Source organism: Sprattus sprattus (genome assembly GCF_963457725.1).
Source record: "Sprattus sprattus genome assembly, chromosome: 19".
NCBI lineage: Eukaryota > Metazoa > Chordata > Actinopteri > Clupeiformes > Clupeidae > Sprattus > Sprattus sprattus.
The window spans coordinates 15,876,497-15,948,585 of NC_137917.1; the positions used below are offsets into that span (position 1 = coordinate 15,876,497).

At 43.3% G+C, this 72,089-nt stretch overlaps 3 protein-coding genes across 3 annotated transcripts; all 3 read right to left on the bottom strand.

Annotated features, from left to right (window-relative positions):
- Positions 1 to 4,146: 4,146 nt before the first annotated feature.
- Positions 4,147 to 25,115, bottom strand: LOC308380180 (mitogen-activated protein kinase kinase kinase 5). Its single transcript, XM_080857453.1, has 28 exons — positions 24,731 to 25,115; positions 24,432 to 24,571; positions 23,624 to 23,811; positions 23,085 to 23,253; positions 21,937 to 22,043; positions 21,541 to 21,711; positions 20,876 to 20,988; positions 19,927 to 20,086; positions 19,599 to 19,749; positions 19,045 to 19,149; positions 17,471 to 17,520; positions 15,262 to 15,357; positions 14,355 to 14,439; positions 13,669 to 13,802; positions 12,882 to 13,009; positions 11,933 to 12,069; positions 11,648 to 11,753; positions 11,287 to 11,444; positions 10,715 to 10,913; positions 9,800 to 9,962; positions 8,967 to 9,132; positions 8,523 to 8,705; positions 8,191 to 8,296; positions 7,085 to 7,316; positions 6,357 to 6,475; positions 5,780 to 5,853; positions 5,574 to 5,650; positions 4,147 to 5,123 (listed from the first exon to the last, which is right to left on the bottom strand). The coding sequence occupies exons 1-28, from the start codon at positions 25,062 to 25,064 to the stop codon at positions 5,024 to 5,026; spliced, it is 3,951 nt and encodes a 1,316-aa protein (XP_080713579.1). The 5' UTR covers positions 25,065 to 25,115; the 3' UTR covers positions 4,147 to 5,023.
- A 2,377-nt stretch (positions 25,116 to 27,492) lies between these two features.
- snip1 (Smad nuclear interacting protein) lies at positions 27,493 to 30,657 on the bottom strand. The gene is made up of 4 exons (XM_080857540.1): positions 30,387 to 30,657; positions 29,898 to 30,024; positions 29,011 to 29,699; positions 27,493 to 28,634 (listed from the first exon to the last, which is right to left on the bottom strand). The coding sequence occupies exons 1-4, from the start codon at positions 30,548 to 30,550 to the stop codon at positions 28,379 to 28,381; spliced, it is 1,236 nt and encodes a 411-aa protein (XP_080713666.1). The 5' UTR covers positions 30,551 to 30,657; the 3' UTR covers positions 27,493 to 28,378.
- A 5,962-nt stretch (positions 30,658 to 36,619) lies between these two features.
- Positions 36,620 to 55,937, bottom strand: rspo1 (R-spondin 1; the record flags this gene model as incomplete). Its single annotated transcript, XM_080858019.1, has 5 exons — positions 36,620 to 36,840; positions 44,167 to 44,382; positions 46,663 to 46,806; positions 50,591 to 50,782; positions 55,832 to 55,937. 5 exons carry the CDS (start codon positions 55,935 to 55,937, stop codon positions 36,620 to 36,622), a joined length of 879 nt encoding a protein of 292 aa, XP_080714145.1.
- Positions 55,938 to 72,089: the final 16,152 nt, after the last annotated feature.

The window sequence follows — 72,089 nt, forward strand, 5'->3', positions numbered from 1 at the left end:
TAATGTAAAATATTTATATGAAGAGTTGATGCGAGAACAAAATACTTCATAGAGCACTTTATGAAATGACTACCACTGTACTGTCACTGTATCACAACCATTATGTACATGGGAAAATATACATTATCATACAGCCATTGCGTTACTCTAAAATTAGTAATATATATAATACCGTTCAGAGTATGTCTACTTGCTGGCTTTGAACACATAGTAGTTCATAACCAATAACCTGAGAACCCTGAGTATTGCCTTCCTGTTCAGCAGACCCTTTTTCCTGACCAAGTGACGGCACAGGGGGTGGACTTTCACCTCGGTGTCAGAGCTCTCAGTCTGTCCTCCTTACTGACTTCAGAACAGTGGCAGTGGGAGTCAGGGGGGAAACAGGTGAGGATTTGACCCCGCCGACTCACCGTAGTCTCATCTCCACCACTCCCCTTCTTCTGGGTTCTCCTCGAGTCCTAGTATTTGCCTATCGTAACACTAGTCATAGGATGACGATGTGCTACGTCATCCTCCCTCTGCAGCCTGAGTTTGGTTGGAGATTAGTCAGGGAAGGATGACGACAGAGGGGTGACTAGGTGTGTGTGTGTGTCACTGGTTGTGTTCTGTACTAGAGACTAGGATGGGTGTGGTATGGCGTGGCGCGGCGTGGCGGAACAACGACTAGGAGCCAGCAGGGTCACATTCCACAGGGAGCTGGTTGGTAGACGGAGGAGCAAGCTTGGACCAACTCTACAACACTGTTCCTCTCAGCTGTTCCTCGACACGCACACGCACACACACTCACACAGATATGTGTACACACAGACTCACTTCTATGCATGCACGCACACACAGACTCACACAGACATGGTATATCTCACTACACAGTGTGATTGTGACATGTCAAGCCTTCACTGCATCTGTTGAGTCACCATGATAGTAAGGAAGCTCTTCTTTGGAATACACTTCATTTGGACAGAATGCCTACAAAGACTTTACAAATGGTTTGTTCAAACTCATGTTCGGTCTTTCTAATTGTTCGCTGAACATCACCTTAACCAAAAAAACAACCCCTAACACTCACCTTAACCATGCATTGTAGTTACAGACGTTTCAACAGATTTGTTTATATACAGTCGTATGGAAAAGTTTAGGCACCCCTGATAATCTTTATTACTTTCATTTATAAATTGTTGGGCGTTTGGATCAGGAACTTCTTTGTCACATATATAATACTACATGGACACAGTGATATTTTAGAAGTGAAATAAGGTAAATTAGATAAACAGAGAATATGCCAAATGTATAATAACAGAATTAGACAGGTGCATAAATTTGGGCACCCCAACAGAAAAATCACAATAATATTTACTGGAGCCTCCTTTTGCCAAAACAACAGCCTCTAGAAGCTTCTTATAGCCTCTGATGAGTGTTTGGATTCTGGATGAAGGTATTTTGGACCACTCTTTCTTACAATACAGCTCCAGCTCTGTAAGGTTCGATGGGTGCCTAGCGTGGACAGCCTGCTTCAAGACATCCCATGTATTTTCAATTATATTCAAGTCTGGGGACTGGGATGGCCATTCTAGAACATTGTAGTTGTCCCTCTGCATAAATGGCTTAGTGGATTTGGAGCAATGTTTCGTGTTATTGTCCTGCTGGAACACCCAACTCCGCCGTAACTTCAGCTTGGTTACAGATTCTTGAACATTATTGTCAAGAATTTGCTGGTACTGAGTTGAATCCATGCGACCATCAACTTTAAATAGATTTCCAGTTCCTGTACTACCCACACAGTCCACAGCATGATGGACCCCCCACCTAATTTTACTGTGGGCAGCAAGTGTTTTTCTAGGAATGCTGTATTAATTTGCCTCCATGCATAATGCCTCTTGTTGTGACCAAATATCTCTATCTTTGTTCCAAAATGAGCCTGGCTTGTTCAAATGTAGTTTGGCAAACCTCAAGCGAGCTTGTTTGTGGCGTGTGTGCGGAAAAGGCTTCTTCTGCATCACTCTCCCATACAGCTGTTTTCTGTGTAATGTGCGCTGAATGGTTGAGCAATGCACAGTGACACCATCTGCAGCAAGATGACCTTGCAGATCTTTGGAGGTGGTCTGAGGGTTATTCTTGACCATTCTGACCATTATTCGCCTTTGCCTCTTTGTTATGTTTCTTGGCCTGCCACTTCTAGCCTTAGCAAGAACTGTGCCTGTTGCCTTCCACTTCATAATAAAATTCATCACAGTGGAAACTGATAGCTGAAACCTCCAGGATAACTTTTTGTAGCCTTCCCCTAAACAAAACTGCTGAACAATCTTTGTTTTCAGATCATTTGATAGCTGTTTTGATGCCCCCATGTTGCCACTGTTCAGAGGAGAATCAAAGAGAAGCACAACTTGCAATTGGCTACCTTAAATACCTTTTCTAATGGTTGGATGCACCTTTCTATGGAATTGAAGGCTTGACGAGCTAACCAGACTAATTCTGTGTTGCATTTTATCAGCACTGAGTAGGTACAGGTATTCAAATCAACAAAATTATGAGGGTGCCCAAACTTTTGCACAGCCTATTTTTCACATTTGATTTAATTTCACACCAATAAATACTGCTACACTAAATCTCTTTGTCTGGAAAACACCCTAGCACTCAGTGATAACTACAAAATAAATATTTGACCACTGTGATCTTTTTTGGTGAAGACAGAGTAAATTATCATGCAGCCTTAGAGGGGTGCCTAAACTTTTGCATACGACTGTAGGTGGCCATCCAAATAAGAGATGATCAGATTGGGACATGTCTAACATTCACTGAGTCATCACGACCTGAAGGATGCTCTTTTTTGTGTAGTCACACACTCTCGCCTGGTAGGTGTGTGTAAGTGTGTCTTCAACAGGAGCCCAAACATGACCTGAAAAGGGGACACAGTGAGAACATCACACAGGTGAAATGGCACATGAAGAGAACACAATAGAGTTTAAAGTACGACATGTGTGTTTTCTTTTTAACTGATCTTTTTTTTAATCATTTAAATAATTGGAGAGGCCGCCTAATCCCCAAATGATCTCATATCCCCTATGTTGGCGACTCCACCTCTCTCCTGGTGGGATTTAATCCACTTAATTTGGCTATTTATGATATCATGGCTTCGCTTAACACCAGGCTGTCATTCAACACAATACAATACACACACACTGCAGCAAAATGAGGCGGATGACACATTCACCACTGGATCACAGACAGTCTCCCATGAGGTCGATGTGAAAAGTGGAGGCACCACGTAATTCTGGATGTCCTGGCCAGGATAACAGGAAGACACAAACACTCGTCTCCTAGGTGACGTCAACAGTGTGAAAACAGCCGTGGAAGCACGAGAGGAATTTTTCAGCCCGGCCACAACACTGTGCCTCAGTCCGTCCTACTTCCAGAGGTTGTACACACTGCTTCACCCCGTCTTTCATTAACACGTCTGGCCTGAACACTTGACCAAAACAAATGCTGCAAATGAGCAAAATCTGTTTGCAAACACATACAACAAACGGGCTTTCAACTTTTCAGTGTTCCCAATTACACTTTCTTTACTGGCTTTGTGTGAAGACCAGTTTAGACCAGTAAAGCCCACAGTAGAACCGTTACTACGACCATTTGTCTTCCCAGAATGTGAAAACCTCAATTCCCGAACCTCACGGAACAAAACCACCTCATTCATCTCTAACAAGCTATCTCGAATACGACACATCACAATCTGCATTTCAGTAGACCAGTGTTGGGGATTTGCCCCAAAGCAACCCTTCAGCAGATCTTCTGCACCCCCTGAATTCATAGTAACAGGTGGTTGTTATATAATCCTAACATGCCTGAGGTACACTCATATCACTATTCAAAATAACACATTTAAGAAATTACCACTAACAATAAAGTTGATGGTTATGTGATAAATCCCCACCCATAAAATCCCCATCCAAAGCACATCTTTATCCATAATCTGGGCACATCTATTTTGAAAGACGTATAATGCATTGTGTCTGCTGTAGTTTCTATGCAGTTGAGGTCACTTGCAATGTGACTTTTCTGAATAATTTTCGTGTCTATTTGTCATTTTATACTGATACACAGACATGAATGCCAACACAAACCCAAGTTTATTTATTTTCTATACATCCCTGCACAGTGAATATAAAAATCTCTTTTTGTGTGTCACAGCTTGAATTGAAATTTTTATAACAATACAGTAGAAAGTAAAAAGCTATAAATCTCATCCACCAAAATATTATATACACCATTATGAAAAACATATTAACAACCAAAAATAGTTTTTGTCAAAAAAGATGTAATGAATACAAAAAAATTGGTTTCTTTTCTGTCTTGGTTTTTGAGTCTCAACAAATATATTATCTGTCAAAAAAACTAAAAACAGCCAGGACACACAATAGTAACACACATAGCATCCTGTGTGTGTGTTTGTGTGTGTGTGTGCATGTGAATGTCTTTGTGTTTTTGAAACTTGATATGACCACTTTATACAAATAAGATACATTACTCTTACTCCAGTTAAAAATTATTCAAACATTCAAAATGAAGAGTAAGAGAGCATTATTTTCAAATGCCTTTAGAAGTCAACCATCTAAATATCAAAATTCATCTTTATGCAGCGGTCTTCATATACACTGGGTCTCCATCAAAAAGTCTTTAACCAACTTGCCAACCTACTAACTACGTAAGTCCAATGGCCAACACAAGATTCCTATGTATCTATGTAATCAACAGATTTTTTTGAGAAATCTGTAAATTAGTGATTGACAGCTGTTTTGTGCATGTGTTCAATTTCATTTTCCAAAAACACTTTCTATGACTGCCTTCACTAGCATCAAGGAGCCTGTCAAATTCGCTCATGAATACTAAAGGGAGGCCTTTTAATGAATCACACAAAATTAATTATTCTAATTCAAGAGACCTAGTGTATTTAATGGACCCCCATCCTTCTAACTGGAGTAGCCAATATCATCCACAGAGACAGTGCAGGGTCTAGTGTGAACACTGTTCAGAGAAGTGTGTCCTCCCCCTCCTCTGTGTGTGTGCTGAGGCGAGACTGTCGTCTCTGTTTTGACACGGCTGCCCAGATCCGACACAGCATGCCCCCCCTGCAGGAAGAAGAAAGCATTACATACTGAAAGGCTAGTATAACTCTGAGAGGTACAGTACACAGTTGCATGCACAGTTTAAGACAGTCGAAAGGTCTGGAGATAAATATCAAAAGACAGGCCCTAGGATAGAGATGCATACTCAATGAAAAGCAATGCTGAGAACCTCTATGCCATTTCAGAAAGATGGTGGGTATTTATTACTTTTGAATCTACCTAACAGCCAAACTGAGATGATTAAGCTCATTGATCACAAATTACTGATCACTGTCTTAAGCTTATTAAGCAATAACAAATCATCAGTCTTTCAATCAACCTTGAATCAGTGAAAAATGCCTGATAGAAAGTACTGTTGTGTGTGACATTCAAGCTCAGTACAATGATTGGCATTTGTTATCATTAGAGGAAAACCAAATGATTGGCCAGTTCACTGTGCTGATGTAGTCTTACTTAATGTTGCAGTACTTGAGATCGTCTCTGGAAGCTGTGTGGAGCAGACACTCCAAAGTGAACTTATGAGAAACGAGCTGTAAAACAAACAAACAAACAAACAGATAACATTCCGAATGTAACGTACCCTTTTCGTGCTAGGCCTGTGATAGGCTAGAATGGGCTACAAAGTAAAAGATGCATTCCTGTAACCAGGGTGTACTTACTGTATCTATAGAGTCCTGGTCCACAGGAACAGATTTCAACCAGCGCACCAGTCCCGTGTTCTCAGAACTCGCCTCTATAGGAGGAAGTAAGAAAGCGGTCTTTGAAAATGGGTAGGATTTTTGTTCTAAAATTATTTCTGTTCAATAATATCATTTGGATGAGCTGGACGCAACCACAGAAGGGAGGATTAGGAAATAGAAAGTGGGAGTAGCAAAGACAGAGACAAACACACACACACACACACACACACACACACACATCACTGTCTAATCAGAGACGGAGAAGCAAACACACACAATTATCACTATCTAATCAGAGACTGAGGAGCAAACACACACATATCACTGTCTAATGAGAAACGGAGAGGCAAACACACACACAGTTTTGGGTGGAAAGAAAGAGTGGCGAAGGGTCAGAGAGAAGCTTACCACCGCAGACGCAGCAGATTAGAATAAAGAGTGACGGGATTGAGACATTGTGTGCACAAATGTGAAACTAAATATTTACAAACTGTGAAAAAGTGCAGGAGTGTGTGTTTTTTTAAGGATGCGATTAGAGTAGAGCGGATAGGAGCACCTGAGGATGCTGACGCTCGCCTGTCTCTGATGGCATCGATCTGCTTCTGTTTGTTCTGCACCGTGTCCCTGAGGAGCTCCTGGTACTCCCTCTCCCTCTCACTCAGCTGGGTCAGCAGCCTGGAACAAGCACTCACACCCGCACACCCGCACACCCGCACACACACACACACACACACACACACACACACACACACACACACACACACACACACACACACACACACACACACACACACAGAGAACAATACTTAGTAAGTTGTTTTGAATCTTCCTTTTTCAGTCCAGCATTTTGCCAGCCTCTAACACAGAGTAAATGAAGGTGTTCCAAACATCCATTAATCAGACCAATTAGTGTGGTGCTGCAACCACACCGTGCCAGAGCATTCACTAAGGGCACAGAGACAGACACAGGCTATTCATTATGCACAATTATGCACTCTATATGAAGGAGGCCGTTTTTTAAAACCACTGTATGTCAGTATGTATTAATTGTGTGTGTGTGTGTGTGTGTGTCTGTGTGTGTGTGTGTCTGTGTGTCTGTGTGTCTGTGTGTCTGTGTGTCTGTGTGTCTGTGTGTCTTTATGCATTCATTGTGTGTGTGTGTGTGTGTGTGTGTGTGTGTGTGTGTGTCTATATGTCTGAATGTATTCATTGTGTGTGTGTGTGTCTGTGTGTGTGTATCTGTATGTCTGTATGTATTCATCATAAGGTGTATCGTCTCCCCACCTCCTGGTCTCCAGCCTGAGCTGGCTGAGTTCTCTGGCCAGTGGAGAGCTTCCGGACTGGAGCTCCGTGAGGAGGCAGTAGCTGGCTGGGCTCTCCACCACAGGGTCCTCCTCTAGCGGGGAGGCTGGAATGTCCTCCTGGGCGTCTGTGGTGGTGGGGGTCTGGGGCTCCACGTCAGGGGATCCGGTCGACTCATCCATCTCAAAGGAGGACTGCAGCTGCAGCTTCAGCTCTGAGGATGGATCATGGAGAGAGAGAGAGAGAGAGAGAGAGAGAGAGAGAGAGAGAGAGAGAGAGAAGCCCCACGTACATAAGCACACAACAAACAACAGCCTCCCATCATGATCAAGAAAGAGAGAGAAAAAGAAACACCCGAGTGAGAGAAATAGAGTACGATCACAGACAGCCATAGATAAACGTATAGTCTAAGAGCTGGATATTAAATCTAAAGTTTCTCAGAGTTGGGTATGTGTCTGTCTGATTTACTTGAGTATATGCTATAAAGTTCATAGAGTTTTGGGAGGGGGCATGATTGCTATAATGACTATGTATCTGTCCTGGCATGGGAAGAACTGAGGGCAATAGATGTATCTGTGTACTCAAGACAAGAGTTGATTAGAAGACCTTGTGTGTTGATGTAGCCTGACGTTGTCATACTCAAAATTCTAGTCGGAATATGAGTCTGATACTGCTCCATTGGACTGTGTTTATGGGGTGAGTGTTTCAACCAAACCAAGAAAAAAAATGCCTCTTTGCTCAATTGGATAGACCTACAACCAATCAGCTCTCCAGCGGCAGCCATGTTTGTTGAAAATGAATTTAACCCAAGTGGTCTTTGGTGACGTAGTTGATTACGTTACTGTCGATCTTCTGTCCATCATCATATAAAGCCCACCCGACAATTTGATTGGTACGAACAGAATTTTGTTCGGGCAAGGTTTCTCCCAACAGAGCAATGCCAGACCGAACTTCCCAACCTGAAATGTTGATTAATTCCTTAATTCGTGTGGCACCCAGGCTTGTGTTGATGCTCATGCACTGATAGAATTACACACGGAGATAAACATGCATTCTGAGCGGAGTGCCATCTGTGACTACAGCCTCACCTGGTAGGAGCACTGTAATGGCATCCTGCACTGCCTTTCTCAGTAGGTTATCCAGAGCAAACATCCAGTGGGGCTTCACCTGCTGCTGCCGTAACACCTTCTTCACCTGCACCGCAAATCATGCAGTCATACAAAACAACGCACACTCAATACAGAAACTGACAGCATGTTAGATCACCAGATCCAGAAACTAACAGCACATGAAAAACATTTTACAATAATAAGACAGAGAGAGAGAAAGACAGAGAGAGGGAGAGAGTAAGTGAGAGAGAGAGAGAGTGAATGAGTAAGTGAGAGTGTGTTGTCTGTGCATATTGGACAGAGGGACTCACAGCGTCTTGGAAGCTGAAGAGCACCACCTGCAGGTTTTTGAGCGGTACTGCAGCATTGAGCAGGGTGCTGCGCAACTTCAAGAGGCTGTTGGTCAGGTGCTTCCTGTCGGGCGAACGGATGTTCTCCCTCAAATAGCCAATCAGCTCGGAGATGTGCTCCGTATTGAAGGATGGATTGTCAGACTGAGGAGAGAAGAGCGGGTGGAGGTATGTGAGAACACAGGTCTTGAGATACAGATTCACACACACACACACACACACACACACACACACACACACACACACACACACACATACAGGCACACACACACACTGAGGTGTACCTTGGGTAGCGTGTCCTATATGTTGCGCACCACACTGCTGATATACTCAGTGAGGACTCTGTGTAAAGTTGCCCTTCTCACACACGCACACACGCACACACACACAAACAGTGAGGTGTACCTGGGGTAGTGTGTCCTGTATGTTGCGCACCACACTGCCGTGGTACTCAGTGAGGACTCTGTGTAAAGTGGCCCTTCTCTCGCTGTCCTTCCGCAGTAGGAACAGGCCCAGGTTCTCTCCCGAACCAGACGGACTACTTAGGTCCCCCGCAGGTTCCTCTGGAACCCTGAACACACACACACACACACACACACACACACACACACAATGAATAAATGCAGATATATAGACACACACACACACACACACACACAATGAATACATGCAGATATATAGACACACACACACACACACAATGAATACATGCAGATATATAGACACACACACACACAATGAATACATGCAGATATATAGACACACACACACAGAACAGCAGATGACAACAAAGATAAAGAAACATTCAGTTCCTCTTCATAACAACATGAAGTGTTATGCACTTCATCAAGAAGCCCTTAGTTGTAGCAACTATGTAGTGTTGTGTCTGTAGCTGCTTTGATGAGAAATAGACTGTTCAAATCAATTAAGGAAGTAGAAGTGTGTCACCCCAAATGGGGTCAAACTGTGTAAGCGACTAGAAGGGTAAAATTCCTACTTCAAAACCCTGTCTAACCAAAAAGATCAGGGTATGACTATGGTAACTATGGTAACTGGCTGTTTGAGAGGAATTTCAATTCACACTCAAAAACCGTGGACATCACTGGGCTGACTGGCTGTCTGTGCATGTGTGTGTGTGTGTGTGTGTGTGTGTGTGTGTGTGTGTGTGTGTGTGTGTGTGTGTGTGTGTGTGTGTGTGTGTGTGTGTGTTCAGAGAGAGATCATAGGGTCGGACTAACGGGAGGAACCCGCTGGTGTTGGGCGGGCTCTCTGCGATGTCGTCCATCCGGAGGACCGGCATGGTCCGGCGCAGGTCCAAAGAGCAGGACAGGTCAGTGGGTTCAGCATCCACATCCTCCACGTGGACCCAGATGGGCACAGACATGCTCCTGTGGTAGTCAGCTACAGAGAGAGGCAGAGATCAGGTAAGACCCTCCACTCGCAAGGACAATTAGTAGAGAATTTAAAAAAATACTGACCAAAGGATACAAATGTTCCTCTATTACAACCATATTCAATGCCCTGTTAGAGTATAATAGTTTGGTGCCAAGGCATCATGTCACCAAAGCTACCCAAGAAACCCCTGTAAGTATGAGCCTTTCATGATAATATTTCAGTTCATCCAACTATAATAAGTTGGACCGGAACCGTCAATTACTAAAACATTACCAAAACCAACAAAGTAACAACTTTGAATATGCTCTCTCTCTCACACACACACACACACACACACACACACACACACAGACACATAACCACCTACACTGTCACCCTAAAATGTCATTGTTGTGCTTCTTAAGTGATAGTTAGCACATCATTCTGAGTGCATATTCACATAATTCTGATACACTGAATGGCTGTTGCAACTCTAAACCATTAGTAGAATAAAAACCGCACTCTCAGGCTTTTCTCTTTAACAATAAGACCAATTTATTGCGTTTCGGCCTCACTGACGATGGCGTAAGGCCGAAACGCGTCTGTACTAAAATAAACTGGTCTTATTGTTAAAGAGAAAAGCCTGAGAGTGCGGTTTTTATTCTACTAATAGTTAACATTCTTTTACTCGCACCCAAAAACGCATTTATATATTTTTTTTTTAAGTAGAGCGCGCCTATCCCTACTAATACTAGCAACTCTAGACCAGACAGTCTGACCAGCCCGACCTGTGGTGTCCTTCTGGATGGGCTCAGGCTTGGTTCTTTTGCGTGGGCTGGCCGTGAGGAAGGTGTCCTTCAGCAGCTCGGAGGCCGTGGCTCGGTTGTCCGGGTCCGGCTCGAAACAGCTTATGAGGAAGCCTTTGGCCTCGTCAGACATGCATTCTGGCACCTTCGGGTGGATCTTAAACATACCGACCTACGGCCGACACATCACATATGGCAAGGTTAGTGGGATTAGTTTTTTTTACCAGTTATCAGTTACATTCCATAAAACACACCACAAGCCTTCTTCAGTCCAAATAATCACCAAGAAGTGCAAAGGCATGGGGAAGTTCAGGCAAGGAGGTGCTGGAAGGACCCGTGATCCCTTGGGCACCCAGTCTGCTCATGATGTGCCATCATAGCAGCTCAATGCTTTGGAAACTATGGATCATTCATTTATATTTCCCTGCTTCACCAATAAAGTTTCCCTGACGTGTCAGTAAGATCATAAACTTGATGCAATCAGGCAAACAGGTAATGGTAAAGGTCGATTTGAAGATTGTGTGTGACTGTTATCTGTGTTCTACCTTAAACATGGCTGCCTGTGGACTACCCAGCTCATGAAAGGGGGTCTTGCCTGTGGCCATCTCAATAATGGTGCAGCCCAAGGACCAGATGTCAGCTGGCTTGCCGTAGCCCCGAGGCCCCTGGTCTATGATCTCTGGAGCCATGTACTGCAGCGTTCCTGATAACACACAAGTCAAATATGGCAGAGGTGGAAACGTGTACCGATTCATTGATTCACTCATGTACACATATAACACATATACACAGACTAAGATTAAACAAGGCAGGTATTTCATCCACATCTGGCACACATACACCAAACACACACACACACACACACACACACACACACACACACACACACACACACACTCCTTTAACCTGTAAATGTCTCTGTGCAGGGGTTAATCCCAGCAAGCCGTTTGGAGGTCCCAAAGTCAGAGATCTTCAGAACTCCGCTGTACGTGTTTATTAGGACGTTATCCCCCTGCAGGGAAAATGCCCCCAATGTTATCACTGAGCTGCCACTTTAACACACAATTTAAAATATACTACTTAGCACCCCATGCCTAAAAGTATGTAGTTTATTTAAGCATTTGCATTGTGTGTCTGTTATTAATGTTGAACAGGTTCTGTAGACCATATTCCTTATGCGTGTGCCTCTACCTTGATATCTCTGTGAACTATCTGGTTATCATGCAGGTACTTCAGTCCCTCGAGGATCTGCTTGGTGTAGAAAACTACGGTGGCCTCGTTGTCCTTCAGGGGCCCCCACTTCGAGCGCAAGAGGGAGGACAAGCTTCCTGTGGGATGAATCAGTAAGAGCAGCTAAGCCAGAGGCTTTTAAGTTGGCACATTATCAATGCTGCTTATTTCGCATTGCAATATCACTAGACCCTACAGTGCGTCAGTGACTCAGTTGAATTGCTCAACATGGGCTTCCATACTTCGTGTGTCTCTTCCTGCCAGCGGCTATCCCACACACACAAACGGTTGCTCACACGCCCCTTCCTGCTGTCCATATCCAGTAAGTACACTCCCCCTAGCCATCTGACTGACTGACTAACATAAAACCAGGTCATGCTGGAACACAAAGAACAACTATTCCAGCTGGGGGAATTGCCGGAATGTGTAAAGGCAGATGTTGTTTAAAGCTGGAACTCAAATGACGTTTTTTAAAGGCTACTCTTGTCTTGTCTTGTAGAACTCTGAGCTGGACTCTGACAACTTCTGCCACATAGAGGTCACAGACAGTTCACGGACAGTTAGGTAAATAACTTTGCTTAAAGTAGGCTTGTAGGTATGCGTCTGTCTGTTTGCATTTGTGATTGTAAAGCAATGAATGAATGGATAAAGAAAGTAATGAATAACTTCATGAAAAAAGGGTGCATAAATAATTTGAAGAAAGAAAGAAAGACAGCAAGAAAGAAAGAAAGAACTACAGAAGCACTCAAGAGTGCGCAAACCTTCATGAAAATTAGGCTGGTAGTTTTTGCTTAATCATGCTTACAGACAAACACACAACATTTAAAACATAACCTCCTCGGTAGGGTAAGGAATGAATGAATGAATGGATGGATGGATGAAAAGATGGAGAGCAGAGATAGGTATTTACCTCCCGGTACCTCCTCCATGAATATCTTAATGAACCCATCTTCGCTGACAGAGCCCAGGTACTGCACGATGTTCCTGTGCTTTAGCCTCTTGTGTAGGGCTATCTCCTCATGCAGAGGCTGGGAGTAACTGTGGAGCATGGAGCATGGAGGGAGAGAGAGAAAGAAAGCAGAAAGAGCAAGAAAGAATAAAAACACAGACCCAAGATTCAGGAGCGACCGGGGTACAAATAAAGCAGATAAGGTCAGGTAAGCATGAGGGGAAGAAAAATCACCCACATATCCTGTGGGAGTGAGTGGAGGATTGGTAAATCTGCGGGATTTCACACAGAGTTCTACAGTTACAGTTCTAAAGTTCCTTGTAACTGCAAGCAAAACATGCACTCTGTAGGGGCGGGTCATGGACAAGGTTGAAAAACATGTTATGTTCACGTAGGAAAAACTCTGAATCTCTTGGGAAGAGTCTGAATTTCATGAACAGGGAGAAAGCTGAGAACATTAGTCTCTCTTAGGAGCAGCTACTGCCATTCCCATGGGAATCAGTCTCTGTATTTTTAGACTACGACAGAAGGTCATTGAACCGCACACACATTATGCTCGATTCATGGGAGAGGAGTTTATTATGAGATTTTGTGAATGATATATGCACCATGAGGTTGGTATTATATGCTTTTAGCATGAAAGACAGACATATAGAGGCACCCAACACAGCACACACATTGGCCAACGCTGGATTCAGAGTGAACAAAGACAGATGTAGGGAAAGATTGACAAGGACTAATTCCTTACGTGCTGTCCTTTTCGGGGATCTCTTTGATGGCGATGCGCACCTGGTTGCTCAGGTCTCTGCCGGCATACACGACTCCATACGTCCCTTTGCCCAGGACCACTTTATCGCTGTTCTCGTCCGTCTCATAGATGTACTGCAGGAAAGAAAATGATCAGCACAGTCAGAAGGTCACATCCATACTGCATCATTAATTAGCAGACCAACCCCATTACACAATTACTCACAATTAGGTGCATGAGCAGCCACCACAGACGTGCTGCAGGTCCGTCTCTACCGCAGCAGGAAGCTTACGTATCGAGTTTTCAAAAAACAATAGCATGTGCCAAAAGCCTCATTGATCCCCCCTTAGTGCGTGCTTAAGGCCCCTGGAGCTGCAAGCATTTCTTGGCCAGGGATCTCTTCCAAAGGTGTTTTTCATTTCCTCTTACCATCAGCTGATTTTAGACCTTTCCAATTTGTATGCATTAGATAGCAGGATGGAAAAAAAGACAAGAACCCAGTAGTGTTCTATGTGACTGCCAGTACAAGAGTCAACCTGAACAGGAAGTCATTCTCTGCAAGGGCATGTGACCCACTTCACAATAGACTAGTGCCCCTTGAAGGAAGCAAAGAGGCGAGTGTTGTGACAGACCACATCCCGTGGGCCTCGGTAGCGGACACGCGGGCTCCAGAGGGGCTCTCTCACCTCTAACACTCCCCCGCTCAGCGGGCTCGGTTCCTTCACAGGAGCGACGGCCTGCTGCCGCAGAGAGTTCACCAGCTCACAGAACCTGAGGAGCGTCAAAAGGCATACAGTCAGAGTCAGTCTGCTTAGGCAGAGATACACTTACATACATAGGCACACACACACAGTCCAACACATGCACGCACACACACACACACACACACACAGTCCCACACATGCGCGCACACACACACAAACACACACACACACACACACACACACACACACACACACATACAGCATATACACACATACACGCACAATTCCATATAAAAAATCCAGGTCTGAATTTTGTAAAGGATGAGATATCCCATAAATTATACAAGAAAATCAGAGTGCACAAACATTGAAACTATAGACAAAAGTTTAATCAACATAGGACGAACCCAACTTGATCATTACTGATTGTGTTTACTCATACCAATATTCACATCTTTCACACAAACACTATGTACCACCTAGCACAATGCTTTGTTGTCCTACATAAAATCAGGAGGCGAAGAAAAAAAGAAGAATATAGTCGTTTCCGGATCTCTGGCACACAGATAACAACGTAGATAACAACATGACCCCTTAAAACACATTGCCCTTTCTGAATCTTGTAAGATACAAAAAGGTTCTGCTTGTCCACATAAAAAAAAAAAACCTCCTTCAGAAGGTTCCCTCAATTAAAGACTCTTCTATGGGGAGTAGAACCAGAAATAGAACTTTTTAGGCTAAGGTTCTAGACAACCTATCTTTGTAAGAGTGTGCATGTGAGGAAACGGTGCTTCTGACTTTGGCTTTGGCAGAAGTGATCTAACCGGCAGTCCCCTCCCAGAGCTCTATTTGACTTGGCTGTGTTTCAGGGTCACGCTGCCACACTCACCCCATACAGTGTGTGTCACTGGGGAAGCACAGCTGGAAGTCGTCCGAGTTGTAGTGGACGTAGAGAAAGCAGCTCCGCTCATCGAACTTGGAAACACTGCAGAAAGAGAGAGAGTTGGAGAGATAGAAGAGAGATGAAACATGTGACCACCCACCACTTTCACATGCCAAAATGAACTCAATGTCTACGAGTGAGAGGCATGAGCTCATACACAGATGGGGAAACAGAGTGTCTACGAGTGAGAGGCATGATCTCATACACAGATGTGGAAACAGTGTAACATTGGAGAAATGACACGAAAAAGCACAATATGAAACAGCACAATCATTGTGTGTCACATTGCACAAGCACAGACTGAATGCCAGACAAATGCTACAACTTGTTGCTGGCACCCGTCATAACAACATGAAGGCCAAGGAGAGCAGCCATGTGAACATATGTTCCTGCTGAAGCCATCATGAGCAAGATGGTGTCTGTAATGGAAAAGCCAGGACAGCATAAGCCACAGCCGTGAAACAGTGAAGCACGCTGCAACTAAACACCTCCCCAGTACTTGACAAGTATGTGCAAATGCTTCCTAAGAACTGCACTGGAGCGCAACAAACAAAGGGAATGATATCGAAAGGAAAAATCTTGCAGCAGAGCAGAAGCATCCAACGCTTCCCATACCGCGGCGACACAAAGCTATTTCAGTTTCCTTATCACAGCCACTGATCAGATCCATTCACAACCACGCGGTACAGCAGTCTGCAGGTCGACTGTGTTTTGTGTGGGTGATTTATGTTGCACAAATAGCAGTAGGGCAAAGACAGTTGCGGGCCAAAGGACAAGCGCGTAGGAAAATAAGGCTAAGGTAAACAAGTACGTCAAGCCCCAGCCAGCGGGTCAGGGTGAACAGGAGAGTCATGACAAGAGAGGCTTCTCATGGGAGGTCAGAGGGAACCAGAGGCTTCTCATTGGAGGTCAGAGAGAACCAGAGGCTTCTCATTGGAGGTCAGAGAGAACCAGAGGCTTCTCATTGGAGGTCAGAGAGAACCAGAGCCTTCCCATTGGAGGTCAGAGAGAACCAGAGGCTTCTCATTGGAGGTCAGAGAGAAGCAGAGGTTCTGGCCCCGTGCCTCTGGCCAGCTGGAGACGCTTATGAATCTGCTGCTGCGCTGTTGCTGTTGTTGAAGGACTTTATAAGGAAGGCATGCTTATTGAGGGGGCCTTGTGTATAAATATACACCAACAGAGAGAAGGCAAACACAACATGCACACTCTTTGGAGGGAGCCAAATATTTGAGATGGGGAATAGTTGAATCCTAGAACTGAAATAAGCTGGTGCCAATTCAGTGGCTGTCCTGTAGGTGAGAGTGAGATATTTCAATACAGCTACAGGGCTACAGCTACAGGGAACCAGTTAGGGATGACTAGCAGAGGAGTTTCATGTGTCCTCTTTGTCTGATCAAAGATCATTCGCGGCATTGCATTCTAAATCATCTGTAACGCTCTCACGACACATGCAGGCAGAGCTGCCAAAATTGCATTTCAACGGTCTTCTTTGGATATAACAAGGTCTTGCACAAGACGCTGTGAAGAATATTGTTTGAGGTGGGGTCTGATCTGATCTATCATTATAGAATGTGGACCAGAGGTGTTACTAGGATTTCATCTTTGGGTGGGTATTTGGACGGGCAACAACAAACATGTTGCTTTGCATTAATATGGTCTGTATGGGCGTAGTTTAAATATGAGAAGAGGGGCATCCAATTTGTATAGGAGGGATCCGGGCCATTACCAAGTTTAAAAGAAAAACATAATTACATTTTGATTTTATGATGAGCACAAGTATGCTGAACTACAGAGCAAATTTTGCTTTGGATCTTTAGTAGGCTGCAATGGAATAGCACAAGGTCAGGCAGCATGTATGATGAACTAGGATCGCCGAGGATAGAATGATGTCTAGGCCCAATATGATTAGCAGATGCAGTGAACTTTTTTTGTTTGCTTAATGTTTTTCACAATTTTGTATTTGTGTGCGTGTGTGTGTGTGTGTGTGTGTATGTGTGTGTGTGTGTGTGTGTGTGTGTGTGTGTGTGTATGTGTGTGTGTGTGTTTATAGGAAAGTAGAACTCCTAGAATGCAACTGATAAAAGGACAACAAGAAGACCCGAGTAAGCTTGAACCGACACACACACACACACACACACACACACACTATACACACCTCACTCCCCTAATTGCAGAGGCTGGGAAAGTCCATTTGTGGAGACCTTTCTGGAAATGAAAGAGACAGCACATTTTCAACAATTAAGAGGCAATCACATACATTAATACAGGCAAACAAACAGACATACTGGGTCATTTTCTGGCTCAGTTGACTAAGTCTGAGTCTTGAGTAAGCAAGTGGGAAGTGAGGCCCATTGGCTTAAGCCTTCAAATAGAAAAAGGGAAGCTTTGTGTGTGTGTGTGTGTGTGTGTGTGTGTGTGTGTGTGTGTGTGTGTGTGTGTGTGTGTGTGTGTGTGTGTATTCCTCTCAGTTTGCATGTTTTACAGAGGAAAACTCAGAGGAAACTCAGAGGAACAAGTTAGAACAATGACAACAGAATGCATTTTTTTGTGGAAAAATGCAGAATGAGAACAGGTGTTAACCTGCCCTAAGAAAGCACAAATAATCACAGATATCCTGTCTAGACCACATGGGGAGTGGTACTAAACTGCTGAACATGCCCTTTTGAGTATGTCACATCATCATGCAACATCAGTCTGTAGAAGGATTAAATAATATTTGTCTAACTGCATTCTAATATGCGATTTCAGTTTGAAATACAGAAAAAGAAAATATTGCACATCACACAATCATTTGAGACTGAGCTCAGTTCAGACCTGTGCTTGTTTGTTCTGATGTACAGGTATAACAGGGTGTGCTACACCTGACTGACAATATTCTGTCCTCTGCCAGCACTGTGGCCAAGTGCCTTGATTAATATAGCAGAACTCAGGTGTGGCTCCTGACATTTTTGTGCCAGATACCTCTCCAATGGTATCACCTTGCAGAGATCTCTTTACTTGTTCCTGGAGGATTTGCTGACTATTCCCCTCCAAAATGATATCAGTTTTGATTAAGGAGCTGTCTTTATGTGGGTATAAATGAGAGTGTTGATGCTCTGGTTTACAGATTTTTAGGTCCTTTTTGAGTCCTTGTTTTGAAACAGGACTTTGCAACATAGATTATTTAGACATTTGAAATCCGATATAGCAGACTTGGGTGGAGTTCGTTCCTGCTGGGGTTTTTTTGTCAGCGTGGAAAGACACATTCTGGCACTGACATTCTATATCTCACCTCAACTGAGCAGAGAGAATGTGAGTGGACATCAACTGGCTATGCCAGTGAGACACATGTTCATCTCTTCACAAGCTTCACAAGCACATGGCTTTCAGATCACATACATTAGGCTGTTCATCTTGTTTACACACAGTAGTGGTGAGGTCACAGCAGAAGGTTGAGATAAAAACAGACATAACAGCATCATTGTGATTTACAGAGAAAAAGTCTCATACAGAGTCTTTGTTACGGTGAGGTGTTGAATATACGTTTTTGTGTATTTGTGAGAAGGAAAGGATGTAATATACTGTCTGAGAGAGGCTGTGTGTCTGTGTGTGTGTCTGTGTGTGTGGGGGGGTGTGTGTGTGAGAGAGGGACACTAGAAAGAGTAAGAGAGAGAGAGAGAGAGAGAGAGAGAGAGAGAGAGAGAGAGAGAGAGAGAGAGAGAGAGAAAAAGAGATGCTCAGTGTCTCTACCATCAGAGGCGTGACGTGCTGCAGTTGCACTGTGCAGCTGACATCCTCCTCGCTCACACTGACAATAGTGGGCTGGAACACCTTACTGGGCTCCAGAATCAGAACCTACGGGCAGAGGGAGCCCATCAACAACACAGCTCTTGGACGGTTTAAAGAAAAGGTCAGTTGCTTTACTTCACTTGCAGTCATTCATGGCATGAATGGAAGGGTTAATGTTTAATAATGTTTCTCATGAAGGGTGCTTGATTATTCTTAATCATTTATACATGTCCTGTGGGGCTGCTTTTTATGGTATGCCTGGTGTCACGTAGCCAGAAGTATTTTTACATATCTTTCTGTTAACAACGGGGGCAATATACTGTATGATCTAAATGGGTGGAAAACAATACATGCTCTATGCAAATAGTCCCAGAGCCATGTTGGGCCCCACAAGATTACAAAAGGCTTACTATGTAAGATATATAACAGATTCTTGTGAAAAAGGCTTGTTATTCGGACAATCTGCTAGATGTTTTTAGTAGCAGGAGGTTTGTGGTTATGGCGGACACACTTACAGGGCAGCGGGCAGTGGAGACGGTGGGCTTGCAGGCCTGAACCATCAGCTCCATCCAGAAGTCTACGGTCTCCTGCTTTGGGTGCTTGACCTCCGGAGGTTTGGCAAACTGTTTGTACAGGATAAATGTTTCCATGATGGATGCTACATACCTGCCAGAAATGTCATAAAAAACACCAGAGAAACAAACATAAAGGACCGGATCTATCAGATATTTATTACATTATGTTCAATATTTGCCAATTGTGTGTAAATAATTAATGAAAAAAATCAATGTGATATTCAATGTGCCAGGTGATAAAGTGGTTGGAAAATAAAACGGCGCTCACCAAATGGGCGCCTTGAGTCGGTAGAGCTTCTCAGAGGCCTCAATGACCTTCTTGTGCTCGTTGGTGAGGATGCTCGCACCGAGGTAGAAACCCACGTCCCAGTAGTTCTGCATCTTCTCCAAACTCCCTTTCCTCCCAAGTAAACTGCTCAGTGTTACACCTGCACCCAAAGAACACACACACACACACACACACACACACACACACACACACACACACACACACACACACACACACACACACACACACACACACACACACACACACACACACACACACACACACACACACACACACACACTTTGAATTATAATTCATTGGGTAGCACTTCAGTGCACCCATTCAACATCACAAGAAAGAGCGATGATTTCAATTAAGGACCACAAATGAACGGTAATGTCATATGAGCCAAAATGCTTACTTAGGCCACAGTTTTTATCACTTGCCAGCAGAGACCTGGCTGCAAAATGCCAGTTGCTCAGTATGATATTCTTAAGTGGCTTTTCCATTCCCCATTTTTATCTGCTGGCTAACAGAAATGTCACGCTCACATTGCCCAGTGTGCATAAACACAACAAAGACTACAAGGGCATGGCAAAAATGAGGGTACTGTAAACATTACAGAGGCTGGGATCTTCCACTGGTACACCTGAGGCATACAAATAAACCACTGGGAAAATATTGTTTGACTATTTATTCATGATTAAACATGACGTCAAGGAGAGGAGCAGGGAAATCGCTTAGCTAGTTTATCATTAGCTAAACCAAATATCCGACCACAAGGCCAGCATGGTAAATACTGTATGTTTGAAATACCTTTTTAATACTTATTTAAGTGATTATTTCCTGCTGTGCTGTTTTGGTGACCTTAGTGAACTGGTCCTGCCTTGCGCAATGCTTCTGTTATCGAGCGGCGCTGCTAACACACGCTACGATTGACAGGACGTACCGATTTTGCGAAGCTCAGCTGAAGTGTCATACTGATGTCCTGCAGCCATCAGGAGCACTATGCTGTTAATGCCAGAGTGTAGTGAGGGCTCAGCCTCAAACGCTCTCCCATACCTGCAAATAAACAAACAAATAAACAAACAAACACACACACTCATACAGTAGTGAGGAAAATGTTCAGGCACCTTGGCCTGGGCACATTTTTTTGGCTGTTACGGTTCAATTGTGTCTATTTCCTTGAAGTTCATTAAATGAAAATAAAGCATTGCATTCATATTTCATGGTTTCAAAGGCCCATTTAATGTTGGGTTCTTTGTACTTCTTATCATAACATCATCATTTTCCCAGGAATGCCCAACATTTAGTTAGACATAACAGTTAGGCTAGCCCTAACTAGACAGCTCATTGTGGACATTATGGGTCTGAAAAGAGTACCTAAGTCAAAACATGTTGTAAACAATCACAATAGAATACTACTATGGTCAACTGGTAGAGCAAGGTGCAAATAATGGAAAAAGACTGGGTTTCTGTCCATCTGCACTATACTGTGAGTCACGTAGAGTCTGCCATGTGACTAAATGTACATGAATAGAAGTATAAAGAGTTTAGGGATGCAGAGAGTGCTCATCTGGAAAAAATGAGAATGCGCAGCATAGCATTTCTCACCAGTAGCAGGCCTGGTCTCGGCTGTGTGCATCAGTGAACGCAGAGCTCATGAACGTGTCCTTGTAGACGCGTCCACACAAACAGTAGACATCGGATGCCACTTTGACCGCTGACTCCACGATGGGCAGAATGACTGCCAGGGCCTTTGCCCGGTCGCCTGGACAATTCCTCCTGGAAAAAAAACATATCCAAGATGGCAGACACGTCCTTGAATCAAACATCCATTCCTGTAGCTTATGCTTTCTAATTGCGGCCAGTGCTCTTATGCATACTCCAAACTATTACATCCAAGTCATGTTGTCATGCCAGGTTTGTGCTAAAATGTGTAAACATGGTTTAATGTTGGGTTCAACAAAGTAATCAAGTCAGCATGTGGGAGAGAAAGAGGTCGGCTACCTGTTGAGTGCAAATATGTAATGAAACTGGATGTTCTGTTGGGCAGCCACTCGACACGTGGGAAGGTTATTCAGGGTCTCCACCAGGATGATCATGGCATCATAGTCCTATCAACACAAACACGTTTCTATTACCATCCATTATTTATGACAATGGCTGATGCCTTTAATATTTAAAGGATAGCGTCAATGAGATAGGATCCAGTTCACCTTCATACTTCACGACCTGAACGGAATGAGTGAGCAAATTATTATTAGTCAGTTATTATAAATGAGTGATGCACATCTCATGATGCTACTAAGAAATACAAACAGCTGCATTGTGTCTTTCTACAGATATTGAAACAAAGACAAAAGAGGACATCAAAGGGGGAAAACCGCATCAAATGCTGCAGTGATCACATAGGGGTTTTCCTGTGTTGAGTGTGAAGACCCAACAGCACAAAGAAATTACACTGCAAATGCAAACACCTCGAAATGGAGCATGTTCATGCAAGATTGTGTGCAAAATGTATTTTTAGATTAAATAAAGTCTCCGGGGCCCGGTACTGACTTTATAAGTTATGTTGTGGGGGGGGGGGGGGGGGGGGGGGGGTGGGGGGGGGGGGGGGGGGGGGGGGGGGGGGGGGGGGGGGACTATGCGGAGCCCCTATAGTTGGTTGTTGAGGGAAGGCGGTTGCACGTCTGGGCAACACTTAACATCCCTTACCTACTAGTCAGGACAACAGAGTTTTATTTCAGTCGCAGGCTTCATCAGCTCCGCTGTAATAAGGACCTCTGCAGGGAGTCATGCCTGCCCACCGCAATAACAATATCAATGTTTCCCCTACCATTATATTAAGGGGGCGCCACGCCCCCCCCTTGAAGGTCAAGTTAATTTTGTTCAATTAAAGAATAAATAAAGAATAAAAGAAACACATGAACACCATGATTGCTTTAAGTGTTTGTGTCGGTGTCCCGCCCCCCCCCCCCCCCCCCCCCAAAGCTATACTTGTGTATAGCATACACATCACATACATGTCCATACAGACACACACACACACACTCGCATACACACATGTCCATACAGACACACACACACACACACTCGCATACACACATGTCTATACAGACACACACAAACACATTGTCAGATGCATGCACACACACCTGGACGTCCCTGTAGGAGAGTAGCAGGTTGACAACGATGTCGGGGCTCAGGAGTTCCACGGTGTCCAGCCTCTTCTGGATGCGGCCCAGCTCCTGACTCAGGGTCTTGCCAGTGAAGCGCTCTCGGGCCAGGCGGATCTCCCGCTGGATTGACTCCCGGAAGTACTCGCTGTCGACCGAAAAGTCTAAGTCAGCAGGCCATCACACAACCTTAAGAAGAACCCAGCTCAGAGGGGGGGCATATTGGCATATGAAAAAAACAGCCTGTATTCCTGTAAATGCCTGAATTGACTTCTCTTTGAAGGCTACCTCTTGTAAAATGTCAAAGGTTTAGAGGACACTGAACAGGAAGCAACGCAGAAACAAAGCCAAAACCAACTCCATGACTGACCCTCCAAGTTGCATCATGGGACAAAATATTGGCATCAGACATTGGTAGCGATACACATGTAATACTGGTCATTGAATTATACCAATTATGCCATCTAAACATCACATTGCTGAGGGTCAGCGACACTTAAAGGATGTGTTTAAAGGACCTGGCGTGGATTTGGACATTATCCAGAATCTGGACCAGTCTGTCCACCAGAGGAGTGAGCAGGGGCTCTAGCTTGAAGCTAGGCTGCATCAGTTCCTGGATCCCCTTCATGGTGGAAGCATCGCTGGCAAACACCTTCCCCTGAGGAGACACCATGTACGGGATGAAGGTGTAACTCCCACATTGTTCCTGAGGACAAACACACACACACTATTACATACATAGACATCCACACCCTCTCTCACATGAATTATGTGTAAAGTGACTCAGTGTACTAGACCTGAAAGTACCCACAAGCATTTCAATGTTTAAAACAAGGCAACATTGTTTATATTTCTTCTTTTGGGCATGATACTTTATCTGGTAATCTGTATACATTTACAAAGGTCCATTAAAACACAAAACCCGTTTGAAAACATGTTTGAATTCAGAATCCCTGTGGAACTTAGCTGTCTGAATGTCACATAGAGGTATTCCAAAATGGGAAATACAAAACTTGTGCATCATATGACTAACACTTAAGCACTACAGTATCTTCCAGAAAAATATATCAATGACAAATCACTTAACAGACCAGTGGTGACTGGAACACAGGTGTGTGTTTGTTTTAAAGGGAATTGTGTGCATGACTGTTTATCTGTAAGCTCAATTAAATAAATTACATTCACATTACAAAATAAATGATCTGGGTGTCTAAAAAAGCAATTTATTTCCTTTCAGCAGTTCTAAGTTTAACAACTTAGTAGCTCCTTTTTAAAGCGTTTCTATGACAAACGCAAGCATAGACCTTCAGTTAAAGTGTCCTATACCGTGAGGGCTTGCAGGTCATTCTCTTGCTTATTGCAGTACAGAATGATGTTGTTCGTCATACTGAAACTCTCCCTCACGCCCAGGTGATAGAAAAGAGAGGGCTGGCAAAACGAATCACTCATCTCTACCACTGCAACGTCTGAAACGGAAAGCAGAAAAGCACTCAAAGTTACTGTCAGTTATGTCATAAATGGGCTAGACGTTCAGAAAGCAAAAGTTCAAAAGTTTGAATGCATGCAATTTACCTTATTATTTAGACTCTAACTGAACATCTAAAAGAAAACATGCCATGACTTGCCTGCGTTGTAAAAATTGTCCAAAACATCAGTTGTCCCCAGTGCTATTCGCTCGAACGGAATCGTTTTCAAAACCGCATGTGTGTCAGCGCATGCTTCTTTAAGGCACTTTAGAGACAGATTTTCCTCTGTTTGGAGCACTGAAGCATGCTCAACGGCAATGTGGATAACTGCCAGTGCCCTCGTCCGACTTCGAGGTGAAATTATATTTTTTCCCGAGGTGTTACCGAGTTCGATTGCCAAAGGATCCTGCCATAGACTTCCAGCCGAAACTCTAACAGGATCTTTTCTTTTGATCTCATGCAGGCTCATTCGCCTGCGTTCGGATGTGTACATTGTATCTCCGTTAAACTGTCTTTTGCCCAACTACGAATAGGTTAAACTGGAATTCCTTCATCTTCTTTTCATAGCGCAACTGTATTCCTGCAAGTTACCAGGTGAGTCTTCTTCAGCATTCCTTTCCTTCAGACGCTTGGCCACGCCCTCTCCACCCCTCCTGTCACAGTCAAAAACATTCCCGGAAATTATTAGGAAGCTGCGTCCTCTTGTGCCGCAGTGATAACATTGCAATAATCCACGTAATGTAGGACTATAGTCTAGTTCTAAACAGGATGTAATTGCTAGACTCAAGAGGGATTTTTCTGCAAAACCCTGTACATTTGAAACAAAAACAGGAATTAACTCCCCTCAAGAAGGCTATAATTGTGCATGCCTGGAATCTGATTAATTAAGACATTTGAATCTGACATTCTCAACTTCTGGGAGAGCCAGGTTTTGTTTCGTTCATTTGCAATGGATTTCAATCGTTGTAATTAAGGCGTAGCCTACACTCATCTTCAGTCTATTTGACTTGGTTTTCAGCTTGAGAACAAGCGAAGGGATACTAGTGAAAATGTCCTTGTTTTTGAAAGAAATCACATTCTTTTTAAAATTCAAATAACCTACAATTGATCCTACGTTAATGTAAAATCAGAATGGTTAATGTTGTACCTGACTATATAACAGCTGGTCTGGAGATGGCTGATTTTGATGATCTAAATAGGCGTAACCGTCACTTCTGTGAGGGACACTGTTAGCTTATCCTAATTTATCATGCTTGAAAATTGGAAAAAAGGAATTAATAACAGGCCTTCTTTGGGCTTCTTGAGTATCTGGAGAATCAACACCTCGAATCGAATCAATTATGTAAAATAGTCAGAAAGAGCGAGCTTACTACAGAAACGCATCGGTCCGTTTGTCTGAGAAATTAAGGTTGTTCCATGCAAGACATTTTCGCGAAACAATCTCACAAAGTGTGTCTAGATCTTCCACAAAACAGTGCAAACCAGTTCTAATCAGGACACAGAGAGAAGCTGGAGGCCCAAGTGCACAACTGTGTATGTCGGGAATAACAGTACAATTCTCTAGTTTGAGAAACAGATCACTCAGCTGCCAGCTTTTCTGAACAGTAGCCTACCCATAAAACAACAGTTTCATCATCAGCAATGAAGAGGCTCTGGAATGCTGGCATTCTATGCATATTCCAAGAGAAAACCACATGGAAAAGTCTAAAATCGTCAAAATGAAACAGATATTAGGTGGGAGATGATTTAAAATAAATTATAGACAGACACATAAGTGGTGTTTGGATCACACAGAACAAAGATTCCAGAGGATTTCTTGAAATGCGAGACTCTGAAGGTGATTTGGTTATAGTTAAGTATGCAATTAGTACTGGATAAAAGTAATCTCCAAATGAATAATATGCAACAATGTAACAATTTTTGAGGTATGGTTTATAGGCAACTAAATTTGGAACCATCCATACATTCATTTATTTAATTGATAGCATATGGTTATGTGAAGGACAGATAAACGCCTGTCTTTCCCACTAGCCATCCAGGATATGCCCTATATAGTTTTGTATACGGGCTGGAATACCCTGCTAAAAATGGAAGCGTTTTCACAGTATGACATTCCCAGCTATACTGCCAAAACACACCAGTGTGTTGGCAAGCTTGTATCATTGTCAACTGGGCTGTTGGTGGTATTTGCAAGGTTTCTGCCTACCTTTAAAGTAGTTAACTTGCTAGTTTTGGAACAGAATTCCTGCTCTATTGCTGCTTTTACCAAAACTCCATCGCCATGCAGACGCCATTTTACCATAACTCCATTGCCATGCCATATCATGTGGACGGCACTTGGTTAGAGCCATTTAGCCCTAGAATAAGACGGAGACTCAAGCATCACTACAAATTATGGAAGACCTTTTTAGTGAAAAAAAAGCAGTCAAGTTGTAAGGCTGCAAAGTTTGTAATGGCTGTAAATGGAGAATGATTTGATGAAAGCAAATATTCAAGCTGTTTCCTGGAAAACTAGTCATTTTCTGGGTGATTCCTAACTTTTGCAAGGCAGTGCATGTGAAGTGCTGCCACCTGAATTTCGTTGCACTTGTGCAATGACAAATAAATATATTCTATTCTATGTAAGCACATTCAGGAGCCTTCCCTACTGCCTGAAAGTTTTCCTTTTCTGCCGATCCAGTGTGCTTTAGCCCAGCCTGCTCTAGCTTAAAAACAATGCTGAGAAGATACTTGAGCAAGGTATTTTAAATATTACAATACTCATGTATTTATTTTTATTTTTACAGTATTACCCAACTCTACCTAGTATTTATAGATTAGAAATACATTTCACTTTACCAAGGTACTGTAAAAAATAAATTGATTAAAATTGCATGACACAAAAGAAACATCTAGAATCACTGAATCCTTGTGGCCTTAGGTTTATAGTGTATCTGCAGACAAAACATAAAAGAGATGTGTGTAAATAAACTGCGTAACTTACGACATTGTAATCTCATTTCATTTAAATTGAGTGCCATTCAAAATTTCTCACTGAAAGAAAACATGTTTATTTACAATACAAAACATCTAAAACTAACTAAAAATATAGATATGCCAAGACACTCTGGGGCTTACAAAACAAATGGGTTGTTACTAACTGAACAGCCCTGTTCCTTTTCTCATAATACATGAAAATAGTAAATTTCTTCGCATTGTGATACCAGCGATAAAGAGCAATGCCAGTACAAAAACAAATACTGCCTGAACTCAATGGAGACAACACAGCACGGCTATCGCATTCTACACTCTGATTACAAATAGGACAAAAGGGCAAATCAAAGTTTTGGTTTCATTTTCTTCTCTAATGAAGTGTAACCCACCTGTTTTAAACGTAAAATGAGGAATCCAGCACAAACGTTCTACACGTCCGGTGGGCTGACAGTAACTAGCTTGGACACATACAACAATAAGTGTAGTACTAAATACATAGCAATGTCTCGTGATCAAGCTAATGAAGCTGGCATTAAGCACTTGTAGGTATTGGCATGAGCTTGGCTAGGCAGTGAAATATGTCGTAAACTGCACTACTGCACTCCAACTAACCACCTGAGATAAGAATGTCTTACATACTATTTCCATTCAGAGTGAGGCCTTTTTAGTATACAGACATGTTGTGGAGACGTTCCACTTTTTTTTTGTTCCATTAAAACCTGAAAACAGTTCGGAAAAAACCCATCTCCGTCATCAGCTGGCATTTTGTAATCCGTGACCTCATCTTGTCACACAGGTTTCCCATGATGCCTCGGTCCCTGCCCAGCTTAAGTCCTACTCGTCGACCCCCTCGTCCTCTTCATCCTCCGGTCTGGCGTCCACCTCACTGGTGTCGGAGGTCTCGTGCAGAAGCACGTACTCGCGGCTGCTGAAGCCGAACTTGAGCACATCCTTCTCTTTCAGCTCGTAGTAGCGTTGCGCGTCGATGCGCTGGTTGTTCAGGTAGGTGCCATTGCCCGAGCCCAAGTCAATGATGTAGGGCTTCACCCGGCGCCCTGAGGTCCCGTCAAGCCGGGTGTGCTCCACCAGCCTGAAGAGGAACACAAAACTGTTGATCAAATACTACTGAGAAGTTCGTTATCATTCTGAAAACTTTATAAGGAACTTCAATACATGTTTAATAAACACATGATTCCGCCTTGTTTAATAAGGTTTCACATGACTAGAATGACTTGCTGCAGCTGTATTTTCATTAAGTTACCAAAGAAGAACCAAACTAATAGTTTTGCAGTGAAATAAGCAAGAACACCACACATGGCACAGGTACGCTTATCATCCTGCATTGAGGCTGCAATGAGAATCAAAGCCTACAACACCATGAGACTGAAACACAGCAATATTTGCATGGAACACGAGATGGTGTCTCAACATGTAAATTTTGTGGTGGTGGAACTACATGTCCTCACCTATATTGGAAAACGGCATGTTGTTTGGAGCAGGAGGGGTGGTCAATGGGGATATCTGCGATCTTCCTCTGGCGCCCCATAAGGTAGGCACTCTGCCTGTGGACATACATAACCGGGAGCGGCTCATCATCCTTAAAGGGGTACAGCCGCCACCGCCTCTTAGGAATACGGGCCTCAGGTGGCTCGTTGTACTTAATCACCACCCCTCTGAATGTGTTAGTATCTTCCACCAGGGCTCCTGACAGTTCAAAGTTGGGTTTTTCCACCTCTGCGGGTTCTTCTTCCTGTTCCGGGTCACCAAGAGCATTGTCCTCGTCACTCCCACCCTGTCTAGCGAATCTCCTCACCCGTCGCTGTTCCTCATGCTGCCCCCTCTCTGCCTGCTGCTCCTCGAAGATGTGAGCGTCCCGTTCACGTGTTGGTTCAACTCGTCCTCCCCTTCCTCCACCACCCCCTCCACCTCTTCCTCCTCCACCACTTCCTCCACGACCAACACCACCACCTCCTCCTCCTCCTCCTCTTCCACCACCCCCTCCTCTTTCTCTTTCCTTATCTCTCCCTCTTTCTCGTTCTCTATCCCTCTCTCTCTGACGGGGGCGCTCTTCCTCTTTCTTCACCTGCCCGTCGTCCACATCATCCCATCGACCAGGACGCCTCCTGTCTTCACCACCTCGATGATCTTCACGTTCCTGGTGGGCAAATAAAACATTACAACAACAGTCGCTGATCATAAGCACAGAATGTTACGTGAAATACTACTTAATAGGTTAACTAAAAATGTACATAAGGAGTACAACGAGCATTGTTTATCTCCACGACTAAAATGAAAATGAGTTCTTCTGTGAGGAAACACACTAGTGCGATGACAGAATGAAAGAACATATCACCCGCTTAACGTTGGTATCGGCAACGCGTGTCGGGCTACGACTTCTGCTTGGGGGAGGCCTCTTTTCCCGACCTCCTCTCGACCCATCTCTTTTTCCTGGTGAACGGTCCTTTTTCCTGGGTGGAGATCTAACAAAAACACACGAGTTCACTTTCTCTTATAAAGTACGCGATGATCCAGCATAGCTAAATATAAATGTCGTATTTACCTTACAGAGACTGTATACCTTAAGACCAGCGATAACCTTTACAAACAGACCACTATAACCTTAGTTAGGTATAATGAAGTTGTTAGCTAGCGATAGCTCACTAGCTACCGTTGGTCAACAATAACGCTAGCTTTTTTTAGGTAGCGATGGAAACAAATCACTAAACACTTTGTGGCAATATGATGGGTTTGTGGACTTTCACAAAATTAAACGTACAACACCAACCACCAAACTTCTAGTTTAGTATTTTTGACAGAGTTGGCTAGTTAGCTAGCTACACACCTGCTGCCTCTTCTTCTTGGGGGACTTGAGTTGCTAGGGTCAGACCCAGAACTTGATCGGCGTGATCTTTGAGCCTTGCCTGGACTGAGTTTTTCTTGTTTAATTTTAATTTTTGTCTCACGTATAGGAGATTCGTGCCGCTTATGTCGTTTCCCGCTATCCATACCGACCAGCTGGGATAATCAACTACTTCCTAAATCACAAAATTTAGCTTCATAACAAACAAACAACATCGGGCGATAGCAAAGTATCGCTAGCTATCTTCACGTTGCTGGGTTGTACACAACTTCCGTTTCCTGTGGGCCGTTGAAAATGGATTCCGCAGTGGCACAAGGTAAAGCTTAAGGTGCCGCACATTTAATAAAATTGTTGAACACTATACGAATTGAAATAAAATATTTAAGTCTAATTAAATTGTATTCTGTTATTCCTGATTCAAAATTATAGTCTATTTAGGTCATTTTCAACAAATGTACACTTCGCGACGCAAAATGTAAACACTTTTGTGATGTTAGTACAATATAACAAAAACTGAAATAATGAATAGTAATACATAAAAATAACATAGTGGTTAATAGATGTAATTCTGAGCTCGTTAATTTACTGATGTGACAGAGCTTGAAGCAAGCTGGTAAATAATATAGACTACATATAGCAGATCCATGCTATACGATTGCAGTAGGTCACAGTGTTTGCGAGTCTTAGACTGAGAGATGAAACCTTTGTCAGGGCTACCGTAACCATAAAGTCTTAAAAGCCATGACTGTAAAACAGAGTAGTGCATTGCAACCTCCTTTTACTGCAAGTTAGAAGTGATAACATTTTCTTAATAGAGAAACCGCCACTAGGTGTCCTCAGCTACATGGGGAAAGTCACTACTCGTCTTCTATAGTAGTTTGTCACGACATCTCGCTAAACTCGCTTTGCCTTGCAGTGTTAATTCAGTCCCAGCCACTCTGTTGTTTAATTTGTAACATCCAAAATGAACAAACATTTCAATTCTACCGTTATGAAGATTCTGAAATGGATTTGTTGAGGAATAGTTATGTCTTTAAGGAGATAGGCCTACCCGGTATTTATTTGTGGTGTTACAACCAAATCTTCATATAGTTCCAACATTGCATACCAAAAGGTTAAAAGGTCGCACACACACAGGCCTTCAGGACAAAGTTGACCAATCTCAATTTCACCAATTTATTCTGGCCGTGTCACCCACTGGGCCGAAACATTAGCATGTTTGTTTGATATGGCCAGAATAAATTGGTAAAATTTGGATTGATAAACTTTGTCATGAAGATCACTGTTTATGCCACGTTCATACCTGTGGGTATCTAATGTTGGATTTGTTGAGGAATTGGGGTTGTGAACAAAAAGCAGTGAAGATTTTCATTAAATTGCACAAGAACAACCTTCAGACTGTTTCAAATATATGTAAGATTCAGAGCCTGTGCATGTGATCATCAGTCAAATACATTATTGTATTGTCATTTGTCACCATATTACCTGACAACTTGTGCAACCCTTTCTCAGTGTTAAGTGTCAGCAGCGTGATGCCTTTCACCATTACAGCAAAAGCCATGTGTCTCCTTTTAACAATGGACCTATGGGAAAACAACCGACATCAAATCTGAAAAGAGCTCTCTCACTGCTGCTCCTTACATCCAGAACACGACTGCTGGAGGCCCTTCAGAGAGAAGCTGACACTCCGGTGAGGATGGCCAGCACTCTGCCGCCCCTCTTTCAGATAACCTCTGCGCTGGCCAAGCTCACCCATTGGACTCCGCCCGCAGTCAGGCCCAGTTCAAAGAGATCAAAACATGGCACGGTCCTGGTCCTGTTGGACGCCGGCCCCGTGCTTCTCCCACAATCAGTTGTTCTCCTCCGCTGCTGCTGCGGGCCGACCCAGCACTGCCTGGATTAGGCCCAGCGCTCTGTTCCAGATGTGGATGTGTGTGTGTGTGTGTGTGTGTGTGTGTGTGTGTGTGTGTGTGTGTGTGGGTGTGGGTGTGGGTGTGCGTGTGCTCCTCGGACGGGCCTCATTGCACAGGCTGTTCTCTCAGACCTCCCCCCACACTAGGCTGCCTCTGTTGCGGGAGCGTCCTGGATGTCACGGCCTGCCGTGCGTGCGCTTGGCCTTCAAAACAAACGCAACGAGAGGCTGTGCTGCTTGCCATGCGAAACATGGGTCACTACACTTCAAAAGAGTGCATGGCCGGCCAGCGTGTGTGTAGTGCTGAGTGGTGGATATAAATTTAGCATTAACAAAACCGCCTATTTGGCTCTTACCCCGGAGATGAATGGCTTAATGATGGTGGCTCCTCATGTGAGATGGTTTCGCAACTGGCCGCCAACTCTGCTGCTATGGAAAAGAACCGTATCCCCGCAATTACTCATCATCTGTACCCTGTTCAAACACTGACAAGCAGTATTATTTGCAGCGCTTACTTAGGAGAGGTAATCATTTTATGCACATGCCGAGGGTACCCTTGTGAAAGTTTTTCGAAATGGAAATAATGAACTGTGGTCTGGCCTGGGATATTCTTGCAGATAAGAAAACATAGGGAAAATACGACTTCATATGTTCCTGCAGCTCATTCTCTTAGCAGTGACTTGAGGTGCAAAGCAAACATTTTAGTCAAAAACCCAGTTTAACTGTCCTCAAATCTCCAAAATGTCCACTGTGTCCAATTACAGGTTTAGGTGAGGTTAGGTTAGGTTGAGACTTTTGAGATTTGACTCAAAAATGCAGTGTGTGTGTGTGCATATGTGTGTGGTTAAGTGTGCTAAAGTGTTTTCATATGAATTTTCTGTTGATAATGGGCTGATTTGACTGGGGTTTTGACATCCACAAATGCACATTTCCAGGGCATCATAGACCCACAGACTAGACCATATGGCCAGTCGCCACAACAACAAAAAAAAATAACTTTGGATGGTTCTTCGTTCACAGTGTTTTTTTTGGCCCCCGCTTTTGTCTCTCCCTCAGATCTGGGGCCATTGGAGAGGCCCTGCCACTGAGAGAAGGGGAACATGGGAAAGGAGGATCGGCACGGTCTCGGGGGGAATCCTCGGGTTCAGCTGAGGAGAGCTGGAAGCCTGCGCGTCGCTCTCGGTTAGACTCTGCGAAGAGCAGAGGTTGGAATTGGTAATAACACAGTGAGTGCTAATGTGTGCCGCTCGAGCTCTGCGGGCTCACCCGAGACTCTGGTGGCCTCAATTGCCCCCCGACTTATGCTGGGCAGATGATGCAACTGCGTAGGCCAGGGACATCTGGCCATTGTTTGCACGGGAGACGGGCACGAGCAGACACACGATGCTGAGTCTGACTGCGGAGGGGTGTCATTACTGAAGAGTAGAGAGGGATGGGGAAAATATAGAACAAGGCACAAAATGGTGTCACTTTGGACTCTTTTGGAAAGTTGGAAGTAGAGATGGTGAGTTGACCGTCAAATTGACCGTGAGTCAGGTGAATGTCTCGGAGGAAAGTCAGTAACTACAGGTACATCCCTTAACCAGAAGGACGGTCCGGGATGTGAAACCGAAACACTTCAAACAAGTCTGGTTCCTCTAGATTTAACCTCAATTTTGCCATGGCATGGAACGTCAATTCCCAAAGGAGAACAGTTGTGACCTTAAGTCTTGGTATTCACACAAAGTTAGATTGTTTTTTTTTAAAGACACTGTGGTGATTATTTTTTACACCATCACATTTATAAATATATCATGTGATCTATTTAAAAACCGGAACAATGTGATTAATGTTCTTTTTGGTCAAGTTTATATCCATGAGATATGCAATATATAATAAAAACGTCTGTCTGAAGCAGCTTGGTAATTGCTTCTCTAGTAACACCTCCAGCGTGACGGGGGAGTTTGTCTGTTCTACAGTTCATACGTAGGCTTCTATTGGTGATTCATCCATGTTTTCAATGCCCCTCCCCAGTGTTTGTGTTGGCGTGGGGTACTGATGAGTTAAAGGCTTGTACTCTGGATCCATTCTGTGCTGCCCCACACTGTATCACTGACATGATAGGCTCTTCTTTTCTATGAGCTCATATGATGCCTGTATCACTTGAATATCCGTAATGTAATATATCATAACTCACATATTTACTAACATCCCCAAACCATAACTACCCATTTGGCAGACCTGGGACAACTGACCTGGGATAATACCTCCTCTAAACCACACCCACTCCATCTCAAAGTAACATCTCTTAACTCATATGTACTCGTGAAAATGTGAATAAGAAGCAGAATACTGTGAATGTAATGATGTTCTCTTTTAATGTAGACACACACAAGTGAGGCATGAAGATGGCAAAGAACTGTAAGGGCACATAAAACAGTTCATGTGGTTGAAACATGAATAACTTGCAAACTGCATTAGCTAACATTGTTATTGAAGAATATGTCACCCTTAGAGAGAAGCTGACTGAAACGTATCTGGGCCTGGTGCAAATCCAGTCCAAAGTTATCTTCTTACAGGGACCTTCTCTTCATCTCCAGGTCAACTCTCAGCAATAATAAAATATCCCATAATGTACTTTATGTACAGCATATAATCTTTCAATATAATCATAGCCTTCTTCCGAAACTGAAGTTGACATACCCACAACCCACATTTTGAGTGTAGTGAAGTTTTCCATTGAAATAAAGGTTTTCATTTTTTTTTTATGTGTGTGCGTTTACGGATCCCAGACCAAGGGTAACTTACAATGAGAGTGCAGATAATGGCTCACCAGCCTTAGTCAAACTTCAGATTGTTAACCACACCATACCACTGAAACAAAAAGGTTAATTCCATACGGCAATCCGAATACAAAGCAAACACTGAGACTGTACCATATATTGTATGGTATCTGACCCTGTAGCAAAGACATACATGTGTAAGTATTGAACAGCTGTATGAAGATGGTATACATATAACCAGATGATTAGGAATAATGAGGCTTCTGATATATAACTGTGCTGATATATTTGCTTTCAACCATTTGTTTTCTCTTAGCCGGAGTTGATACAAACACAAACATCTGTAAACACACAAAAAAGGATACTGTCATGTACTGACATGCAAAGCCCTGCCCCTCTCTCTCATCTCTCTCCCTCTCTCTCTCTCTCTCTCTCTCTCTCTCTCTCACTCTATCACACGGACACACACACACTCACACACCCACACACACACACACACACACACACACACACACACAAAACACACACTTACATGCAAATTCACTTATCCATAATGAATATTTTGTAAACAAACACAATCCCTCTACATTTTCACTCTTTCATTCTCTGTCTGTTTCCCAAAAACAAACTCTATTTTATATTCCACTTCTTATTGGTCACTTATTGTGCATCACATATTGTTTTTTCCAATCAAATTGCCACAATACTGTGATGAGTGAGGTCTGGTGAAAAGGATCTGGACATGAAGTGACTATACTGGTTCACTCACATCTCCCACATGTTTGGTTCTTGGATCCGCTTCTCAACAAACAAAATATTCATCAAACATCTTTTGGTATTTGTTTTTGAACAAGCCACACATTAGTTCCAGTGCCTTTCTCTTGTTTCAACATATAGTAGAAATTAAACAATAAAGCGCATTAATACTGTTCATTTCCTGCTACGTCAACTTAACACAAAAACCTACACACTTCTTACCTGTCTTGGACAAGACAAGCCATCATGAGAACAGGTACGATAATTAAATGCAAACTGCTTTCAGACACTCCTCATTAAGAGTATTTGGTATTTTTTACAGTCTCTTCTCCACAGTTATAGGGCATAAGAGTCCAGTCCTTTGATCAATTAAAAAAAAAGAAAAAAGGCTTGACTTCTTTTTCTTTTTCTTTCATTTGCCTGCTGTGTTTTGTAAGGAACCACCTCCTGCTGGAAAGGTTCACAATAAGACAAGCCACCATCAGCTTAGTGACTCAGAGTACTTCAATTCAACTCAGTCTTCTTCATGTGTTGTTTTTCCTACCCTCTAGTTCTCTTCTATTTTCAATATAAAGTTCATTTTTGTATTGCAACAGTCCTCCAGTTCTCTTTAAGAGCATTTTCTAGAATGCATAGCAGCAGGGATCTTCTTCTCCATCAGTTGGACACTGTCATCATTTAATATCTTTTGTTACGCTTTTGGTTTTGCACTGCAGTGTTTGGAGGACCGGGAGTATGGAGTGTGTCCATACACCCATCCAGTCCTCCCACATCAGGGTCAGGGATTAGGTGACGGTGCTCGCTGTCAGGATAGGTGCGGGAACGGTGGTGGTACGGAGTTTCTTTTTCCGTCCTCCTCCTCCTCCTCCTCCTGCACCACCACCACCTCCTCCTCCTCCTCCTCCTCCTCCTGCTGTTCCTTTATTCTCCCGGCCTCGGTTCTTGCCGCCCCCTTTATCGCGGTTCCTTGGGCCCTCTTGTTTCTCATTCTTTCTCCTGCCTCCTCCTGGAAGAGAAAGACAAGGAGAATAGAAGACTGTCACATCCACTGAGCACATGTTGACAATCAGACAGACGGTGGAGACAGATGCCTACAGTTCTAATGACCCCAGCTCTGATTGGACAGTTCTCCGGTTGGGAGCTGATGACAGCCATAGTACTTCCGTAACCTCGCCAGCCTGACTGTTACAACCCAACACAAACATTTGGATGTTCATAGACACACTGCCATTAATGCACACTCTGAAAACGAACACATTTCTCGCTCGTGTGTGTGTGTGTGATGTGACTTGAGTCATACGCCAGCATTGGAGCAAATAAACTCCTTGCACCCACAGGGTGTGAAAATAGATCTCCTGTGTCTGTGCTTTTATGCCCTGTCATTTCCCCTTTCCATGTTCTGATTCTCTCTTCCTCTCTCTCTCTCTCTCTCTCTCTCTGTCTGGCATCTATAAATGCCACCCTGAGGCAGCGCAGTGCCGTGGGACATTTACAGGGTACACACAGCAGCTGCCCCCGTAACTACAGTCCCTGTAAAATAATACTCAGGCCCTTGTGAAGACTTAAACTCTTGACTGGAGATGTCTTAACACTCACAGAGCCTGCAGATGATGGAACATAATGGCCTTTTGTAAACTTCTATGCAGGCCATGGTGAAAGCGACTTGCTCAAGCTCTCTAGGTTTCCACTTAAGTCTAAGCTTGAGCCTGTCACTTACTTTAAGTGTAGTACCACTGTGTTCACACAAACAGCCCTGGGGAGAAAACGTTGGTACTGGTGGTTCACTCAATGAAAGACCCTTAAAGACTTGTCTCTCAATGACTAGGAAAACACTTAGCAGGAGCGGCACACAGGGATGCTAAGCTGGTCACTCAATGACTAGGAAAACACTTGGCAGTGTCAGAGATGCTAAGCTGAGGTGTCAGACTGTTGTTTAGACAGTGTGGGTTGTCCTGAGCTTGGCTAGTTTGAGGCCGGCGACTACCAGAGGCCACTAAATGAGATATTGTTAGCAAAGCACTCCGAGACGTATGTGGTCATGCAAATGATATTAAGACTGTGTGTAAACTGGGACAGACAGCCAGCCAGGTGAACTCTAAACGCAGTAGTGCCACAGAGCATTTTCAGCAAAGACATGTAGAGAGGGATGTGGAAAGATAGATAAACAGATACCAACAGAGAGACACTCATAGACACTGGGAGAGGGGGGGGGGGGGGGGCAGGCAGAGAGAGAGAGGAAGAGAGAGAGGACAGAAAGATTTTAAGTTATTCAGAAGAAAGATTTATTTTTTTAAACAACAACCAAACAAATCATCCAAGACATTGTATTATTGTGTTTTAAAATATGTTTAAGTTTGTGCGGGAGGTGTTTTGCATCAACTAAAAGACTATGCAACTATAAGCACATAGAGCAAAGCATAAAATTAAAGATACTGTATGACGTTTTACGTTACTGTTCCCAACAGTGTCTCTAACTGGAAATTGAGTGTGCGGGAGATCTAGCATAGTGTGATTAATATGTACTCGATGTTAATAAAGAAACTCCAGACTCGAAGACTCGAGACTCGAGACTCGAAACTACTCAAGTACTGTAGTTAAATGCTCAAGTACTCTGTGCAACCCCTAAAATGGATAAAGAGCGAGAGAATGGGAATGGGATGAAAAAAATAGTAGGAGGAAGTTGGTGAGAGGTCAGACAGAAACAGTAAGTAAGTAAGAGAGTGAGAGAAAAAGCGCAAGTGCTGGAAAATCAAAAGGCCATTTCCAAGCGCTTTCGTCAGTACCTCCCGTACCACAGGCTCGAGAGGGGAAGTGGGGGCCCCCGCCACTGACTGATGGTTGTTATGAACTGGGTGTTGCGAGTTTTGGCGTTCCCTGGATACAGAATCAACACTCATACAGGACTGGAGAACGTTTGCTCCGTGTTTGATGACAAGAGTCTTACGGTGGCGGCAGCAGCTACTCCCTGCTCAAGACTCAATATGACCCTCCTCTCCTCTCCTCTCTTCTCCTCTGCTTTCTCATCTCCTCTCCCTCCTCTCCTCTGCTCTCTCCTCTCCTCTCCTCTGCTCTCTCCTCTCTCCTCTCCTCTCCTCTCTCGTTTCCTCTCCCTGCTCTCCTCTGCTCTCTCCCCTCCTCTCCTCTGCTCTCTCGTCTTCTCTCCCTCCTCTGCTCTGCTCTCTTTTCTTCCCTCCAACCTCTCCTCTCTTCTCCTTACCTCTCCTTACCTCTCCTCTTCCTCCTTACCTCTCCTCTTCTCGCCTGTTTTCTCTCCCTGATCTCCTCTTCCTCCTCTGCTCTCTCGTCTCCTCTCTCTCGTTTCCTCTCTTCTCCTAACATCTCCTTACCTCTCCCTTCCTCCTCACCTCTCCTCTTCTCGCCTGTTTTCTCTCCCTGCTCTCCTCACCTCTCTTCACTTCTCCTCACCTCTCCTGTCCTCTTCCCTCCTCTTTTCCACTCCACTCCTCTCCTTTTCTATCCCTCCTCTCCTCATCTCCTCTCCCCTTCCCTTCCTCCCTTCATTGTCTTGTCCCCTCCTCTCTCCCACCTGTCCCCTCATCTCTTCTCCTCTCCTCTTACCTTGTCTCCTCTCTTCTCTCCCTTCCTGAATGCCTACTCACACAGGCCTGCTTGTTTTGTGTCTGCTTTCAAATGTGCCCCTTACTTCAACAAGCAGAAAGGTAGTGACAAAGAGTTTGAATGCCCAGCCTTGTGCAATCATTTATTTGATAGAAATTTGGCAAAGACCAATAATAAGAGCTTGCTTCTTATTTTCTGTGTACTTCAAATGACATTTTATTACATTTCAGTAAACAAATCTGTGCTATTTTAATAGAGCTAATTTTTTGTGTGCGACTCCTAAAAGAAAATGAGAATCAATTAGCATTCTTTTCGTTTATTGAACAATGACCTGCCAGGGTCTCCCATGGTGAGCTGGAGTGTTCTGCACAGCTTCAAGCTAACAGTGAACAGCAATCAGATCAATCAGACACCACAGAGTAACGTTGTAAGACCTCACTCGAATTCAGCATTCACACCATACAGCATCATGTACTTTACTGAGACAGAGTTAATTTAAGGCCCTCTTTGAAACTACCCTCCAAAGGACACGAAAGGCAACTTTAACGTTCTACTTTTTTTTTTAAAAGCCTCAAAGTTTGTTTCTGGTTTTGTTCAGTCTGTTTCAATTTCTCAACCCAAAGCTGCTAAGCTAAGCTGATCGGATGTTTAAACTTGAACACGAATAGATTGCGCTGTGAAAAAGTGAGAGAGGTTTTGCTGAGACAACTCTAAACGTCTCCAAACTCTCGGCGTCGCTGCATCACTTTACGCCGTTTTAATACACCGCTTAAGGAGAGCTGGGGAGGCTCCACTAATTTATGACAGCAATGATTGCAGTCCTGCTCACTCCAAGGCAAACACTGGTGCCTGACAAAGGCAATCATGCATTTAGCAAATTCTGTTTTCGTGCAAAACCCATCCATTACTTGACAGGAAGAAAAAAAGAAGGAGTTCGGGCCAAATCGACACAAAGCGTGAGATCCGCAGATCACTAAATCACCGCTGTTATACAAGCGCTGCCCCTTGTGATTTTTACGGCAGCTCCCTCAGCCAATTCTTGCAGATGTATTCACAGCCTAGCTAATTTAGCGCTCGGCATGCATTTACGCACATGACAAAAAGGGGAGGCCCAGGTCAAGACACCCATCACCTATGAGTTAATTCGCAAGAGAAGTACATTTATTCCCGGGAGTCCAAGCAACAGAGCATTGCTCTTTTTCACATTCCCAAATCTGGATGAGGATCACAGGCAGAGGCTAATGGCTAACATACACTACAACCCCAATGCACAAATCTCCCGATTCAAAGACCTCACTCACCCCTGGGTCTCCCAACCCAGCAGGTTGGGTGTGTGCATATGTGTGTGTGTGTGTGTGTGTGTGTGTGGGTGGGGGGGGTGGGGGGGTTGGGGGGGTGTCTGTGTGTGTCTGTGTGTGTGTGTGTGTGTGTGTGTGTGTGTGTGTGTGTGCATGGGTGCGGGTGGAGAGCAGGGGGTGTGGGGGTGTGTGTGGTGGGGGGGTTGTCAGCTGTGATGAGCCAAAAAGTATTTTTTTTTCTCACGTCATGGCCTGTCAGACTGGCTTAAGAATCCCCTCCCCCCCATACCCACCGCCCGCCCGCCCACCCACCCATGTTCTCTGTCTTCCCAGCAACTGGTCGCTACGTTTAGAAGTCTGGCAGGCAGGCATAGCACTTTAATGGGGTAGTTTATAATATTTCACCGTTAATTATTCTTCTGAACCCTTCGCTTGGAAATTCTTTCCACGATGCGGGTGTCATGCAGTATAAATTCGCTTCTCATTTCTCACATCCTGCCGGGAGCCCAGCCCCAGCCCCAACCTAGAAGCCTGAGGTCTCGTCTGCAGGCGTTCACCCGATGCGCTGGCAGCATGGCCTCTCCTGACATCCATCTCTCCAAAGAGGGTCAGGGAGAACGGTTTCTTTCCAACTAAAACACTGTTGTTAATCTTTTGCACCACGTCAATTAGTTAACATTCTCAGATTATTTATGCTCAGTGTTTACTGAAAGGAGCAACCCTAAAAGTAAACGCTCATTGCTTTGACATTTCCATGCATAATGAAGTCTTCTTGCTTGTCTTTATACATTATGTGTTATGTGTGTGAGTTTGCACCTCTATGAAACACAAATTAAGTTTACGTTCGGGAAGAGAATAACTAGATGGTCATAAAAGACGGTGAGAGAATAAAACATAGGGCCTCATTCTCGACCTTTTTCTGTAATTCTTCAGAAATGTTTCTTACACGACTTCGCAAAAACAACGTAAGAGAAACGCTTCCGCTGCATTCCTGCACGCTTGAAAATGTGTTCATAAGCAGCCGAAGTCTTCTCAGCTGGGTTCCTTCCGATTAGCTTCTTAGATTGATGCGTGTTCTCGTGAAAGTGGATTTGCATACATACACGCCCTGCCAGCTCCTTATTAGGAGACGCAATTTTAGAAACGTGTGCTGTCGCAATCTCCCGAATCCACCTCGTAACAGGTGTTCATTAATAAGGTGGAGATATTGTATAACGTTGAACGTCCGAAGTCCGTAAAACACATTTAAGTAGTCACTTTTTTTTTTTTTATCGAAAAATAAGCACCATAGGTGTGAAGACCGATCCCAAGTACGAGTATAAATTGTAGTCCGTCCTGTCGTTCGAAATGGCCACCATAGGGGTGAAGACTGGCCACCAGTAGTAGTATAAATTGCAATGAATTCATCCCTTAGTTCTTAGAGATTGAGCTTAGTGTTTATTTATTTATTCACTTACATTTTCAGTGTACCTGTCATTCACAATCAGTCTCTTAGCAGACGCGGCCTTTATCCAAAGTGACGTACAAGGGAGAGAACAGTCAAGTGAGCCATATAGACCTAGTGTAACAATAAACACTAGGCCTACCTCGTAAAATTATGACTATAAATGTGAAACGTAATTGTTAATGATACAAATATTCTCGTATTTATTATTATCATAATTATTTTAATCCGAGGATGTCTGTAGAGTTGACTTGAACGCAATCACCAACGGGTTCTCACAAATTCGCCCGTTAACCCTTTTACTGTAATACGGAGTTTTTTCAAATGTCATTCCTCAACGCGATTCCTCAAATAACCACAAGATGGCCCGTGGAATCCCATTTGAGAAGATTCCGGTAGAGTTACGACTGCTATTTCGAGTTCTGAAAGTTGTCTGAAGTTCAGAAGAAAGCACAGAAGAAAAAAATAACGAGAATGCAAATGTTTTCATAAATGTTTCCGAAGTGGAGTTCCTTCTGAAATCCTTCGGAAAGTCTTCCCAACTGCTGTCGAGAATGAGGCCCATAGTCTTCATGGAACAAATCGCCATCATTTTCTCTTTTTCCAGAAAGGTAAATTAAGTAGCTTTGCACATGGATTCACTGATGATTAAAGAATTGGATACTAAATGCCAACAGGCAAAATGAAGGGAGATGTATCTAAATAAAGGGCGTTGCGTGGCTCTTCCTCCTCATCTTTCATACAGCTTTTACTTTTTATGAGTTGGACCCTCTTTGCAAAAGTGAGGCTCTTTGTCCTCTGATCAGTTTTCAGGGCCCCTTTTATTGCTTAAGCAGAACATTTAAAGAGACTGTGAAAACAGGCTGACCAAATAAAAGCTCTCTGATTTGGTGTTTTGTGTGTAAACTGAATAAAAGATTCGAGGCCAGATTCACTATTTAATAAATACCTCTTGTGGCCAAAGTTTATGGCTAATCAGCAACAAATTCCGTGACTAATAAGCCTGTTAAATTTCTCTAGGGAAGGCTGCACGACTGACCACCAGGTCCACTGTACACTGTGAAAACAGTATATTCAGATGTTTCAATCTGAGCTGGAGACCTCCAGGTGCTTATCGATGATGCCATCTTTAGCTGTCAAGTCAAGTTTCACTTGACCTCCGCCTCATTGTCAACGGCCCTCCATGCCAAATTGACACAAGCCTCATGCCTCAGTGAGTTCAGCAAAACAAGCAACCCCTGCCACACACATACACACACACACACACACACACACACACACACATACACACACACACACACACACACACACACACTTCTAGTGGTGAAATGCTTACATTCCAGCGCTGCCTTTGTTTGTGTGGACCGATCAGTGTTTCCCAAGCAACCCCACTCTGAGAGACAAGGTAGTATGAGCAGGATGGATGTGACAATAAGGGAAGGAGTGCTCTCTTTAAACGATGGTGACATCCATCTAACAGTATACAGGCTGCTCTTTGAAGTATATGTTAATACCTGTTAATATATGTTAATGTTTACCTAAATTTCCCTCGGTATTAATCTATGGAGTATCCATCTATGTAATACGTAATGTAGGTAACTAGTTTTAGGATAATTTAAAAAATTCACTTTGATGGTTTATGGTTAGGGATGCAAAAATACACCTGTCATTACCACTAGTTAACTATTATTCACGAGGTAGTTCACGAGGTAGTTCTACACTCTGTTTCGGAACCTCCGATGTATGAACAGCTTTAACAGCTGCCAAAATGTTGCCGAAATACATCAGATAGCAAGCTAGCTGGCACTAATTACTCAGTGGCAGCTGTGCTGTTTTTGTTGTTTACAAGGCAGATCTGCTGGGGTTTAGGTAGTTACCGCAACCGTTTTATACAAAAATAACTTAGCTTAGCGGCACTTCATGTGTACTGTTGTCTGCATGTACTAGTCTGACTCTGTCTAGAGTCTTTTAGAGTCACAGGTATGTGACAGAAGGTTTCGTTGAGACTCACCTCCTTTCCCACACTGAATCCTCTTGGGAACAGTGCACCTCTGGGTCTCGGTCTCCGGGGAGCAGGTGGAGGAGGGGGGTGGCCGTGAGGCCGTTTCAGGGCTGGGGTGCTGCACCGGCTCCCTTACGCGCGTCTGGGCGCCTTTCTTAAAGCCACAGGTCTTGTTCTTCTTCATGCAGGGGCCCCAGGCGCTCCACTCACCTAGCTCACATTGCACTATAAGAGAGAGAGAGAGAGAGAGAGAGAGAGAGAGAGGGAGAGAAGGAGAGAGAGAGATGTAGAGAGAGAGGTAGAGATGTAGAGAGAGAGAGAGAGAGACATGATGGATGAGAATAGTCAACCACAGCAGGCACTGATGGTGAAAACACACACACACACACACACACACACACACACACACACACACACACACACACACACACACACACACACAGAGGCATGCCAGAGGCAGACTCCTGGGCTTGCACGACTGGAGTGTTTTATTGGAGTGAGTATCCGTACCACTTAGAAACTGACAGGGATTAAAAGCCCAAATTGAGATGGTTCGTATCTGACATCCCTCACATTCACCCTGCGGACCACAGTGCAACCAGGGGATTGTGCTATAATTATGCTTGGATCCACATTTACCAAAACTTATGACATGCTGTCAAACTGCAGCCCTGTCTCCATCTGGTCTGAAAGGGTTCTCAGTTTGCAGGCAGACATTCAGTGCTGCTTGTTATTTTTTCCTTCCTTTTTCATATGCTCTTCAATTGTTTTTCTTTTTTTTTAAACGTTGTCTTTGAACTTTTGTCTCCCTGTGCCTTTAGAATAGGTAAGGGTGGGTCGGGGAACTTGACACGGTTTAAAAAATAATCGTAGGGGTAGAAATCGATCATTAGCAGCGTTGGAGCCAGCGGCCCGCCAGAGGGATGAGAGAGCGAGAGACGTCACGCCAGCAGTGCCGTATCATTTCTCACCGTCTGGGCCCGACCAGGGGAGCCAACGCGCCGTCTCCCTCTCCACGAGTAATGCTATTAGCACTGTGTTTGCTTACTTATGACAGAAAGCTTTTCAAAGGAAATCAATAATAGCCCCTTATCAGCCAACGGGCGTGCGTCCAGACCTCAGCTCTCTAACGCACACTTGTGATTGAGAAACAACAGAGGAGAGTGAGAAAAGAGACAGAGGAGAGGATTGCCTTTCATGCCTTTCACGGTTGGTAACTGATATTCTCTGATAAGGCTTTTTTAACAAGGACTCATTTGTTTTTTTGGGGGTCTGTGGGGGTGGATGATGAACATATACTCCTAAAGGCAACGCAACAGCCACGTATGGCAATTGAATTCACTTTCAAGTTTTTGTTCGAAGTTGCGTGTGAAAAGGGCCAAGCTTATATTACTACCGTAACCAAACCAATCGGACATTCCGCTGTGCCTCTGATCCACGTAGGAATGTACTTATATGCATTTACTGCACTGTCTATCAGATCAATCAGATAATCATTTCCATTGATTAATTTAGCAGACACTCAATCCAAAGTGACTCATAGTACAAATATGCATCTGTATCAGTATGTGTGATCCCTGGGTATTGAGTTGTGTCACAGAAACAGGCAGTCATTCACAGTGGTAGATTCGGCTGATTATTGTGCTCATAGGGGGTATCATTCGTTCTCATCGGTCCATGCATAGCAGAGAATGAGGAGAACATGGATGGGGACGATAATGAGGAGAACATGGATAGGGAAGAGAATGAGGAGAACATGGATAGGGAAGAGAATGAGGAGAACATGGATAGGGAAGATAATTAGGAGAACATGGATAGGGAAGAGAATGAGGAGAACATGGATAGGGAAGATAATTAGGAGAACATGGATAGGGAAGAGAATGAGGAGAACATGGATAGGGAAGATAATTAGGAGAACATGGATAGGGAAGATAATTAGGAGAACATGGATGGGGAAGATAATTAGGAGAACATGGATAGGGAAGATAATGAGGAGAACATGGATAGGGAAGAGAATGAGGAGAACATGGATAGGGAAGATAATTAGGAGAACATGGATGGGGAAGATAATTAGGAGAACATGGATGGGGACGATAATGAGGAGAACATGGATAGGGAAGAGAATGAGGAGAACATGGATAGGGAAGAGAATGAGGAGAACATGGATAGGGAAGAGAATGAGGAGAACATGGATGGGGCTACTATGTTGTGTGTCATTCAGTATGGGCCTTCGCCACCCGGGTGGGTGCCAGGGGAGGAGGAGGAGAGGAGGAGGGAGGAGGAAAAGGAGAATGAGGAGGAGGAGAAGGAGAATGAGTAGGAGGAGAGGGAGGAGGAGAGGACTTCAGGAGAAGATCTCATTTGCTAATGGTGTCGGACATTCGTGGGTTTCCTGGGTATTTGAACCTATGGTCTTAGTGTTGAGTTGAGAGCACCTTGCTCTAACCAGTTGTGATCCAGAAATATATCAAATGAATCAAAACAGAAGGTTTAAAGGTCACTCACCCACACAATCCATGGTGCCATTGACTGTGCTGTGGCCTTCTGGGCAGCTGGAGTAGCAGCGCCCTCTGTGTGAATACAAGCCCTCCTTACATTTTGTGCAAAAAGTTCGACTGAAGCACTCCTCACAATTTTCTATTTTACATTCTGCAAAGAAGAGAGAAAACAAAGGGGAAACAGATCATCAAAGAAAATCTATGACCTGAAAGGTCAAAAGATGAAGTTTAACATTAGCTCCCCCAGTTAACATGGAAGCTGTCTTTGACCTTTATCTGTCTGCACAGTAACACAGAGCTGCAGGTCCGACTTATACATGACCACTCCCACACTGGTGCTAAAACCAGTACCACACCAGTCTGTAAAAACACCAGTCAAGCTCACTTCAGTTCATTTGACTGTTTATGACTTGAATTAAAGCAACAAGGAACCATGTTGGTTAACTTGTCTATTCATTTTCTTTACTTTTTCTGTTTTTGTATTTTCATTTCTTTTTGGAAATGTTATCAGCAAAGTTTCATTTCTTTTTGGAAATGTTATCAGCAAAGTTTGAACCATTTAGCCCAAAGAGTTATTTCCTTTGAATCCTGACGTGCTGGGGGATTTATTTGTGGTGGATTGGAATTATTGAGGGGGAGAGGGTACATTAAGTATACATCATGAATTACATTTACAATCTCTTAAAAGCATTTGCCCACCCACCCACCCACCACCTCCTCCCAAGCACACCAAGGTTGAACGAGTCCAGTCAGCTGAATGAAGCACGTCAAACTAAACTTAGGAGGCCTCTGAACACCTCCACTCCACCTCCACATTACCAAGGCTCTCACTCCAGTCAAACAAACAAAGTACTTTAAATTGGGGGCAATTATGGATGTGGAGGAATGAAGCCCAGACACTGACTGAGACTACCTGAATCCATCTGCTCGCTCCCTCCCTCCCTCCCTCTCTTGCCGTCTCCCTCCCTCCCCTCTCCTCTCTTGCTCCCTCCTCCCTCCTCTTGCTCCTCCCCCTCACCTCCCCTCTCTTGATCCCTCACTCCCTCTCTTGCTCCCTTACTCCCTCACTCTCTTGCTCCCTCCCTCACTCTCTTGCTCCCTCCCTCACTCTCTTGCTCCCTCCCTCACTTTCTTGCTCCCTCACTCCCTCCTTGCTCCCTCCCTCCTTCTTGCTCCCTCCTCCCTCTCTTGCTGCCTCACTCACTCTCTTGCTCCCTCCCTCACTCTCTTGCTCCCTCATTCACTCTCTTGCTCCCTCACTCACTCTCTTGCTTCCCTCCCTCACTCTCCTGCTCCCTCATTCACTCTCTTGCTCCCTCCCTCCCTCTCTTGCTCCCTCCCTCCTTCTCTGCTCCCTCCCTCCCTCTCTTGCTCCCTCACTCCTTCTCTAGATCCCTCACTCCCTCTCTAGATCCCTCAATTACTCTCATTGCTCCCTCACTCCCTCACTCTCTTACTCCCTCCCTCACTCTCTTGCTGCCTCACTCACTCTCCTGCTCCCTCACTCACTCTCTTGCTCCCTCCCTCTCTTTGCTCCCTCCCTCACTTCTCTTTGCTCCCTCCCTCACTCTCTTGCTGCCTCACTCACTCTCCTGCTCCCTCACTCACTCTCTTACTCCCTCACTCACTCTCCTGCTCCCTCACTCACTCTCTTGCTCCCTCACTCACTCTCTTGCTCCCTCACTCACTCTCTTGCTGCCTCACTCACTCTCTTGCTCCCTCACTCACTCTCTTGCTCCCTCACTCACTCTCTTGCTCCCTCACTCAGTCTCTTGCTTATTCATTCACTCTCTTGATCACTCACTCACTCTCTTACTTGTTCGCCTTTCCCATTATTGTCATGTATCTTATTTTGAACAACCAGCAGTGCCAGCGCCTAATTTATACCTTTCTGATGGTACGTAGCAGGAGATGTAGAGAGAGATGTAGAGATGTAGAGTCACGTCTCCGGGGATACGCTTCAACACATATGGAGCCATGTAAAGGCAGAATTTTGTTCTGCTTACACAGGGTGAGCGTATGAGCACACAGCGTGAGATGCTGACGCAGTTCAGAACAGAGCACTCAAAACAACATTTCAAGACTCATACCAGAAACGTTGAACATGAAGCCAGTGTGTTCTTAAAACTACATCAAAGGTGCGGTTAAAGGACTATAGTCTCTCTGGCGGACCTGTGTCATACCACTGAGTACAGATGCTCCTGAACTGTAACATACAAGGCAAGCACGGCCAGTTCTCTGGGCATTAGCCAGAGGAGGAGATTTTTCTTTCTTGTTTCCCCCCTCCCTTTCTTCTTCTTCTTTTTCCCCCTTAATCGTAACCTCTGTTCTCAATTACTACTTTTACACTCTTGACAACTAAATTTGACATCAGTAATGTTTGGAGCGAATACTTTTGCACTGAACCGTTTTTAAATGTTCCCCTAATGCAAGACAAATGTTGCTAACAAGACATCTTGGGATTTGGAGACAAGTGAAATGCACACGCGCTGATTGAATAATTACAGCGCGTGAACCACGACCGGGAAGGGTCCAAAGGTTGGCCCCTTTCTGCATCCCCGTCAGAGAACAGTCTGCATCCACCATCGCTAATCTTTTAAGAAAACTCCAACTCCATGCTCCGAGTGAAAAAGAGCTTGAAGTTCTTCAGTGTGGTTCAGACGTGTTGACTTTTCACTGTCAGCATTCTCTCACCATGCAGAAAGTCAAACCATCTCTAAGAGCAGCTGGCTCCTTAAGATACGGCGCTGATATCTTATCTGTCCGCCAATAAAAATGGCATGAGTTACACAGAGAGGCTACAAATGTTGTTAATACCTCAAACTGCAACAGGTTAGGTCACAGAGGAGACCACAGGTTGAGGGCCTCCCGTCCCACAACTTTAAAGCAGTCCAAAACCGTTACTAACCGTTACTGATTTCATATTCTAGTCTATTGAGAAAATTGAAAAAGATTGAGACCACATTGGCCGAGGGAAAAAAAACATTATTGAAGGTTGGCCTGCCATGTTTGCTCCGCATAGAAAGAAATCCCTTGTTGAGTCCAAGAAACAAAATACTTCTATCCACCCTCCATCTTTGTTTGGTGTTTACCTGTTATGAGATCCCATAAAAAGGCAAGAATCACGCAGACCATCTGAGAGATATTAATGTAATCCAGCAATGAATACAAAAGGATGGTATTTTCTTTCTATAACAAAATATAATGATTCCAAGCTGCTGTGCACGCTAATTGGCTATCAAAAAAAGTTCTAGTTTTTTTTCGCCGAACGGGGGGGAAATATTTCAATGGGCAGTCCAGCACTTTAAGGCACCAAGTTCCAAATTCCAAATTCTGACAAAGTCGAGGTCCCCGGTGGCGAACTAATTGAAGTGTTTTGTATTGCCGAAAAACATATTATTTTGACAGCATTTATTGAAAAGACTTTCTGAGATGTGCACATGTGCTTCTTATATTTTGAAACTATACTTCCATGTGTTCCTAATTAAGTGAAAATTGTTCTTAATAAAAAGAGAACATGATAACGGTTTTTTAAAACCACTCATTGTTGACATCTGTACTTGGGTAACAGAGGTGAAAACTTTTCTTGGAAAAGTTGAACTGGAATGCTTTCCTCATTCGCAAGCCAAAATAATAACGTAGACATCCTAACAGAAAGACAAACAGCAGTGTTTTACCACTGTTTTGCTTAGGATTTCTTCTCAAATCCTGTTTTTCACCCACAACTAAGAGAAAACAGATCACAGTCCTGGCTGCTGGCACAGACAAGAAACAAGACCATACAGTGTTATGCCACAGCTGTGTGTGTGAGACCGACACTTGTGTGGGGGATATGTGTGTGTGTGTGTGTGTGGTGTGTGTGTGTGGTGTGTGTGTGTGTGTGTGTGTGTGTGTGTGTGTGTGTGTGTGAAGGTAAGCGGTGGGAAGGCACTCACGAGCACAGTTGTTCATCTCCGGGGTCCGTATGCCGAAGTACCCGACCGGGCAGGAGGCCAGGCACACACCCGTTTGGCGAATGTCATTCCGCTCCAGGAGGAAGAAGAGGCGGGGGCGGCATTTCAGACAGCCGTTGTACTCAGAGCAGTTCTCACAGCCATTGGAGCAAGATGGTGGCACTTCGGTACTTACTAGGGGCAAGAGACAGGGGAGACGGGGAGACAGTAGGAGGAGGAGGAGAGAGAGAAAGAATTAGAGTCTTTCTAAACAATAAACACAATGGATACAAATGCAGTCCTGCTGTAGCTTCAGAAAGGATGTTTCTTGTGAGATATAAAATTCAGTGGCGGCTTTCCAAGCACTTTGTCTAGACTAATCATTTGTAGTGAATCTTTTTTCTTTTCTTTTTCAATTAATCAACCACCCCCCCACCACCCCACCACACACACACACACTCTTTGTGTGGTTTTCATAGCCTTTCAAAATTGATTTTGCATCGAGTGAAGAGTTAACGTTTGCTGTACATTTCACCAGAAACCAATGCCAAACATCTTTGTTTGGTATGCTTTCTCTGTGTTTACTTGAAACTGCTTGTCTGAGATCCTGAACAGATTTTAGCTGCAGAAGCCCGGGAACTGCAGACTGACACCCTACACAGGTCTACTCCAGAAATGGTATCATGACGTGTGTGTGACTGGTCTCTGGGCTGACTGTAGACCACTGATACTTTACAGCAACATGAGAAAATGGACCAAGTACAAACAGAGTTTTTAACTTCATCTTGAGGAAGGGCCAGTAGCAGTGCTTGAAAAGATTCATGTTTGAAGATCTCAATTGAAACATTTGCCGTTTAAACGTTTGCCACTGATCTGCTTAATAAATAAAACCCACCACTGAACCTACTTGTTCTCATTTCTGACCAGAACAAATTCATGGCAATTTATCCTGGGATAAAGTGGGGGCACAAAATCTCTAAACAAAATTGCAATAACAACATTAACATGTAAACTCGCAGCCAAAGTGCAAGAAGTACGCCTCGAAAAGTGTGTCAAAGAGCATTTCCTGTTTCCAGGGCCCGCGAGCACGGCCATCTGAACTGATTTAGTGGGCTGGTTGCCGTATCAGCTCAATATTTACACGCCAATGGGAGTAATCCATCTGCAATCTGTCTTGGGGAGAGATAAGTCAGATGGTAAAAGTCCTCGAATATGTAGAGAGAGCGAGAGAGCGAGAGAGAGAGAGAGAGAGAGAGAGAGAGATAGAGAGACAGACAGAGAGAGAGAGAGAGAGAGAGAGAGAGAGAGAGAGAGAGAGAGAGACAGAGAGAGAGAGAGAGAGAGAATCAATTGGCACCAAAGCACAAGTCATGGTTACCAGCACCTGTGAGCTGCCTTATCGACGCTAATAATCATAAAGGAATGATGAGTGCGTAATATTGATCCTGGGGGGCGGCTGAAGGAGAGGGAGAGGTGCTCAGGTGAGAGCAGATGCCGCTGGCTAAGGGAAAGGACCGATGGCAGAGTTTGACCTTGCTGATAGTGCACTTCACCCGGTGTTTTTGCTGTCTTAAGCGGGAAGCTTTCTGTGTGTATGCAGCTACTCATTTTTTTTCCCTTGCTGCAAAGGACATACACCTGTAATACATACCCAGTCATGTTGATAGTTAAGGACAAACACCTGGAATAAATAGCCAGACATGTTGACAATAAAGGACATTCACCTGTAATACATAGCCAGACATGTTGCACATTCAAACCTGATTTAAGTGAATATGCCTGATAAAAGTAATTCTTTCCCTCACAGTGTTTGGCAGGAAAAGAAAAGCAGACAAGACACCTCCAGGTTACTCAGACACACAGGTTTTTAGATTGCTTCTTGGCAAATATAGACATTGACAGGAACTCCAGTTAAAGTGTCAATGATATTTGGAGGGTTCAAACCATAAATTCCTCTCTAATACTCCACACAGTCCAGTCGTCTGACATATTGTATCTGGATACTACTGAGTACTACAGTAGACCCTCAGTCTTGAATAAGGCCAAGCAATCTTCTAAGACCCCCTAGTAGAGCCCCTGTGGCCACCTCCTTCCCGCTGTCATGGACAAAGTGGATTATGCAAACAGGGGTACTGGTGGCCACCGTCTGAAACCGAGGTCAGCACGCTATCAACTCCCAGGCCGGGACTAGGTGGTGGTGGTAGGGAATCTCCATTAAATAAAAGATAAATTCATGTCAGGTGGTGAAAAACACAATGATTTTCCCCCCTTAGACTCTTAGGGACTCCTCCACCAATGACTGAGATTACTGCTGCATTCCACAGTCCTCCCCTCAGAGCCTTCATATATGCTAAAAAATCTCGCTTCAGCAGTAACAACGGAGGGGGAAAAAAACGGAAGTAGCATTTGGGGAGACATTAGCCCACAGGGTTGCAGTTGGACCACCAGGGCTCCTTCACACTTAACCCTATGCGAACGGGACTTAACAATACAATGAAACGGTACGCCAGCTAATCAGGTAAACAGCAGTGGTTCTACGCTGACTTTTAACTTTTAAGGTGTCTGGAGCAAATGGGACACAGAGTACCTCACCCCCCCCACCCCCCCACACTTTTTTCCCGAAGCAGAAAAGCCTTGCCACCTCCCAAGAAGCAGCGGAGCATTAATCAAAAGCATAAATCTGACCCCATCTCAGCTGTTGCTCAAGCATGAGCGTGTTAATATACGAGCGGGGGAGAGATGAACTGTAGTCTCCTGCCCCAGAATGAAAACAACGCTCTCGCCCTGGGGAGACTCACTCAGGCTCGAGTCTCATATTTTCAACAGTGACCGGCGAGCCAAAAAAACAAAGTCTGGCAATGCACATAGTGCTCTTAGCGAGGATTCAGCTTTCCTGTTTTGTGGTTTGTCTGCTGGGCTTCGCAAAGCTGCTGATATTAGCTTACGGGTTACAGGTCACGTGGCCTCACTCTCAATTCTGTCAAATCACATGAAAACACAAGCCTAATGACACATTGAGGAATGATTTGGCCTAATGACACATTGAGGAATGATTTGGGCAAGAGTGATGGGCAACTTTATCAGGAAAGATTTGTTGAACACATTTTAAACCTCTTTTCATGTCTATTTATAAATGCCAAACTCCATTACAAACTAACTGCTCTTAATTTCACTTTATTGGGGTTTCATGATGGTGTAATGTACAACATGTGGAATGGGTTGCACCTGCATGTTATATTATGGGAAAATGAGCTTCCACCCATAAATGGAGCTAAATCAACTCGGTAGTCAAGAGACACTAACTGCTTAAGCTATCCTGATGATTCTCCTCAAGTAGAGAGATTGCCTTATCACTGCTCTCTCAGATGTTCAGGTCTGTGCTTGGTTAAGCTGCATGTCTTAGTCAGGCAGTCTTTTTGCTGTGATGTAAGACAAATGTCTGACCTTTAAGAGAGTGTGTTGCAATCATGATTGAAATTCAACATGAATAATCTGAGATTTTTAAACAGTTTAAAAGGAGAATAGATGTAAACAAGCCCTTAAGTTGAAAAATGAATCTGTTTCTCTTGGACGAGCTGACACCCACCAGTGAGCTAAACACACAGAGGGCAGCATTCCCAGATTCATTAACAGTGTTCCTGCCCAGAAAAGTGTGATTCATTATCGAGCTTCTTACACCCTATGAATTCTAACCAGGGGTTTTTCTTAGTGATGTTACAATTCTATACAATCAAATGACACGCAAATGAAAAAAAAATACTGGTAAGCCAACCACAAAATTAACTAAAAGTGCCATCTAGTAAGATCTCCACAGTGAGTCTCTCTCTCGCAAGTGGCTCCTGACTCCTAACTCTAGATGGTGCTGTCGTATACGATACAACAGCTGGACATCTCTGACAGACAGACAGAAGCTCTTTAGACCTAAGTACCCGTACTCGGGCATTATAATGAGCCCCATCAACACCCGACTGTCTTTCAAACTGATTACAAATCACAAAATACTAATAAAGTTACGTCCTGAATTACAATATTTATCGGTATAACATTTTGATGGATGCTCCACAGACAGAGGCCATCTCACTTTTGGTTAACAGCTGTTACTCTCATTTGTAAACACAACATACACTCAAGCACAAACACAAGAGCTTGTCACTAAGTTGCTCAGCTAACAGCAGTGGGCTTCGAACCACAGGTGAATCTGTAAGTAGGTATCCCGTAAACACAAACTTGTGCGTAAAAGAGTGTATGATGTCAAACTGCATGAAATTCTTGACACACAGGTTGTGCGTGTACACGGTGTAACGTTACACTCATGTTAAACTGAGTGAACGTCTGACGCAAAGCTTGTGTGTGGACCTGAGTATGATCTTCGATCGAACAAAACTAAATTCTGACACAAAGCTGTCTCTGACGCCAAGGCAGGGTAGGGAGGACTGCGTTCTGCATTTGTTTAGGCTGCCTAATGGTGCTGTGTGATGGAAGGCAGCGCTGTGAGGTGTCAGGTACACTCCACAGACAGCGCTCTCAGGGCCAGTCCAGGGTGTGAGTTATGTGTTTGCTAAACACTTACTACATGGCTGGACACTCCTAACGATCATGCTTGTTTACACACGTAAAAAAAAAAAAGGTATAAGTCTGATACCAAACTAGCCAGGATGAGAGACAGTGATGAGGAGAAGAACTCCAGGCAACCCGACCATAGAGATATAACTGGTGTTTACACTTACCATAGCAAACACGCAAACTCTAACAGGAATCAATACTGTACAGGAAATATAATGCACAATGTAAAAACTGACAGACAAACAGGCAGGCAGACAAATACAGAAATATTTCAGACACAGATTACAGGGCAGACCGCAATGTAGAGGAAACATAAAGACAGATAATGCCTGGAAGAGAGGGCAGAAAAACAGACAGACAGACAGACAGACAGACAGACAGACAGACAGACAGACAGAAAGACAGACAGACAGACAGAAAGACAGACAGACAGACAGACAGACAGACAGACAGACAGACAGACAGACAGAGAGACAGACAGACAGACAGACAGACAGAGAGACAGACAGAGAGACAGACAGACAGACAGACAGACAGCAGATAGACAGACAGACAGACAGACAGACAGACAGACAGACAGACAGACAGACAGACAGACAGGCAGACAAACAGAGAGTAGGTGAGCAGACATTTCAGTGAGATAGTGTGCATTTTAGTGCATGTGTGATGGGCAAGACTCACTGCGTCTCTGCCTCCTCCCCTTGCCGTGCTTGAGGCTGCCGTCATTGCCGTGCCCTATGGATAAGCTGAGGATGACCACCGCCAGGGCCAGCAGTCCCAGCTGCATAGTCTCTACCAGCCGGCTGTGAGGGGGTGTGCTCTCCCCCCGCTCCTGCAGGCGTGCCGATCCAGAGGCCTCCCCTCGCTCCCAACCAGCCTCAGCTGGAGCTGGAGGTGGAGGTGGGACTCAGTGCAACAGTCAGCTGGTCAGAGGGCGGGCGGTCGGATCGAACCACCGGCCGGTCAGTCGGGCTGGATAGCGGTCCGGTCAGTCAGACAGTGGTGGCGGCTCAGTCGCACCTGTAGCTCCCTGTAATGCAGGAAGAGAGTGATGCTGCTTTTGCCGTGGATGAGGATGATGGGGATGGCAATGAAGAAGATGGTGCTGGTGGTCCAAGCATGCCCAGGGCATGGCCCATAGCACACATCGGGTCAGTTTGGGCCGAGTCTTGGTGGAGCTGCGTCAGAAGAACGGGACGTCGGCAATCCGAAGGAACAGCGGACGAGGGAGAGAGGAGAGGAGACGCGACACAACTGACAAGTGCTACGCTTAGGAGAGACAGAGGAATAGAGGGAGGAAGAGAGAGATGGAGAGAGAGAGGGAGAGAACAGGGCCCTTCAACCCATGTAGAGGGGCAGCAGCAGCAGAAGTGCGTGGAGCAGGCAGCAGGGGCCAGGGAGCGTTCACAGGAGGCTTGTGTTTGTGAGAGCCGCAGCCCAGGAGCATGTGTCTTATTAGAGATATTGAGAGGAGGAGGCGGAGGAGGCGGAGGAGGAAAGAGGAGGGGGGAGGGCTAAAAAGGAGAGATGGAGAACGGCTCTGACTCCTACGCGTGACAACGCATCTGTCAGTGCCAAGACCTGCTGAGAAGAGAGAGAGAGAGAGACAGAGAGAAGGGAAGGGGGAGAGAGAGAGAAAGGAAGGGAGAGAAGGGTTGGGAGAGAAGGGAGAGAGTTAGAGGTGGGTGGGTGAGTGGGCAGAGATGGGGTAAAAAACACAAGAAGACAAGAGTTCTAAAACAACACTCTGAAAAGGATACCTCAACCCCCCCCCAAAACTCTTGGCCATGAGAGTTATACAGTTGTATGTTATCAACCAAATATTACAAAGATTTGCCTGAAGACTTACTACCCTCACTTTAGACAGATGAAATATCCAGTGGTGAACTTGAAAGCCACATAAATGATGTCCCACAGACTTGGAGTCTAATTGTTATTGCATCTCCAGATCTCTGCTGTTGGGCTTCAGACGATGTCACAAAACCATTTCATTTATCACACTTTTTGTTTGTTTGTTTGTTTTTCGTTTTGTTTTTGTTTTACCCACATTAAGCTATGTACTTCTGCTCCACATAGTAAATGTGGAACAAGTTTGACTAATTCTGTTTGGACAGCCAGACTTGGAACTGGGCATTTACTGCGGACACTGAGTGTGTTTTCACTGATTTGAACCAACAAGCTAGTTCAACACGTCAGCCACAATCTGAGCGCTTTTCAGTAGTTTTCCTTGCTGGAGCATGCAAGCCATTGCGAGACAGGATTGCGTTAGGTGACACATTCCTACCACACACTCTCTCTCTCTCTCTCTCTCTCTCTCTCTCTCTCTCTCTCTCTCTCTCTCTCTCTCTCTCTCTCTCTCTCTCTCTCGCTCTCTCTCTCTCTCTCTCTCTCTCTCTCTCTTTCTCTTTCTCTCTCTCTCTCTCTCTCTCTCTCGCTTTCTCTCAACAATACAGGCTAAAATAGTAGAAGACAAGCCTTGTCTTTTTCCTGGGTTGAAACTTTGCAGGCATCATGATCAAGGCTGATTCCACCAAATCATTGGCAGTCATGGCACTACGAAACAAAAAAAATACCACAAATATTTCTTGGTCACTGCACTTCGACTTGTCTTTCTGGAGTCTGGTGATGGATAGAAAAACATGTTTACCCAGTCCTCTAAGAAAACAGCGAACACACACAAATATGTTTTTCTCACGCACAAAAAAACAGCAGTCGAAACTAAAAGGCAAACAGTTAAATAGCAAGTTAAGATTTATGTCTTTGATGCTTCTAAATCAATTCTCTGACATTCGGAAGTGACGGTGAATGACACGGCAGAATCTGAATGGCATAGCGTACAAGTAACCGTGCCGGACAGGCGCAATGCCTCGAGGCCAAGAGGGAAAGCGAGTCCATATTTGGCGGTTGCACGTCGGACTCAACATCATTCAGAAGAGGAAAACATTTGTTGATTCTTCACATACCAAATAGCACTATCACGTTCCCAACCATCGGGTCGTATCAAAGGACCCCTGTCGAAACACATCTCGTTTTTAGATCGTTCCACCCCAAGTTTTATTGCATTCATTTCACTTGGGGGGGAAAAAAGAGATAAAAAAGACAACTGGCAGCAACCCAAGCTAGAGCTGCAGATAATGGAATCTGAACATTTCGTGATGAACTTGAGAGATCAAAAAGTGAGTAAAACAAAAAGTAATAAAATCTGCCTGGAAATGAAAGGGCAAAAAAACATTAATTTTCCTTTCGCATCATTAGCAACCTGGCAGAGGATGGACCCACATTGATCCAAAGTGTTTTTGAGATTGACCAGACAGCCCCGCTCAAGGCACTGCGGACGAAACATGTCAGAGCATAGCTGGGGGGGAAATAAGGGCCTCCCTTGTGCAAATAAGTCATGCCATTGTGAAACATTATGAATGGGAACAAGGACAGCGTTTAATTATGCTTGCCTATCCATCACCCAGCTGACGAACACTTTTCAGTGGGGAGTCCCCTCGCTGGATTCAAGGACCACAGCATGTGTCTCTCAACAATTAGCAGTCCAGAGAGGAATCATTAACACAGAGAGAGAGAGAGAGAGAGAGAGGGAGAGAGAGAGATAGAGAGAGAAAGAGCGAAAGACAGACAGACATAGAGACAGAGACAGAGGCAGAGGCAGACAGTGAGAGAGAGCATGCAACAGAGGAATGATCTTTAAAGCTATTGCAAATCTTTAAATCTCTCATGTCTAGCCAACCTTTAAAAGGAAAGTCTGTGCTAACCAGCCACAGCCCCAGAGGTGCATGTTTCTACCATCTTGTTCTTTCAACATTTGCAACACCCTCCTTATATTTATTAGCAATGGCCAAAGCCAGGAGTCACATTTATTAATTAGCGGAGAAATGTCAGCAGAAAAGGACGCAGCTGGCTCTACAAAGCACATGGCCAAGAACCAGACACTGCTCAAAGAGATGTCATAACGCCAAGTGCCTCTCCACCTGACATCTGACCCTGTTTTAATGGCTCCATGTGTCATCCATCACAATAGGGCACAAAAATGTCTTTTAGGGGACCTTAATAAATAGGAAAGTCAAGAGTGGACAATGAGTGGGAGAGAGAGATGGGAAGTGGCCTCAAGAAATGACCTCTGGCTGGATTTGAACCTGGGCAATGATGGGCACTGCACCGTAGATGGTATGGGATTTGAACCTGGGCAATGATGGGCACTGCACCGTAGATGGTATGGGATTTGAACCTGGGCAATGATGGGCACTGCACTGAACATGGTTTGGGATTAGAACCTGGGCAATGGTGGGCACTGCACTGAACACGGTGCCGACACTAGCGCTGCTCTTAGGCTCCGAGGGCGCACAAACGTAATCACAAAAGACAGAATGCTGAGAGGGATTTCAGAAACAGCAGCCGCAATGAAAAGCAGATGAACTGGAAAAAGGCAGAAATGAACTCACAGGAAGTCTGTATATGCCTATCTGACAGAGTCTGATGCTGTGACGTTAAAAGCGCCCACTGTGTAAATCAAGCACTTCTGGTACAGTCTTAAGAAAATTATATTTGCATTGTCTTTAGTATTGTTAACATACTGTACGGAACTGTTCCTGAACTGTACTGAACTAATCTGATCCTATAGGTATGTCTCAAATATGTATTTTTTCATATTACTGGGGATTTTTAAACCAATTGATGTACTTTTGATATCTCTAAGCCTGAGTGCACTGTACAGACACATGCAGTAGTATAAAAATACTTTGTATCACATTAAAAAAAGAAGTGCACAGTACCTAAGGATACTTGATATCAAATCTCTTTCGTCTACAGATGAAGGTCAGTTTCACCATACCCAGCACAATCTTGTTTTACATTGCTAATGTAAAGTAACAACAATTTCTCTAGGTTAACAGCAGGTCTAAGACCATATTTCTGTGGGTATGAGTGCACGTTTGACTGATCTCCAGTCTGTGGTAGTACCATGGTCCTCTCCTGGCCTTGGCTGCTTGTCTGAGGTATCCACAGGCGCCCCCCCCCCCCCCCCCCCCCCCCTCCCATTCAGCTCCATTCACCCGAACCATGAGCTGAAAGTCTCCTGCTCCCCTCTTCAGAGCGGCTGGAGATTAAATTGCTCCGCTTTGTAGCCGCTTTTGATTTATCTATTATTCAGGTGCACCGCACAAAAGGATCACCCTCTCCTTGAGAGGTGATCAGGAGGTGAACCCATATACACACACACACACACACACACACACACACACACACACACACACACACACACACACACACACACACACACACACACACACAGGCACACGCAAAGGGGGCATAAAATCTAAACGTTGACTGAACCGCACATTGGGAGACCACAATAGCATAGACTGAGATGTAAAGTTGATGAGTGTAAATAATTAATACACTGCCTGCTGTTACAGTAAATTCCTTAATACTATTGAATCATGAGTATATCATTCAATAGCTCACACACCAAATAATAGAAACACTCACTCTGAGGTATAGCTGGATCTCCTAATGTTACTTGATATAGTTATTGTTTTTTGATGTTTACATCAAATGACTCTAAAGACATCACATCTGTCTAATGCTTGATGACATTCTGCTCTTTGCAGTAATGCTACTCTGCTGCAAAGTGTAAGACAGACCATAAAGCTTGTGGTACATCAGACTAAAAAACTCATTCAATGACTTCAGACATTCTGAAGCCTAAATGTTTGTTCACTCCTGGACCCTTTTTCTGACTGCCATGTCTTTTAAAACTCACTATCACAGCCCACTCCTTAGAAGAGCTCACTGGTACAGCAGAATACTACACACGCTATTTACTGTATTTTTACTGCTTTATATAAAAAGTATTTTGTGTCTCTTGGCCAGGGCAAAGATCTGCAACTTTAGTCATAGATACAGTCCAATGCAAATCAGCACATAAATCAAAGAAACGAATAAAAGTGAAATAAAACTAGAATATATAACAATTGGCTGTTTTGAATTAGGGCTGTTTTTGATGTTGAGCTGACATCCTAGCACCTGGCTGCATTCACAGCCCTGCCTGATAAAATATGTCAGAGCCACGGGGTTACTCGCGCTCACCCTGGTAAATGTTTTTAAAGTCTCCTAAAAGCATGGCAAGCTTTTGTGCTTTTGGCTTGCACACTTGTTTTTGAATCATATTTTCATTCACACACCACAGATATGATAAATGGGTTGTTTTCGGCCATTCCCTCCACAAGACCAAGATATGATGCTGTTAAGACTATAGATTTTATAGCATGTTACGCCCTTCAGCCCTATTTCCAGCTGGTGTTAAATTCATGCCACTGTTGTCCTACAGGTCTCTGGTTTATCCCCATAATGAAGATGATTAGACAACAGTCCAGTACAGACATATATGACAGGGAAGCAAGATAACAGGTTTGTGCTTGTCCTCTGTAAAACATATGGTCTAAGACTGTATCTGAAACTGCAGTTACATGTAATGCAACTTCAGGAACTGGACCGGACTTTCTGTAATCTATGTCAATATTAAACAATAAAATTACACCCCACTATTAAACACTATTTACAGGACTGGACCTTTCTTATTCGGCATAGCTACAACTGGGGCTACTGTGCAGACATGCACAGACAGACAGACAGACAGACAGACAGACAGGCAGGCAGGCAGGCAGGCAGGCAGACAGACAGGCAGACAGGCAGCCAGTCAACTGCTTACCAGAAGGTACACAGCAGCCAGCGTGGCCCGTTTGAGTAATCACTTCTTGCATGGAGCATTAAAAAGGTTGGGTGAAATGCGCTACAGATGTTAGGCCCACCACACCTCAGCCCCCCAAACTAAAAAAAAATACACACACAAACACACACACACTGCTCGGCTGCTGTCTTTCTCTTTCACACCCTATCCGTTTCAGTGTGCGCCCACCTCTCCATTGTCCACATCATGGCAACAGCTGGTAGCTGGTCTATCAGTGGGTCAGGAGGAAAACAGAGGAGTTCAGGGAGCATAGCATAGCATAGTAGCATAGCGCAGGGTGAACCACCCACTCGGCCTCACCTCTCCCTCTCCCTGTGCTTTATTCTCCCTCTATCATAAGCTTCTGTTTCTACGTCTGATTAAAAGATAACAGAATTGCACCTGCTGCTCTTTCCATCAACAGCATGTAGTCCTCATTGTGTCAATGAGCAAATCAGCAAATGAACAAATCAGTGGGGAGGGAGAAAGAAAGACAGACAGAAAGAAAGAAAGAAAGCTTAATGATCTGTCAGATCTGTGCCGCCATGTGCTTAGTGCCAAAACAAATACTCAACTGCTATGCACTCTGCCGTCTCTGAGATACATATAGACCTTTAACCATCAACACTTAAACACACTTCCTTTACTCAGTCTAGGGTTCTTAAACACACACATGTTCAAATAAGTGGGGAAATGTATTGCTTTAAAAAAAAGTGAGACATCTATTTATAATTACATAAAAATCTCTAGACAACATTCAGAAGGCTTCACTGTCTTACAATGATTACATTTGTTGTAATAGTAGCCATTATATCAGTATTAGTTTGTTTTAAACACGTACTGGCCATGATAAACTTCAGAGTTGATTAAATACTTATTTACTATCGGCATAGCTTAAAGGAAAATATCTGTATACATTGACACTTAATAATAAATGATGTTTTGCCATGTAATATAACACCATTCGACTGGGGATATCTGACATGTAAACGCCGTTTTGTCGCACACTAAAAACATTTGAACTGTGGGCTAAATACAGTGAGTTTACTGCATGTATTCTGTTAGCCATAATTCATTTTTTATAATTTAACTAATTCATACTGCCACTACTAAGTCAAATGTTCTCAAATAATGTTCTGTCAAAAATGCGATAACACACACAACCTACCAAGATACCACGAGTCTCATGGTGGGTCTCCAATGGGCTGACGACTCGCAGTCTCTTTTAATAGAGGAAAATCCTTCACTCTCTGGGCTTCGACTTCTTGCCAGCCGCCTCCGAGTCAGTGCAACTAGTCTACCGACTTTGTCATGAAAGTCAGCAATTTGCCTTTGATGGTCAATGGTCAAAAGTATGAAAGCAAGTTGTTTGTAGGATACTCTCCGTGATGGTACGATATAAAAAGAATGATATGAAAATGATCAATATGAAAAAAAATGAGGTCATAAAAATATAAATGTTTAAATTGTAAAAATATGTCTTTAAATAAAATCAAATGTCTGTCTTCAGTCACGTTTGATGTGTTGCCGACAGTGGCCTTACTTGAGGACTATCTAGTCATTCTGAGGCAATTTCCACATAAATCCACTTTTAAGGACGGGACAGCATCCAACTCGGCTCAGTCACTCTCACTCTCCGGAAGTTTGCATCCTACCCCATCTAGGGCTGCTACGACGGGCTCATGGCAATTGCTAAAGGTCCGCGCTGGCCCCTCCCCCTTAACGCCGCTCAAGCTGCAAGAGGAAAAACCTGTGGTGGAGCTGACGCTGGGAGTGTTGTTGTTCGCTCATATTGTTGTCATCACGCATTGCATAACATCAAGTGACGCCATTGCCGATATTTTTAGCCGATGGTATAACCTGTGAGACGTATGGTTGAGTCTGTGGCATGTAATAAAAACGCAACGTTAATGCCTGAATGGACTGAATAAATGATGTATACTAATGTGTTGCATGGAAAGCCTGCATGCTGCTGGACCACATAAGAGCAGGCAGTGAGCTGATTCAAAATATGAAATAACTCATGCATAAAAGTCCACAGTTATGTAACTTGTAACAACTGCATGCAGGTTTTGTTTATTGAAACATTTAGTTTCCCTTATTTCCTGTGGTGATTCCTTTTACTCCAAAATCACAGATTTCCATATAACAATCATGTGTAAAGTTAATTCCTGAAAATACCTCTGTGTTAGTAGGCCGTCAATGAACTGATAAAACGGTTCGACATTTCTTTGCTTATTGGCATGCTTGTTGGTACTTACATCTCACAAGATCGTCTTGCTTTTAAATACTTTTTTAGTCAAGTTTTGATTTCTTCCTTAGACAGCACTCTTCAAAAGCACCCTAATGCACCTTAAACTGATATTTACTTCTGCTCTCGTATCTACTGAGATGTTTGTGATTCAAGATCAATCATTTCCTGTAGCTTTGGGGAAATGTAGTGGCACAAGGGCTTGTCTTAAAAGAATGTGATGTGCTGGGAACTCCACAGAGTTTAGAGTCATTTCAGGTTGCTGGTTATACGACCTTGACCCCCTCGAATCAGAGAAGGTCAAGAAAGCTGCACACTTAAGAGCGTGGAGCATCTGGTTCTCATAAGAGCAGCTCTAGAGTGTTAGCAAGACAGACACAGAGAGAGTGAGACAGACAGAGAGAGAGAGAGAAAAGAAAGAAGAAGAAGGGAGATAGAGGGAGGGCTAAAACACTTGCTCTTACGTATCGGAGACCACAGGCTTCTAGTGATGTGATTGTCTGGTTCCTCCCCAACAACCTGAATGCCTTTTTCATCACTCTGTTTTCTCCTGGCTTGGCAGCGCGTCACTGATCCCCCTTCCATCGCTCTGTATCCTAACCATCATTACCTCCAGGGCAGGGACAAGGTCGAGAGTGCGTGCCACTGACTAATAAAGAGCAGGAAAGTTTTCTAATGAGTTTTGGCAGAGCAATCCTAAAAGAGATTTTGTATTGTTTACACCAGAGCTGGCCTCATATAAACGAATCTTGCATGACATGGAGTTATAGTTAAAGTGTTTTCTCAGTGCCGAGGATATTCTCTTTCTCAATAATTTTCCCACTGATGATCAACACTTACAACATGTGCTTTTCCCCTCCCTTGTTTTCTTCCAGCAAATGTTCAAGCAAGAAGCAAGCTTCAGGGGAATGTTTTGGACTACTGACTACTAAACTGTTGGACTGTTTTTGGGACCTGTGTGACTATCAGTACTAAACATTACTTGCAGTTAAATGTATAGAATACTGTACAGATGTTTACATTCAAACTGGACCTTTGTATGAAGCCTATATATTCCTTACTGTTTGAACATAGAGCCACTTGAACATAGAGCCACTCCAATTCAGCAAATGTGCAATATCTCACCTACTAGTATTTTGTTAGTTATTAGTGATTATTAATCATATTTTATTTATATATTTAACATTTTAAATTAGCTTAGTTTAAACTCTTTTCTATTTTGAATTGCTGTTTGTTATTTGTGAATGCACCGCCAGGATTGCTTCTCTATTTCTTAGTACTCTGTGTATTGGCAGTGAAGGAATTTATCAACCTATTTATCTAGTTGCCCCTCTTTCCCACCACACACACACAGACATTAGCTGACACAGACAACCTGGCATTAATAATGATTATGACAAGTATTGTCTGACTCACTGAAACCAGTCATTTCTTCTCTCCCTGAGCTTTTCTAAAGCATATAATTCATTTTATTTGGAGCTAGGAAGATAATGCCCGACAGTTGGGCAATTTTCGTAAAAATCTAGATGTTACTCTCATGGAGTTCAGCATCCTGCCCAATGCACTGTTCTGTTTCTGACTGTGTTTCCTCAATCAGATAAGACTGGAGGGGTGTTCCTTGATGTTAGTGTATTCCTCCAGGACTGGGGACATATACATCACCCTTGGTCTAAAATCCAGTTCTTGCTTTAGCTGATAAGTGGACTTGAGGCATTCTAAGAAACACCATTGGTATGCTTAAGAGACTAAATACAGTACTAAATAGAGACGTTCCTATGGTGTCCAGACCTGAAAATCAGAAAGGTATATCTTTCTGACTGTCCCTCTTTAGTGACACCCTGTGGTTTCTGACACAACCTTTCATCTGTAAGAATGTTCCTTTGTTGCTGTGAAGTGTATTTTTTAGCCAATATTTGTGTGAGCCACATATCTTGAGTTGGAACACATTCCTCCTATTTGGATTGTATGACTGAATCAAATCATAAGGCAGAAGAGCGCTGCAAAACACAAAAGATAATCAAAATGATTGACCCAAGCATAATTCCATGCCAAGTATTATACTCTTTTATATGCCATGAAGCATTCATTCAGCCACCATTCTGTGACTTTTTTGTAGTCATGCTTCCTTGTTTTATTAAACGGTACATTTGAGTAATTACTGTGAAATATAAGTGGCTAGTGTGTAATCTGGCATTGGGTCTCCTGCGTAACATGAGATTTCAGATCTGTCATACATTTTTTCCATTTGTGAGTGTTAACCTCTCGTTAATAAATGTCCACATCCCTTTGTTCCCATGGCATATTTGAAAGAGCTGGCAGATTAGCGGGAGACACACAAAACAGTGGTGTGTTAGAGTAGAGAGATGAAGATGACAAAAGCTAATCTATGTGGCTAAAGTCGTCCTTAGTGCTTAGATTCTGATTGGACGTGTTTATGAAGTCAACATCAATCTCCTGACAGAGTCCATATCCTCACAATCCTACAGGGGGCCATGACCGTCTGCTCCTGAGGATTCTACAGAGCATTGATCCTCTTAAAAGGTAAATGCCAAGCGGGAGGTTTACAAGATATCCTGGCTTCCCACTTGGGCCCCAGGTCTGCGCCCAAACCACAGTATGCTGAAATATGCAGGAGGTATGTCTGCCTGATGTTGCATTTCAGAGCCCAACAGTGGCAGGTCTGAAACCAATAAAACCTACATATTTTATAAAGGGTACTGCACATTTTATTGCTCGGTTGCTCTGATTGGCCAGAGAGTTCGGAAGATGATTTATTATTTGTATGCATCCAACTTTGGCTGTCATTTACGCAGTTGCTGTTTCTAGTCATACGATAGAAACAGCTGTTGACTCTCCTCAGTGATATATTGTGCTGGTCTCTTGCTGTGGTCTTTATGTGCTTTGTCTCAAATTCTGTGTTGTTTGTAAACGTCCGTTAAAAGTCTTATGTGTAGAGTTGTTTGATGGCAGTTTTATCTCACAGTGTAAAACTTAAGCATGTAGAGAACTGGCCTCCCATCTATATGTAACAACACATGGGCATGTGGACAAAGTGGCCATTTTTGGCTTTTTCACTTTACTGCAATTGTGTCAGTGGGCAGTTGCAATAATTGCATAGAATTAGTTTCCTCAAAATATCCAATTAAAATATCACAATGCTACCACACTCTGTATTTCAGTAACAGTAATTGGATCTGCATATTTATTTCATGTCAACAGTAATATTTTAGGTAATTTCTAATGTGTCACTCAAGTAGCTCAACTGATACATCAAGATGCTGACAACACCATCCTATGATCATAAGACAGTGCGGAACTGTTGATGTTTTTCAGTCTTTGGGGCAATTGCATAAATTGGAAAGCAGACACTTTTCATTATGGAGTAATACTTTTAAACACCTCTGTTTTATCTACATCTGTGGCTAGGTGCCAAACTACATGCCTTGGACTGAAAAAAAAACCAAGTCTTGCTTGATGAGCTTAGATAATCAGTCATGGACACCTTTTTTCTCCAATGGAAGTATTCTTTGCAGCTTTGTTCTGTAACGGATTTGGTCCGAATGTAGCAAGGACTGTAGTGTGCATCCATACATACCATCACCGTATCTCTCTCAGGCTGAAGCAGTCATAGACGTAGTATACTATCATTGAAGTCAAATTGCAAAAAAGTTAAATCAGACAAAGCAATGGAGAGGTAGAAGGTTTTCAGTGGGTATTTTCAGTTATCCTGCAAATATTTTGATAATAAAAGATTTGGGGAGGCACCAGGAGAGATAGCAATCTTTGGGGGAAGAGTTCAGGGCTGGCTTAAACTGAACTTACAAGGCAATTCCAGCTCACAGAGGGATGCTTTGAAACTGGCCCGAGTCATAAAAGATTAATCTCCTTTTAATGCAGTTTTGTTTAGCAACTGTGAAGTTGATTTCCTGGCTGGAGCAGGCTATCTGTACTCGGTGATGATGAAGTGTAGTGAGCTGAGGTGTTCTTTTTTCCCCTCTGTCCTCTTTGTTCCTGTCCTTCCAAGAAAGACCATACTGGTCTTTTAGGCTTTGTGGAAATTAATACATTTTTATTGCCATAAGCCACCCCCCAGGTTTGGTTTAATCCAGCTCTGTTTGAAGCAGAGGGTTCTCATCATGTTGTATAGACGGGGGGTGTGGGGAAAGAACAGCAGCCCTTCTAATATAAAAGAATGTAATTATTTTCTTTGAACATGGCTCTGTCTATTTGCTGAAATTCACAATGGACAAAGGAAGAAAATAACATCAGAACCATGGGCCGACCATACAGGACATTTACTCTCACAGGAACCACCATACAATGTCCTACCAAAGGTGCTGACTGCTGTGTGACATCGCTTAAGAAATTAGGAGCGATGAAGGGATGAGCAAACCGCTCAGAGCAAACAACTATTTGCTTTTTGAAGTAAAACCCACAATGTTTTTCACATCAGTGACTAATGAAAAAATGACAAATTGAAGGAAGCTGGAACGGTATTCCGACCACAACAAACACTGTTGTATGAAATCAATCTCACTTCATTGTTCTTTGAAAATGTTGATTGATTGATTGATTGATGTGTCTGAACAGTTTTAGACAAGTTTGAAAACATTTCACACATGGTTCAGTGCTTTGGTAAGCTATACTATTAGTCTATATAGCTAGCATGACTTTAGCTCAAAACAGCTGGATGATGCATTTTTCCAAAAAGGTGGGATTGGGGTGATTTGTGCCAAAGGGCCTGGGTTAAATTGTGCCAGTGATCTGTATAGAGAATTGCATTCAATTTGGTCTTCATTTGAATTAAATTTTGTTCTGAACACGTGTTCATGTAAATAACCTTTAAATAGGATTGACTCAGCTCAACTTTGTTCTGATGTGTTCAGGAAGCCCTAGGCCTTGTTTAAGAAAATTGACCTTTGATGTTGTAAAATAACTTTAAATAAACCTGAGTAATTTTGCATTGAATTTGTCTAGCTTTTATATAGCATCACAGTTTCTGAGATGCAAATATACTGTTTTACTTCAATAATCAATGGCACAATTTACCCCAATGTATTCTCTTTAAAGGCACCCAGTGCAACTTTATATAAACATTCAATGAAAAATAAACATTCAATTTCTAGTCTTTTTTACACGTAGTAAGTTTCAATAACTCCATATCGACATTCAAGGAGCAAAGATGAGACGTTGTTGTGTGGTGAGAACTGATAGAAAATCGTAAATAACAACAATCGCCGGTGGGGAGAGGCCATTTTTCCATTGACTGGAATCCTGCTTTATTTATTGTAGGTCACAAAAAATAAAGAAAATGGAGGCGATTGTTGTTGTTATCGATTTTCTATCAGTTCTCACCACACAACAACGTCTTATCTTTGCTCCTTGAATGTCGATATGTAATCGTATGGAGTTATTGAAACTTACTACGTGTAAAAAAAGACTAGAAATTGAATGTTAAGCCTCGAAAGTTGCACTGGGTGCCTTTAATGGCACAATTTACCATACACTGTGCCAGAAGACCACTTTTTTTCAGAAAGCTATATTTCTTAAATACTATATTTCAGATCCAAAGTGATTTTTCCCAAGGATGCACCACATCCTGAAATATACTGTATGTCCATATTTTAGTTGGAAGCATTACTGTCATGGCCTCGCTTAAAAGTCACTTTAAGAAAAACTGGCACAAATCATCCCACTCTCCCCTACTTAAGTACATTTTTACGTATCTGTACTTTACTTAAGTAAAAATAATAGTGCATACTTTTTACTTTTACTCCTCTACATTTTGCAGCTATTATCTATGATTTTACTCCGCTACATTTCTACAGTATGTGTCGTTACTCGTTACATTTTATGAACACAGTTTCGCGAAAATGTTGCCTACACACAGATATTGATTGCGTTGCTGTTTTGGAAGTTTAAACCAATCAGGTGGCTCTATCAGCTCCAATGATAGCAGAATGTGCGTTTGGCAGCACCACTAGCGGTAGCCTTTCATGTTATACTAAACATTCAACGGACAGCCTGACCAACTGCCTATTCAACATGAATCCAGTCAGCCTCAACCTGAGCCCTGATATGAGCCACCCTTGGCCCTATTTAAAAGATATGTTCGAGTTCAAAGGCCCCAAGAATGACTCGTGGAGGTTTCAATGCGTTTCCTGTCTCCCTCAAAAAGTTGCTAGCCTTCAAGAATTCGAAATGTAAAGTAGTACATCGAGGTAAGCAGAGTTCTTTCTATTCTAAGTTAATGTCCTTGACTTTTGAATATTAATTCGGTTACTGACATGATATTATACTGTTATCTAGTGAAATGCACATTGACGTGCAGCAATAGCATAAACATAACATGCTTGTATCTTTGTTATATTTGTAGTGGTAAGATAAAGCTGGTAGGTAAGCTATGTCTAGCTAGTGTGCCTTGTTCTGTCCAGTTATACAATTACATTTGTTTTTCATGGTCCATGTTTCCATTTTTTACACGTTTACAATTATATACAGTATTTAAGGAAATAACATGTTGTCTTCATTGGTTTGGCTTAATGGTATTAACTTTGCAGATAATCTGTGGTAGATAACTTGTCATTCACAGAATTGTAAGATAGAGTGTGAAAAGTATTACAGAGGATAAGCATAATAAGTACACCAACCTTTCCAATAAACAAATGTTGTTGCTTAAATGTATTACTACTAGTGACTTCTGTAGAGGCATAAGTATTACCAGTAGCTATATCTGCATTCTTTATCAAAATGGCACAGCCCTAGACATTGAGAGACAACCCATAGCGTGAGTATTTTTACTTTTAATACTTAGTACTTTTTACTTTTACTTAAGTAGGATAGTTGATGTAGTACTTTATTTTTACTTATATTTTCCTGTATACTTGTACTTTTACTTAAGAACTAAACTTCAGTACTTCTTCCACCACTGGAAATGTCCAGTTGGGCTGGCATGAAAGAGGAACGAAAGAACTCACTTCAGTTTCCATTTGCGTCTATGTGGTACATGTTAGTTATTATATTAAATACATCCTAAAACCAGTTTAATGTTCATGTCAACCATGTCTGTCTGTTTGCCTATTATGAGGAGATATTCTCATGGCAATGCGTACTGTAACATTCATGAAATCCTTGACTAAGCTAAGACTTTCCTCATATGTGATGTTATGGACTGCTTTATACTAGTAACATTTGTACATGAGAATGCTAATTTCCCTTATAGTTTATTCTCACACTGCAAATAAAAAATAAATGTCTTGATGCAATAAATCCTAACTATCATATTCTTAAGTGGTTTCAACAGACCATGACCATTATACTATATAAATCTCCTGTTGGTATTATTACTGGTTTGATCAATTGTCGTAGTCCTGACCAGGGGCGCACCGTTAGGAGAGGTAAACCAGGCAAATGTTGGGAATGGGAATTGCAATGACAATTCTAAACCTTAAACCACAGGCGCTATACAGAGCACCACCACTGCCCTAGACACCACCTAAGTAGGTACAACAATAAAACTTTTAACCACATAAAATGTATGAACTGTCAATGTTTCTTGTAACTATAAAGAGGACTACTAAAGTGACGTAAAAATCTGTAGCCCCACGAGAAAAGAAACTACGGCTAATTAACTATTTAAGAACATGTTTTATAAGGGATGTAAATAGAATCAAATGCCACCCATGTTTGGGCATTTTGACTAAAATAGATAAAATACCATACCTTGTTTTGCCAATATTTCTAATTGAAAATGTAATGGCATTTATACTGTGCAACACTAATTACTTTCTTTTACTAAAATTGAAAGTATATAAATCTGTAAAAGGTTGGAAAATCCTACTCACTGACATTTTGACATGGAGAGGACATGTATCAATCAGATTTGTCAGTGACATGAAGTGACAAAGTGAACAAGCCTTGGCAGTGTGATGTTCATCACACATTAATGGCAAACA

Bases quoted from the DNA above. Each gene is read 5' to 3' on its own strand.
- snip1 (XM_080857540.1), bottom strand. From the start codon at position 30,550: ATGGATAGCGGGAAACGACATAAGCGGCACGAATCTCCTATACGTGAG. The intron at 29,700-29,897 runs GTGATATGTTCT...TTTGCCCACCAG, and splicing joins CCGATACCAACGTTAAGCGG to GAACGTGAAGATCATCGAGG. The intron at 28,635-29,010 runs GTGAGGACATGT...GTTCCTCTTCAG, and splicing joins CATGCCGTTTTCCAATATAG to GCTGGTGGAGCACACCCGGC.
- LOC308380180 (XM_080857453.1), bottom strand. From the start codon at position 25,064: ATGTACACATCCGAACGCAGGCGAATGAGCCTGCATGAGATCAAAAGA. The intron at 8,297-8,522 runs GTGAGTCCCTCT...TTTGCGGTGCAG, and splicing joins TCTTCAGCTTCCAAGACGCT to GTGAAGAAGGTGTTACGGCA. The intron at 6,476-7,084 runs GTGGGGAGACGA...TGCTTGTTCCAG, and splicing joins CTCAGGCTGGAGACCAGGAG to GCTGCTGACCCAGCTGAGTG.